Source organism: Lampris incognitus, chromosome 4, assembly GCF_029633865.1.
Source record: "Lampris incognitus isolate fLamInc1 chromosome 4, fLamInc1.hap2, whole genome shotgun sequence".
NCBI classification, from domain to species: domain Eukaryota; kingdom Metazoa; phylum Chordata; class Actinopteri; order Lampriformes; family Lampridae; genus Lampris; species Lampris incognitus.
This window is the reverse complement of record NC_079214.1, coordinates 70,450,552-70,522,640: the sequence shown is the minus strand read 5'-3', so window position 1 is coordinate 70,522,640 and position 72,089 is coordinate 70,450,552. Positions and strand designations below refer to the sequence as shown.

The following is a 72,089-nucleotide window of genomic DNA, read 5'->3' as shown; positions in this document are numbered from 1 at the left end:
AACATTTTTGTTTTGTTTTTTTGAATTAACGGCATACAAAAACCAAACTAATGCTCTACTACAACACAGTCCAAGGTGTTATTCTATGGCACAAAATCATTAAGGTACTCTGGCCGCTTCACGGCAACCCTTCTTGGGTAGCGAGGGGCGCCTGAGGTCACTGGGCCTGGCGTTGGGTTGGGTTCATCATTGTAAACAAAGTCATTTGGGTCAGTCTCACTCCGCATGCTGTTGTCCTCTCCCAGTGTACCGGTTGGACCAAGTGTGGGGGACACTCGCTTGAAGTGTGACGCATTTCTTGTCACCACCTGCTGCCGCCGTTGAGCAGTGATCATTGTTCCTTTTGCTGCAGTGACTTGAAACGGCTCTGGATGGAAAAAGGACTGGAATTTGTTCTCTGGTCACAGTCTTTTCACCAGCACATGGTCACCCACTTTCAGAGCAGGGGATGGGCGACAGAAGTGTTTGTCGTGATGCCCTTGTGTGTCTCTGGCTCTCATGAGCTTGTCTGGAACTGTGTTTTGGACATTGGGTAGTGTTGTGCGCACCTGCCTACTAAAGATGGCTGTGGCAGGTGGTTTCCCAGTGGTGCTGTGTGGGGTTGTTCTGTATGCTCTCAGGAAGCGATTCAGTGCTTGTTGAGTGTTTTTGCATTCAAGTGTGGCAATCTGGATCGTTTTTTTCAACGTTTTCATAAAGCACTCAACCTCCCCATTTGCTTGGGGCCAATAAGGGGTTATCTTTCTGTGGCGGAAGCCTAGGTATGAAGCAAACCTGGAGAAGTCCTCAGAATTGAAAGGAGGACCATTGTCACTCTTGACAACTTCTGGGATGCCAAATAATGAGAACATGCTGTCTAGCTTTGGTATAACAGCTTTTGCAGATGTGGTGGACAGCTTCTCCACCACCGGGAACCTTGAATAATCGTCCATCACTACAAGTAAGTACTCTCCATTTGGGAATGAGCAGAAATCCACACTCACCTCAGTCCAGGGTGCAGCTGGAAGGGGAGTCATCTGGAGTGGTGTGTGAGATTGTGTTGTGTTTGTCACTGCTTGGCAAGCAAGACAGGTTTTGATGCAGTTTTCTGTCTTTTGGTCTATACCAGGGAACCACACTTTTTCCCTCAAAAGTTTCTTTGTCTTTACCAACCCCTGGTGGCCTTCGTGAGCAATGTCAAATCACTCGGTTATGCAGAGATGAGGGTATTACCAGCTTGTTACCTCTGAGAAGGAGATCAGATGTGGACACCATGAGCTCTGATCTCTGTGCATGAAAACATCGGAGGAGTGATTTTTGGGCTGGAGACATGTCTGCTGTCTGTTCCAGAAGAGTGTGCCACTGTCCTGTTCTGGCCGCAGCTATGACCCGCTGGAGGCATGGGTCAGGCAGTGTGGATCTCCTGCAGTGTCATAGCGCGGGGAACATCATGGTCAATGATGAAATGCACGTGTGCTTCAGCCAGCTCGGGGGCATGTGTGCTATTCGACTCGTGTGTGTGGACTGGGTGTCTGGAGAAGTAGTCTGCTGGGTTACCAACACCTCCCTTGTAGGTCACAGAGAAGTTGAAGTTCTGTAGCTTTAGTAGCCAGCGTTCAATTCTGGGAGGGGGAGAGGAAGATGGCTTGTTAAACATGGGCACCAGCGGCTTGTGGTCAGTAACCACTGTGAATGGGCATCCGAGTAGATATAACTGGAAATGAAGGCAGCCCCAGATTATAGCTAAAGCCTCCCTCTCAGTCTGTGAGTATCGCTGTTCTACAGGTGACAGTGTTTTGCTGGCATAGGCAAGTGTGTGCAGTGTACCATCAGAGTCAGTTTGGGTAAGAACAGCCCCTAGGCCTACAGGGCTTGCGTCCACAACAACTTCTGTGTGTTTCGATTGGTCAAAATAGGCCGTGACTGTGTCGCTGCTCAATGCATTTTTGAGTTTGTCAAAAGCTGTCTGGTGGGTTGGGGACCAGTCCCACAGCTGGTCTTTCTTGGTGAGCTCTCTGAGAGGCTGTGTCAGGGTGGCTAGACCTGGAATGAAACGACCACAGTATGTGACAAGGCCAAGGAAACTTCTGACCTCTCCTGGGTTCCGTGGGGCTGGGGTCTCCTTGACTGCAGCCACCTTCTTGGGGTCCACTGAGATGCCTTGATCTGAGAATACATATCCGAAAAACTCCACCTTGGTCTTGTTGAAGTCACATTTGTCAGCATTCAGTGTGAGGTTACATTCACTGAGACGCATAAGGACCGCCTCTAGGCTCTTGTCATGTTCTTTTTGGCTAGTGCCATACACCAGCATGTCATCACTGACGTTCAGAACACCCGGGATGTCAGACAGTGTCTCTCTAATGGTGTTTTGGAAAATCTCTGCCGCTGAAGATATCCCAAAGTTGAGTCGTTTGTAGTGCCTCAGGCCCACATGTGTTGTGAAGGTTGTTATGTAGCGGGAGTCAGGATGGAGTTCAATCTGGTGGTAGCCAGCTGTCAGATCAAGTGTGGAAAACACTTTTGCCCCATTGAGGTCTGCTAGAATGTCGTCCACTGTGGGAGTGAGGTGCCTCTCTCGCTTGATAGCTTCGTTTGGGCGTCTCATGTCAACACACAGTCTGATTTTTCCTGGTTGTTTGGGCTTTGGAGCTACTACCACCGGAGAGACCCATGGCGTGGGGCCTTCAACATGTTCGATGATGTCTAGCGCCTCTAGTTTCTCCAGCTCCTGTTCCACTAGCTGTCTCATGTGGAAGGGGATGCGCCTGTGTTGTTGAGCCACTGGTTGCACTGTAGTGTCAATGTGGATTTTCACTTGGTGATCCTTGAGCTTTCCAATGCCTTGAAAAACGGTGGGGAATTTTTTTTGGAGCATGAGCGGCACACGTACATTGTTGACCAGGCGGACTAGGTCGAGGGCAACTGCTGTCTGGCAGCTTACCACAGGAATCGCTGGCTTGTCGACCACGAAGAATGTTTCTCTGACAATTCTGTCTCGGAAGCCGAGTTGTGAGCAGAATTGCCCGCGCATTGGCAGAGGCGTGCGGGAGCCATAAGCAAAAATCTGGACTGATGTGTTCTGCAGTACTGGGCGGGCTGGATTTTGTTTGCCACAATTGCGACATGCAAGCCCACGTGCTGGGCAGTCACCTTGATGAGGGAATGAGCCACCGCAGTTGAAGCACTCACGTCCGTGCGCGCCTGGGGCCGTATGCGCAGGCTGCCGGGCAGAATGAGCAGGTTGCCTAGCCCGGTGATTCCTGCGCTCTCGGTGGCACAGAGCCAGAATACCATCCGAAACGGTGTCTGATCGTTTCTCCATTTCACGTGCTTGTTGTTCAGACGCTTCTTCCAGCCTGGCTAGTTCCAGGAGTTTTGTCAGATTCACCGTGGGACCAGTGAGAGCTTTTCTCCTAAGCTTGTGCGATACGCAGCTTTGCACAATGTGGCGTCTTATTTCTGCGTCAACATCAGCGAACTCACAGGATACCGCAAGTGTGCATAAGCGGACATAGTATTCCCCAACGGTTTCATTTCCAGACTGTGTAGATTGCCTAAACTTGTACACCTCAAAATCCACATTCCTCTTTGGTGAAAAATAAGTCTCAAGTGCCTTAACGGCTTTATCAAAGTCTTTAGCGACTCCCTTATCAGGCAGCGTCACAAAAATGTCATATACCTGTTCGCCCGCATAATGAAGCAGCATGGCACGTTTCCTACTATTGTCTTTGATGTCCATGGCCAACAAGAAATTTTCGAAACGAGCCTTCCATTTCTCCCATCTAGGTCCCAACGTCCCCGGGGCACCTCCATGGATATCAAACGCCGGGAACGCGTCGCTCGACGCGAAAAACTTTGCCATGATGAGATGGCGGATGACCTTGTTGATTCGTGCTAGCTAGCTCAGCTAATGCAGTTAGCTGAACGTTACTACCTTTGTTACTACTGATTAGAGTTCATAATTCAATTCCGCAGTGCAGGTTCCGTCAATCCACAAAGTCCTCGTCGCCATTGTAATGACCTACTTTTCACTCTCACAGATGATAACAGCGTTTCTGAATTAGCCGTGGAACTTCGGCATGTTTATTTCGCTCCATGAATAACGTGCACATAATCCGACTGACCCTCGTCTACCTTCCCGCTCCCGTGGCTGCTCTGTTTTCTATCCCATAACTCCCTGTGTCCTTAAAGGTGTATTCCCCTAATACTGAACATCACACTACGGTCAAACAATATAGCTTTTACTCCAATAGGCACAGGACCTACTCGCGCATAGACTATATCCTAACCTCTTCCTCTTCCTCTGTCTCTGAGATACATAATGCAGTGTTGTCGCCCAGTCCATTATCCGACCATGGTATAGTATTAGTCAAACTTACTCTAATGGACACGCCCATTAAAGCTACACGCTGGCGTTTTAACACGACACTGCTTAAATAAAGAATACTGTGTCTATTTCAAAAGAGAGCTGAACAGTTTTGTGGCTGAGAACATTGGTTCCGTGAACGACCCCCGAATTTTTTGGTACACTCTAAAAGGATTTACCAGGAACACCACAATAGCTGTTGCATCACATCTCAGTGACTCGGCAGGCCAGAATAGATGATCTTGAATCTAAGCTCAGTTCTCTAGAACAACAACAACAACTCTCCTTCACTGAAGCCAGGAAGCAAAGTATTGATCTAACAAAAATTGAACTTAATTCTCTTCTCAGAAAGAGAGCTGAATTTCTAATCCATAAAACTAGAAGGACCTATTATTTTGACGGCGCAATGCTCAGCGATCTTCTGGCTCTTAGACTTAAACGGAGTGAAAAGTTCTCCAACATTACAACCATTCGGTCTGGGTCAACTCAGAATATTTTATCTGAACCCAAAGCCATCAACACAGAGTTCAGAAAATTTTATGCCAACCTCTACACTTCAGAAATCAAGCTAGATCGTGACAGGTGCAGGAACCTTTTACAAAAGGCAAATCTTCCTACTTTAACCCAAGAGGAAGCAATGACTTGGGGGTGCCCATCACACTGGCAGAATTGAAAGAGGCCATTGAGAGGATGAAAAAGGGCAAATCTCCAGGGTGAGATGGAATACCCCCTGAAGTTTATTTGTTTTTTTGGAATGAGCTGGGTCAATTCATGCTAGACATGATTCATACAGCGGTGGATAAGGGCTCTTTTAATCGGGACGCCAACTCTGCTATCCTGACTGTGCTCCCTAAACCAAACAAAGACCCCACTCTCTGTAGCAACTACAGGCCCCTATCACTTTTGAATTCGGAAATTAAGATCTATGCTAAGGTCCTGGCTTCACGGATTGAGACCCACATGACTACACTAGTACACGACTACCAGACTGGCTTTATAAAATCATGCCAAGCAGCAGATAACATCCCCAAACTTCTCCATGTGATAGACTTCTCTAAAGATATTGACTCTCCGTGTGCTGTGCTATCACTGGACGCCGAAAAGGCCTTTGATAGACTGGAGTGGGAATATCTTTGGTCAGCTCTAGAAACTTTTGGTTTAAGTGTTAATTACATAAATAAAATTAAGGTGCTGTACTCCAACCCCTCAGCTATGGTGGTTTCAGGTAACATTTTTTCTCCCTCCTTTCCAGTCTCGAGAGGTTCCCGTCAAGGTTGCCCTCTCTCACCTCTCCTGTTTGCTCTCTCTCTCGAGCCTCTTGCCCAAATAATTAGACAGCACCCTTCTATCTCCCCTATATAATTTTGCAACGCCTCGCACCACATATCATTATTTGCCGATGATATTTTATTGTACATAAACAATGCGCCAGTGTCTACTCCACTTATATTAGAGGTGTGTGAAGAATTTAGCGTGCTTTCGGGATATAAAATAAATTGGACCAAGTCGTCGCTAATGCCCCTTAACTCATCTCTCGACCCATCCACATTGCCAACACAGATACCAGTGGTTAGGAGCTTTAAATAACTGGGCGTAGATATCTTCCCCTCCTTTTTCTCCATCACTAATAAGAATTACCAGGGTGTTTTGAAGCGGGTGGAAAATGATTTAGAAAATAGGTCCCGACTCCCAAACTCCCTACAAGCACCGCTATCAATAATTAAAATGGACATCACTCCTAGAGTGAACTTCTATTCTGACATGATACCCCTTCCCCCACCTAAAGGCTACTGGGACAAAATACATAGTTTAGTATCCAAATTTATTTGGGGCGGGAAGCGCCCACGTATAAAGCTAACTACCCTACAGCAAAGTAAACAGAATGGAGGCCTGGCTGTCCCCATCTTTAAATTCTACTTCTGGTCCTATGTTCTGCGCCCACTGTCTACTTGGCTTGACCCCCAGGCACAGGTATCTTGGAGACCCATAGAAGAGTACCTGGCCTCCCCTCACCGACTGCAAGACTTAGTATATTCATGTCTCTCTCTTAAACGCTCTAAACTTAAACTGAGCCCCATTATGACATCTCTTTTGACTGTATGGCGCTCAGTGGAGAGGGTGACGGGTTCTATACTGAAATGGCACAAACATAGCCCTATCTTTAATAACTATGCTCTACTCACTGGGGGTGTGCCTTTCTCATTTACTGCATGGGCCGAGAGAGGGGTTAATGTTATGTCGGAGATCTGCGATGACAACGGACTTAGGACATTTAACGACTTGCGCGTCACTTATAACCTGCCAGAACTTCTTTTTTCCTTTACCTGCGCCTTAGGTCTGCCATGCGGGCATACGGTGTGCCCTGGGCCTCTAGGCTTCCCACGCATAAACTTCACACATCTCTAGAAGTAGGGGTAAGGAGGACGAGAGGTCTAGTCTCTGCCCTTTATAGCTTTCTGTTAGACCAATCATGTGGGCCTCTGGCTGTCCATCGAGTGTGGGCTAGGGACCTTGGTTTATCCGGTGATGAAATCTGTTGGTTAACTGTCTGGGACAACTTAGATGGAACCTCAAAAAAGTTTAACCATAAACTTATTCACTTTAAACTTCTACACAGAGTGTATCTAACACCAAGAAGGCGACACCTCATGAAGCTTACACCTTCTCCTACCTGCGACCTCTGCTCTCTGGGCCAGATAGGGTCGTTCTTACATATGTTCTGGGAGTGTCTGGAAGTGGTATCTTTTCGGAAAGTAGTTTCCTCTATGCTATCTGATATATTAAGGGTCACTATACCCTGTTGTCCCAGACTGTTACTCCTAAAGAACACCTCACCTCTAAACCTAACCTCTACCCAAGCTCACACTCTATTCACGGGCTTAACGGCAGCTAAAAAGATGCTGGCTCTGCGGTGGAAGCCTCCACACACCCTCACTTGTACCCAGTGGTTGCAGTCATTTTTAAGTATTCTTTACATGGAGTTATCTGTAGTGAGAATGCACGGAGCTAGGCAGAAAACTATCCAAACCTGGGCCTCTACAGCAACAATGGTGAAGGACTTATTGGAATGAGGAATGTATTGTATATGGCAGTCTGTTTGGAAAATGTATTTATGTTCATTACTCCTGTTTACCAGAATAGGCCTACAGAGCAATGTAGTGACCAGCTGTTTTAAGTACTGTATATGTATGTGATTTATGTAACAATGAAGATCTGGTTGGGGTGGTCATCGCCATGGGAGGGAATTTAGGAGGGGGGGATGAAGGGAAGTGTTCTCTGTTTTCACAACCACTGCTGTGGTTTACATTGTTCTGAACTGTATTGCACCCTTCTCTTTTGAAAATAAAATAATTGATAGCAACAAAAAAAAATCCAACACATTCTGGCAGAAATCGGTTGCAGTGAATGGTCAGCAGATGACGTTCAAGTTGGACACGGCGCTGCAGTGACAGCTATCCCGGCACATTTTTATTCACAAAAGCGACATGGAAAGCTGCTACTGACAACCAAAAGACTGTGTGGACCAAGTAACTCTCCCATAGAGGTGAAGGGACATGTTGCTGCGGATATTAGTCACGGTGGAATTGTAGCGAAGCAGCAGGTGTATGTTGTGCCAGGGTTAGTGACTCCTTTGCTTGGCTTACCAGCGATACAAGACCTCTGCCTGCTCAGCCCTGTGCAAGCTATCACAGCAGCTGAGGTAAGCTACAAAGAACAATATCCCAGCGTTTTCACAGGCTTAGGTAAGCTAAAGGGAGAATACAAAATTAAATTAAAAGAAAAGGCCACTCCCTTTGCCCTTGCTGTGCCACGCCGTGTGCCATTGCCCTTAAGAGGAAAAGTTCAAGAAGAGTTAAAAAGGATGGAGGAAATGGGCATTATTTTTCCCATAGAGGAAGCTACAGAATGGTGCTCAGGAATGGTCGTAGTACCAAAACCTAATGGAAAAATTAGAATATGTGTCGACCTAACCTGCCTGAACGAAAATGTGTGCAGGGAGCGACATATTCTTCCAGCTGTTGATGAGACGCTAGCTAAGCTAGCTGGAGCTAGGTTTTTTTCCAGATTGGATGCCACTGCTGGTTTTTGGCAGGTGCCTTTGCACAAAGATTCAGCCCCACTCACCACCTTCATCACACCATTTGGCCGTTATTGTTTTAATCGGCTTCCCTTTGGAATGTCATCCGCGCCAGAACACTTTCAGAAGCGTTTAACGCAGATGCTTGACGGCCTAGAAGGAACTTTGTGTCATGCAGATGACATTCTGGTGTTCGGTGCCATGCCCAAAGAGCATGATGACAGGGTGCATAAAGTGTTGCAAAGACTGCAGCAGCGGGGCCTAACTCTGAATGACAAATGTCAGTTCGCAGTGAAGCAGGTCAAATTTCTCAGACACGTTGTCAGTTCAGAGGGCATAAAAGCAGATCATGAGAAGATTAGGGCAATTAGAGAGATGCCACCATCCAAAGATGTGGCTGATGTAAAACGCTTCATGGGGATGGTCAACTATGTGGGGAAATTGTCTCCTAACATCACAGAGCTCACTGGGCCAATCAGAGAACTCCTGAAAGCAGAAAACATGTGGATGTGGGGAGCAGCGCAGCAGTGTGCCTTTGAAAAGGTGAAAAACGAGCTCAGCTCATCTACTGTCCTTGCCCAGTACAGTCCAGAGAAACTGACCAGGGTGTCAGCAGACGCACCGTCTTATGGATTAGGAGGGGTCTTATCTCAGCTTCAACAACCTGGAGACTGGAGGCCAGTAGCTTTCATATCTCACAGCATGACTGAAACAGCACAGATATGCCCAAATTGAAAAGAAGGCCCTTGCGAAAGATTTCAGACCTACCTCCTGGGCCTACACTTTGTGATGTGAACCGACCACAAACCGTTAATTAGTCTTCTCAGCTCAAGGCTGCTGGATGACGTCCCGCCTCGTATAATGCGCTTCAGATTGAGACTTCTGCGTTTTTCCTACTCAGTCGTACATGTACCAGGGAAAAATCTTATTGCAGCTGATGCTCTATCAAGAGCTCCACTCCAGCGTACTGCAACAGAGGAAGACCTTGTGCTTCAGAACGACATCACAGCTCAAATCAATGAGGTCATTCAGCAACTCCCGGCCTCACCTGAGAAGTTGCTACAAATAAGAAGAGCACAAGAAGAAGATCCAGTGTGTAAGCAGCTGTCCTCCCTGATCCACACAGGATGGGAAAGAAGCAGTTCTGCGCCACAGTTAAAGCCTTTCTGGCAATACAGAAACGACCTGTTGATGGTGGATGGCCTGTTGATGAAAGGAAAGAGAATACTGATTCCAGCAAGCATGCAAACTGGACATAACCCTAACCCATACCCGCAGGACACCTTTTCTGTGAAAGCAGCTACTGCCAGCGGAGCAACGTAATCTTCAGGGAAGGAAAGGATGTTCTACGAGACAGAGACGGTACACACTGCCACATTCATGAGTATAACAGACTATACTACCTACACACAGTAAATGATGAATGTGATGACCAATGTAAAGCGTGTGATGTGTCCATATACATACCAGGGCCCTAGAAAGAGAGAGTTACGTCAACTCCGTAGACGTCAATGGGCCAATTATTTAACAGCAATGTCGGATCATGGGAGCCCCGGATAGTTCCAAGCAGTGCGACCCGGGGCAACAGGATACTATGGCGAAGGTATGTTTCTCGCATTAATCAAAGGTTAATCTACAGGTAAGAAGCTACAGTTGACATTTTAATGATGACCATTTTACAAGCACGTTTGAATCAAATTAATGATGTAATTTAAAGCATGATAGCTCGTCAATTTCAAACAAAATATTAGTTTTAATGTTCCTACACATGCGCATAGAATATGTGTCACGTTGGAATATATCTATATCTATATAAATGTAAAAATCTGAAAATATTAGTTAGTAGTTACCAGAAATCGTGGCTAAGCAGTTCATTTAAATGACCCGCCAAGCTTCATTTGGGACTATTCGGCGGCTACATGAACCACGTGACCCTCTGGCCCCTCATTGACGTAACTCTTTCTAGGGCTCTGATACATGCATAGTGATGCATTGTGTTCTGTTAAAGCTATTTACGTTGGAGACCGCTAGGTGGCACTACTGTGGTTAATATGTTCCAGCTACTGTGAGTTACGCATGTGTAGAAGGAGTAGAAGAAGTAAAACGTGTCGATGAAAAACAGTGCTAAGTAAAGTGCATGCTCCCCTGTTCCTCTGCTTCGTGTGTTGACGTCTGATACTGAACCAACTACACAACAAAGTGGCGACGAGAGCGGTAGTGACGAAAAGATGGCTTTGCTCTCCTTGCAATCTCCTGCCGTGTTCCTGGAGTGCCCAGGTGAACCGAAAACCGCATTTGCTGCGTGGAAAACGTTGTTGGACAGTTACCTGCTTGCTCTCGGGGGAAGTGGCTCCCCTGCCGAGAGACAGAGAGCCTTGCTAGTTCACTGCTTAGGAACAGAGGGGCAAAGAATCTAAAGCCCCTTGCCGCTCACGGATGATACCTGTGGGTGAGTCAACGGATCACTATGTGGCAGCGCTGCGCGAGCTCGTGAGGAGATGCAAGTTTGGCAGTATGGAAAGTGAAATGCTGCGTGATCAGATCGTAGAGAAGACAAATAATCCTCGTTTACGTGAGAGACTGTTAATGGAGGAGGACCTGACACTTGATAGAGCTTTGTTAGTAGCTAGGCGTACTGAAGCTGCTATAGCTGATGCAAAAGTCATTGCTGATGGTGACACAAAGCACGTCGCCGCCGTTCAAGTGCAAAAGAAGGCGCGCAAGCCAAAGTACAAGACCGTTCAGAAAACGGATGCAACCCACACATGCTATCGTTGTGGTTCAGCTGACCGCCTAGCCAACGATAAATCCTGCCCTGGAAAGGACTGCAAATGTAAAACATGTGGTAAGATGGGACATCTTTCTAGAGTGTGCAAATCTGTTATGCTCGCGCACCAGAACCTGACCCGTGTGGCGAAACCCAAGACAGACAGACACGAGATGACTTCAAAATCTACAAAGGGGGGTTTTATTGTGGGAGGGAAATGTATGGTGAAAAAAGGCGTTCTGTTAGTGGGATGTGTGAATAAACTATGTGTGGTGTCCAGTGGTTTGCGTGTATAACTATGTGTGAGTGTTTTTAGCCAATGTGTGGTGCGGTATGTAAATGACCAGGAGGTGTTGAATAAATGTGCGTGCAGCTGGCGAGAAAGTCCAGTCCGTGATCCGGGAAGTCGAGTCCGAAAGGAGGGGTCCAGATAGAGGGACAAGGGGGGAGATCGCAGGAGAGGTCCGGGGAGAAACGTGAAGGTCGCTGGGGACGGGGGAGCCGTGGAAGTCGCGGAGGGAGAGTCTTGGGAGGAAACAGAGACACGAAGATAAGACACTGGGGAATAAACAGAAAGCAAGGAACGCTGGAGGGCTTGTCAGAACTTTACCGCAGGGTTCAGTACGTCGAAGCACTGAGAGACGTTCTGGGAGGCTTCTTGTAGAGGGCTGCCTGATTGCCACAGGTGTGCCTGATGGATGATGGCAAACACCTGGTGCAGTGCAGCGCTCGTCTCCTCAGAGCGCGAGCCGAGCGCTCGGATGTTTCCGGCACGTCCGAGCTGGGGGAGTGGCTTGAACGTGCCGGGGAGGCAGCTCGGGGCGGTGTAACCACAACAAAATCCTCCCAAAAGTCTGTTAATGAAGTGACTGTGCCTGATACTACAGTCTTAACGGTTAGTTCTACTACTGAAACAGCTGCTAAGCTAATGTGTACTGCTACTATTACTGCACCTACTACTGCACAGGCATGCACTGTTGAGTTACACTCACCGGCCACTTTATTAGGCACACCTGTCCAACTGCTCGTTAACGCAAATTTCTAATCAGCCAATCACATGGCAGCAACTCAATGCATTTAGGCATGTAGACATGGTCAAGACGATCTGCTGCAGTTCAAACCGAGCATCAGAATGGGGAAGAAAGGTGATTTAAGTGACTTTGAACGTGGCATGGTTGTTGGTGCCAGACGGGCTGGTCTGAGTATTTCAGAAACTGCTGATTTACTGGGATTTTCACGCACAACCATCTCTAGGGTTTACAGAGAATGGTCCGAAAAAGAGAAAATATCCAGTGAGCAGCAGTTCTGTGGGCGAAAATGCCTTGTTGATGCCAGAGGTCAGAGGAGAATGGCCAGACTGGTTCGAGCTGATAGAAAGGCAACAGTAACTCAAATAACCACTCATTACAACCGAGGTATGCAGAAGAGCATCTCTGAACGCACAACACGTCGAACCTTGAGGCAGATGGGCTACAGCAGCAGAAGACCACACCGGGTGCCACTCCTGTCAGCTAAGAACAGGAAACTGAGGCTACAATTCGCACAGGCTCACCAAAATTGGACAATAGAAGATTGGAAAAACGTTGCCTGGTCTGATGAGTCTCGATTTCTGCTGCGACATTCGGATGGTAGGGTCAGAATTTGGCGTCAACAACATGAAAGCATGGATCCATCCTGCCTAGTGAAAACAGGGACACCTATACTAGGTATGGACCTGGTGAGTGCTCTCCAGCTACAGATCAAAGGAGGACAGTTAGTACCTGAGACTGCCAATGTCTGTGCGACACTCCACCAAACCGAAGCTCCGCCCACTACCAGCAAACAGAAAAGTGAGACTTCAGCTGCGTTTGGATGTGCAAAGGACTTTGTACACAAAGTGAAGGTACGAGCAGAAGTGAAGCCCGTACAACAAAAGCTTCGACGCTTACCACTTTCAGTGTTGTGGTTACACCGCCCCGAGCTGCCTCCCCGGCACGTTCAAGCCACTCCCCCCGGAAACATTGCGTCTGAGGAGACGAGCGCTGCGCTGCACCAATGGGTGCGCTGCACCACAATGAGAATGACACGGTGCAAGCAGCAGAGAAGTTTCTTGCTGACACAGCCCCATACGGGAAAATTAAATGGATCAGATCTGACAATGGTACAGAATTCATGGGAAAGAATTACCAGGCACTGCTCAGCAGAAATGCAATTAGGCATGAGACCTCAGCACCATACCCACCACACCAGAATGGTACAGCTGAGCGAAACTGGCGAACCCTGTTTGACATGGCGAGGTGTATGCTAATAGAGAGCGAGTTGCCAAAAGTGTTATGGACCTATGCAGTGCAGACAGCAGCTGTAGTGAGGAACAGATGCTTTTACAATCACACAAAACAGACGCCTTACTTAATGTTGACAGGAAAACGGCCTAACATTTCTAGGATGCAAAAGTTTGGGTCAGTGTGTTATACCTATAAGCATGACAAGAGAAAACTAGACTCGAGGTGTGAGAAAGGAATCTTTGTTGGGTACGACAAGAATAGCCCAGCCTACATGGTCTATTGTCCTGACAATGAGAAAGTGCAGAAGCACAGATTGGTTAAGTTTGTGACAAAAACGATTGGAGAGCAGCAGACCCAGACAAACATGACACCTGATGATGATGACTTTGAGGTGCAGAATAGGGCTAGCAGGACCAGGCAAAATACTGGTGTGAGTCCAGGATGTACTCAGAGCCAGGTCCCAGTAACTAGGCCTGAGGTGAACAGCCAAACACAGACGGGTGAGCCCAGCCATGGGCCTACACGATACCCTTCTAGAGTGAGGAAGAAACCAGGATATTTAAGTGAATATGTATCTGGTGAGGAGAGTGATGATCAGGTACTGACGAACATAGATTACTGTTATAGACTGATTTGTAATGTACCCCTAACATTCAGGGAAGCGGTTACCTCACCTAACTCAAAGGAATGGATTAATTCAATGGATGACGAAATGCAATCGCTCAGAGAAAATTACACATTTACCCTGACCACCTTGCCTGAGGGTAAGAATGCAGTGGGGGGTAGATGGGTATATGCGATTAATAACGATGTTGACGGATCTGAAAAATACAAGGCACGGTATGTAGCAAAGGGATACAGTCAAAAGATGGGTGTAGACTATGAGGAGACATTTTCTCCTACTGCTAAATTGACCAGTATCAGAGTGTTGATGCAAAAAGCAGCGCAGGAACCCTGATTTTACATCAGATGGATGTCAAAACTGCCTACCTACATGCACCAATAGATTGCGAGATTTTCATGGAACAACCAGAGGGTAACGAGGTGAAATCTAGCACAAATGAAAAGTTGGTGTATAAGCTAGAAAAGTCATTATATGGGTTAAAACAGTCAGGCAGGAACTGGAACAAAATGTTGCATGAGTATCTGAACGAAAATGAGTTTTTGCAAACAAGGGAAACAGAAAATGAGAAAGTGATAATTATAATATGGGTTGATGACTTGTTTAATGCTGCCAGTGATGAAAATGCACTGAAGGTTGTAAAGGAGATGCTCACAGCACAATTCAAGATGAAAGAATTCGGTAAATTGAGAAATTTTCTTGGTATGGATTTTGACCAGTGTGATAAACGTGTGAAAATGTCACAGAAGAGGTATGTGGAGAAAATGCTAGAAAGGTTTGACATGCAAAATTGTAAACCTAGAGCAACACCCTGTGAACAAAAATTGAAGTACACTAATGATGCAGAAATGTTGAGTATTGCCAGAAAATACAGAGAGATAGTAGGTAGCAGATGTGATGACGAAACCCGTAACAAAATTTAAGTTGGTTAAGTTTGCAAAGTTTATGTCTGGAGAGTAACCATGTGACTGAAAGGTTACATGATGCGAGGTAGAAAACCTTATGATGTGTTGAGTTAAGAAGATGAACAATATGAGAGCAAGTGGGGGTGTTGACATATATGAAATGTGTGCTCTCAACTGTAGAAGTACATCTTTATTTTTGTATTAACACAGGCAAACTTCATGAGTACATACGGGTACTGTGTGACGGACAACGATAACAGCCAATGAAATGCGCTGAGATTGACATGTGGTCTGTGCGTATATAGCAGCGCATCTGTCAATAAAGTCCCCTTTTCTACCTTGATTGCGGTAAGAGAAGAGCTGACGCCCCACTGTGTATTTATTCCTCCATAAAGTTAACATTTATTTCGGTCTAGCACTGGGTATACACGCCAGGATCGCTGAACAATTCAAGTCTGACAACACGGACCAAGGTCGGACCATGGCAGGTGCTGTAGAAGCTTTAGAAGCACGTTTTACTCCACGTGGGAACGTGGGGGCTGAGCGTCACGCCTTCAGAAAGCGCGCTCAAGCTCCCAATGAATCTGCGCTACAGTACGTTGCAGCATTACGGGACTTAGCATCTACGTGGGAACTCGGATGAAATGCTACGAGATCAGTTGGTGGAAAACGTTTTAAACCATCGCGTACGAGAGAGACTGCTCCTAGCACCAGACTTAACGTTGCAGAGAGCCATTACAACTGCAACACAGGTGGAAGCCGTTGCTGAGCAAGCTCAGCTCATTGCTGGTGGGCGCCCAACGCCCGTGCAAGCTGTGTCCGCACATGGCGCTGCACGCCGCCATCGCAAACCGCCGAGGCCTCCGTCTGCATTGCTGGCTGCTCCTTCTCGTCCTGCTCCTTCTCGTCCTGCTATGTCTCACCCTGCTGCTGCTGTTTCGTCTCGTCCTACTTCCAATTGGACCTGCTACCGTTGTGGATCTGATCGACATTTTGCCAACGATCCATCCTGCCCCGCTGCCTCCGGAGGCTCAGTGTAAGCATTGCACCAAGACTCGACATTTTGCGCGAGTGTGTCGGTCTTCGAGAACACGCCGTGTGCACGAAATTGACTTGCCTGAAGTTCACATTCTCTACTTGCATGAACATACAGCATCTGACAAAATCCGTTGCTTTGATTGCGATGACGCTTACTTGCCTGGGTCAGAAAACAACACTGCTGACTGTCTCTGCCGCCTGCCTCTGCCTGCTGCCGCTGACGAGTGCGTGGAAGCTGAACGTGTGGAAGTTTATAGCTTTGCTTTCTGCTGGAGGCATGTCTGCCGTCTCTCCGGATGAGCTCGCTGCTGCCTCTGCTCCCTGCCCTGAATGACAGCTTTACGCCCACAAATCACGGATAAATTAAATTAAATAATAATACAAGCATTAGAGCAGTGTTTCTCAACCGGGGGTCCGCGGACCCCTAGTGGTCCGTGGTGTAATTGCAAGGGGTCCGTGAACATAAAATATCTTTAAAAAAATATCCCATGACATTTATAGAAATAGGATTATTTTACTCAAATGTGACTGAGACCTTTATCTACCTAAACTATAAAGGGTAACGACTTTTTTCTCTAATTACATCTGTTTCACAAGTGTAATTTATTGTATTTTAATAAGAGATCTCGCTCCCGTTTGCATAGTTAAAAGTTACTGCATAAAAATTCTGTTGTTACATATATCTGAAAGTTACTGAATACATATTCTGTTTTGTTAACTATATCTGAAAGTTACTGAATACATATTCTGTTTTGTTACATATATCTGAAAGTTACTGAATACATATTCTGTCTTGTTACATATATCTGAAAGTTACTGAATACATATTCTGTGTTGTTACATATATCTGAAAGTTACTGAATACATATTCTGTGTTGTTACATATATCTGAAAGTTACTGAATACATATTCTGTTTTGTTACATATATCTGAAAGTTACTGAATACATATTCTGTGTTGTTACATATATCTGAAAGTTACTGAATACATATTCTGTTGTTACATATATCTGAAAGTTACTGAATACATATTCTGTGTTGTTACATATATCTGAAAGTTACTGAATACATATTCTGTTTTGTTACATATATCTGAAAGTTACTGAATACATATTCTGTTTTGTTACATATATCTGAAAGTTACTGAATACATATTGTTTTGTTACATATATCTGAAAGTTACTGAATACATATTCTGTTTTGTTACATATATCTGAAAGTTACTGAATACATATTCTGTGTTGTTACATATATCTGAAAGTTACTGAATACATATTCTGTTGTTACATATATCTGAAAGTTACTGAATACATATTCTGTGTTGTTACATATATCTGAAAGTTACTGAATACATATTCTGTTGTTACATATATCTGAAAGTTACTGAATACATATTCTGTGTTGTTACATATATCTGAAAGTTACTGAATACATATTCTGTTTTGTTACATATATCTGAAAGTTACTGAATACATATTCTGTTTTGTTACATATATCTGAAAGTTACTGAATACATATTCTGTGTTGTTACATATATCTGAAAGTTACTGAATACATATTCTGTTTTGTTACATATATCTGAAAGTTACTGAATACATATTCTGTGTTGTTACATATATCTGAAAGTTACTGAATACATATTCTGTGTTGTTACATATATCTGAAAGTTACTGAATACATATTCTGTTTTGTTACATATATCTGAAAGTTACTGAATACATATTCTGTTTTGTTAACTATATCTGAAAGTTACTGAATACATATTCTGTTTTGTTACATATATCTGAAAGTTACTGAATACATATTCTGTCTTGTTACATATATCTGAAAGTTACTGAATACATATTCTGTGTTGTTACATATATCTGAAAGTTACTGAATACATATTCTGTTTTGTTACATATATCTGAAAGTTACTGAATACATATTCTGTTTTGTTACATATATCTGAAAGTTACTGAATACATATTCTGTTTTGTTACATATATCTGAAAGTTACTGAATACATATTCTGTGTTGTTACATATATCTGAAAGTTACTGAATACATATTCTGTTGTTACATATATCTGAAAGTTACTGAATACATATTCTGTGTTGTTACATATATCTGAAAGTTACTGAATACATATTCTGTGTTGTTACATATATCTGAAAGTTACTGAATACATATTCTGTTTTGTTACATATATCTGAAAGTTACTGAATACATATTCTGTTGTTACATATATCTGAAAGTTACTGAATACATATTCTGTGTTGTTACATATATCTGAAAGTTACTGAATACATATTCTGTGTTGTTACATATATCTGAAAGTTACTGAATACATATTCTGTTTTGTTACATATATCTGAAAGTTACTGAATACGTATTCTGTTTTGTTACATATATCTGAAAGTTACTGAATACATATTCTGTTTTGTTACATATATCTGAAAGTTACTGCATAAGAATTCTGTTTTGTTACATATATCTGAAAGTTACTGAATACATATTCTGTTTTGTTACATATATCTGAAAGTTACTGAATACATATTCTGTGTTGTTACATATATCTGAAAGTTACTGAATACATATTCTGTGTTGTTACATATATCTGAAAGTTACTGAATACATATTCTGTTTTGTTACATATATCTGAAAGTTACTGAATACATATTGTTTTGTTACATATATCTGAAAGTTACTGAATACATATTCTGTTTTGTTACATATATCTGAAAGTTACTGAATACATATTCTGTGTTGTTACATATATCTGAAAGTTACTGAATACATATTCTGTTTTGTTACATATATCTGAAAGTTACTGAATACATATTCTGTTTTGTTACATATATCTGAAAGTTACTGCATAAGAATTCTGTTTTGTTAACTATATCTGAAAGTTACTGAATACATATTCTGTTTTGTTACATATATCTGAAAGTTACTGCATAAGAATTCTGTTTTGTTAACTATATCTAAGTTACAACTGAAAGCTCTTATTTTTGCCCCAAAGAGTGAATAAATGCTATAATGCAATTTAAAATGCAGTTTCTACTGTTTCTATCAAATTGCAACCCCCTCCCCCAAGATCAGGTGGAGGGGTCCTCAGGGTAGATCAAAAATACGCAGGGGGTCCAGGACCCCCAAAAGGTTGAGAACCACTGCATTAGAGGACAAAACATTTCCCCTCTGTAAAAAATGAAATGTCCTCTGGGGTAAAAAAAACCTGCAACACAGGTAACACATAAATTGTTCCTTGTCTCGATGCAGTACTGTGTAAGAAATAACAAACACCACCAGGAAAATAACATTGTGTGTAGATAACCAAGAGTGTTATTACTCATAGACTCTAGCCAACATTATTAGGTATTGTTCTGTATAACAGAACGTCAACACAACCCAGGTGTGTTTCTACATTTAGAAAAGTGAGAGGATACTTGTATGCAGTCTATCTTGAGACCCATGGTTAAGCAGTCACATAATCCTGCATGCATCCAAGCAGCCTTCCTTCTGACTCGTGGACAGTCTGGAGAGGATGGAGGAGTGGGTGGAGCAGGAGTGTGCTGTGGACTGGAACTGTAGCGACGTCAGGAGCTAGATGGCAGGCATTTCATCTTCGGCCATCCTCCAGTAGGTATGTGCTTTGGGCCACCTTTTTCTAGATACGTTGAGGTTTGCCAAACTTCGGGTGAGCCTCGGGCACATGGAAAGGTGTTTTCGCTCGCACTCTACCCCCCTCTTGAAAAGACGGAGTGCGTGCACCTCGCTTCTCATCAGCGTATGACTTCATCTTGTTTTGATGGTGTGTGACCTTCCTTCGTACTTGCTCATCCGAGACACGGTCAGCACGTAAGGGCGGCAGAACACTCAACTTCCTGCGGCCTTGCAGTAGCTGAAAGGGAGCAACACCACTAGCGGCATGCGGTGTGTCATGATAAGTCATCAGGAGGGCAGTAAAGGCAGGTTTCCATGGCTCAGACTGTGAGATTGCCATTTGCACACTCTGTTTCAGGACACGGTTGAAACGCTCGATGGCGCCATTTGCAGCAGGGTAGTACACCGAGACTCTGTGGTGTGAAATGTGCCGTTCAGCCAAGAAAGTAGCAAAGTCGGCAAATACAAACTGAGGACCATTATCCGTTACTATGGCTTCAGGGTGCCATGTCGGCTGAAGACAGTGGAAAGGAAGGACATAACATCCTTCGTTGTGACATTCGCAGAGAAACCGACCTCTGGCCACTTGCTGTAGTAGTCGACCAGGGTGATGGTGTATCGACAGTCCCACGTAGCCGTCTCAAAAGGCCCGACGACATCAATAGCCAACTTTTGCCATGGCCTATCGGGGCTCATATGACTGGCTTGTAGAGTGGACCAGAGTATTTAGTATCTTTGGCCACCAGTAGTACTCTCTCAGGCGTTGCCTTGTGTGTGCCACCCCTTGGTGCATTTCATGTGCAAGGGCAACAACAGTAACGCGTAAGGAGACCGGCACAACCAGACGCGTTCCTCGAAGCAGCAGTGAGTCGTTCACTGACAGCTCATGACGTATGCGAAAGTATGGAGCAACATCTGGAATCAGCGTTTTCACTTTCCTTGGCCAGCCCCAAGCAATCTGCTCACGGATTGCAAAAATCTCCCGGCACGAAGCAGCAGCAGCCTCGAAGTCAGCAATGGGCAAAGCACCAAGAGCAGCAGTGACGCGTGCAACCAGTTCTGGCTCAGCATCCAGAGCAGGGTCGGCAGGTACAGGTAGAGGAAGACGGGAGAGGCAGTCAGCAGTGGAGTTCTCAGATCCAGGACGGTAGACCACGTCATAGTCATAGGTCAAGAGCCTGGCAGATCAGCGTGCAGTTCGCATGCCAGCACGGCCTATACCTTTCGTGGTAAGCAGGGTTGTGAGGGCCTGATGATCGGTACGTAAGGTAAATCTACGACCCCAGAAGTATGTGCGCCACTTCTCAGCTGCCCAGACGCATCCCAGCGCTTCTTTTTCTACAGGGGAGTATTTGTGTTCCGCTGCGGTGAGGGTCCGGGAGGCAAAAGCCACTGTGCGTCCTGTGCCGTCAGAGTGAATCTGGGTGAGCACAGCTCCTAAACCGTAACCTGAGGCATCGGTGGACACCACTGCTGGCAGGGCTGGGTCGAAGAGGGCAAGGCCGGTATTATGTTCAGTCAATGACCACACCGGGAGCCACGTTTATAACTTGTACTTCACCAACATCAACTCACGACACTTTTCACCTTGCCGTAAATCACACTGCCTCCCCCCCGCCCCTCTCAAAGGCACAGTAACTGCTAGTGCTCAACCATACAAGTCAGACTCGGGCATAACACCACCCAACCAGACACAACAGGCGGCCCTGTTCACCAGGAGTGACTTCGCTTTCTCAAAGCTTTTCTGTGCCTCAGCTGTCCATTGAAAATCAGCCTCTTTTCTGATGCGTGCGCGCATCGACTCCGATTCTGTCGCATAGTTGGCTGGATAGACTTTGAGTAAGTACCATGACAACAAGCCCAGAAAAGAGCGCCGTGCAGCAGCGTCTGTTGGAGCTGGGGCGTTCAGAACAGCTTTGTTCTTTGCCGGGCATGATGCCTTGGGCAGACACCACGTGACCCGGGAAGCGTAGACTCGACTGATTAAAGCAGAACCTTTCTTCGTTCAGGAGTAAACCTGCCTCTTTCAGACGGTGGAGGACTGTCTTCAGATGAGCAGCATGCTCTGTGCTGTTGGCTCCGTAGATGGTGACATCATCGAGATAATTTTGCACTCCTGGCAGACCTTCCAGGATCTTTTGGAATGCAGGTGGTGCAGAGGAGAGGCCCTACGGCACACGGCAGCGGCGAAAGAGACCATCATGGGTAATGAAAGCGGTGAGGTCCCGACTTTCCTCACGTAGAGGCACCTACCTGATGGTAGGCCCTTGCCAGATCGATCGTTGAATACACTGCCGCTCCCCGCAGAGTGGACAGCAGCTCATCTATGTGTGGGAGTGGATAGCAGTCTGTCACGACAGCCTTGATTGGCTCCCGGAGATCCACGCACATACGAATGCCTCCTTCCTTCTTCTGCATAACGACGATAGGAGACACCCAGGCGGAAGCATCGATCCTCTCGGTCACACCAGCGGCAAGGAGCCTGTTTGTCTCTTCGGTGAAAGCACCTCTCACAGACAGGGGCAGGCGGCGCAGTTCTTGTCGGACCGGGGTTACAGATGCAGAAACCTTGACCCGGTGCACAAAGTTTTTAGCACAGCCGATGAGCGAAGGAGAGGGGGACAGGTGCATGACAGCGGCATCTGGAGCAGTAGCAAGAGGAGGAGGAGACATTACAGCACCGCCTACTATGTGGATGTTCAGTGCTTTCATCAGATCCATGCCCAGCAACGGCGCTCCATTCTCCACGATGAAGAAGACTGCTGGAGCGGTGATGTCCTGTCTGGACACCGTAGCTGAAAGGCATCCCAACGCAGGTATGTGCGTCTTGGAGTATGTGACCGGCCGAACAGTAGATGGCGCTAACTGTGACTCACTTGAAACGCCCTTTGAACACAGAGCAGTATGGACACCGAGGACCCTGTGTCAACAACCAGGTCCATGACATGGGCCGGTGAGTCTGATGGCTGGATTTTGACATTGCATGGTATTTTATCAGCTGTGTGAGCAGACCCTTGAATGCATAGAACAGTCAGTTCTGGAACCTCCACTTCTCGCACTGGATGGGTGGGAGCAGAGCGACACACTCTGGCAAAATGTCCCTTCTTGTGGCAGGTTTTGCAGGTTGCTTTAGCAGCAGGGCATGAGGGTGCATTCGCTAGATGGCTGTCAGATGCACATCTGGAACATGTATGAGAGGACTTTGTGGTCGTAGCGGTAGGTGCACGTGTAGACGGCTTATTCTGGTACCGTGGTCGATGTGATTTCTTTTGCACAGCTTGTACTTGTAAGTCGGGTTTTTCTCCAGCCATGCATTTAGCCTGTTCAGCTGCAGACTCCATCTGTGTGGCAGTTGTGATAGCCTTGTCTAGAGTGAGGCTAGGCTCTAGCAGCAGCCTTTCTCTAATGTGTGCATCTGAGACGTACTCAATAAGCTGATCACGCAACATCTCATCACTTTTATCTCCTAAGTCGCATGATGAAGCAAGCTGTCGTCAAGCAGCCACACACTGAATAACAGCCTCATGTGGGCCTTGAACTCGTTTTCTGAGTGTGTGGCGTTCCACTACCACATTAGCCATAGGAGTGAAATGTGCTTGTAGTGCAGCAACAGCAGAATCATAATCATCGCCTGTGTTTGGCAGTGAGTAAAAGATCCTCTGACCTTCGGTTCCAAGGCAATGAAGCAGTACAGCTCTTCTTCTTGCAACTGGCCACGCATTCCCTGTTGCATTTATGACTAGGAGACAGTTGTCAAACATTCACATCCAGGTCCTGAACTGGATAGCAGGTTTCCCAGGACAAGGCAGAAATGGGGCAGGACTGGGTACATTTACAGCCGTCTTTGCAACAACAAAAAAGTAATCTATACTTTTAGTATAGCATTATTATTATAGTTGGTAATTACCAACTATAATAACCACTGATTATATAATCAGTGTCTTTTTTGGGGTTATTCCCCCCTTTTTTCTCCCCAATTGTATCCGGCCAATTACCCCACTCTTCCGAGTCATCCCGGTCGCTGCTCCACCCCCTCTGCTGATCCGGGGAGGGCTGCAGACTACCACATGCCTCCTCCCATACATGTGGGGTCACCAGCCGCTTCTTTTCACCTGACAGTGAGGAGTTTCACCAGGGGGATGACGTAGCACGTGGGAGGATCACGCTATTCCCCCCAGTTCCCCCTCCCCCATGAACAGGTGCCCCGGCCGACCAGAAGAGGCGCTAGTGCACTGACCAGGAGACATACCCACATCTGGCTTCCCACCCACAGACACGGCCGTTTGTGTATGTAGGGGCACCCGACCAAGCCGGAGGTAACACGGGGAATCAAACCAGTGATCCCTGTGCCTGTCTATGATTTCAAGGGCTATACCTGATGACCCTCAGGGACAGAGTTATGGAGCAGTGACCCTCAGTGCAGAATGAAGTGGCCAGGTAGACAGGCCTGCACCCATGTAAATGGGCCAGTTAAGTATGTCGTGTAGCTGCACATTTTCACCTTACAAGTGGTTTATGAGGACGAGTATCTTATGATGTTAAAGAGAACATGAACAAGTTAGGCTTTTAACTGTTGTGGGATTTTTCAGCTAAAATAGGTTACATTACTCTGGCTTTGCCATGATGGTAGTACAATGCTGCAGCTGTCGTATAGCATCCATTATATCTTCATTTAACCAAACCAGTTCTGTTGAGGTTTGCGTTATACTGTGTCTTTGTTGATTTAGATAAAGCATACGACAGGGTGCCGAGAGAGGAGGTGTGGTATTGTATGAGGAAGTCAGGAGTTGCAGAGAAGTATGTAGGAGTGGTGGTGCAGGATATGTATGAGGGCAGTGTGACAGTGGTGAGGTGTGCGGTTGGAATGACAGTGAGCCCTTTTCTGTTTGCAATGGTGATGGACAGGTTGACGGACGAGATCAGGCAGGAGTCTCCGTGGACGATGATGTTTGAAGATGACATTGTGATCTGTAGCGAGAGTAGGGTGCAGGTTGAGGAGAGCCTGGAGAGGTGTAGGTATGCACTGGAGAGAAGAGGAATGAAAGTCAGCAGGAGCAAGACGGAACACCTATGCATGAATAAGAGGGAGGACAGTGGAATGGTGAGGATGCAAGGAGTAGAGGTGATGAAGATGGATGAATTTAAATACTTGGGGTCAACTGTCCAAAGTAACAGGGAGTGCAGAAGAGAGGTGAAGAAGATAGTGCAGGCAGGGTGGAGTGGACGGAGAAGAGTGTCAGGAGTGATTTGCAACAGAAGGGTACCAGCAAGAGTTAAAGGGAAGGTTTACAAGATGGTAGTGAGACCAGCTATGTTGTATGGTTTGGAGACAGTGCCACTGATGAAAAGACAGGAGGTGGAGCTGGAGGTGGCGGGGTTGAAGATGCTAAGTTTTCATTGGGGGTGACGAAGAGGGACAGGATTCGGAATGAGTATATTAGAGGGACTGCTCAGGTTGGACGGTTTGGAGACAAAGCAAGAGAGGCAAGATTGAGATGGTTTGGACATGTGTGGAGGAGAGATGCTGGGTATATTAATAATAAAACGGGTCAAGCCAGCAGTAACGACAATCACTGTCTGGCCAGAAGGAGCAGTCTCTGAAATCCAGGACTGTTTTGTATTTTTGCACATTCAGCTACCCATGGCTCCTCTATAGACATTAATGAACAGACATCTGCCATACTAGCCTACATTAACTTTTGCACTGAGAGTGTCACAACAAAAAAATCCTTCTGCGCCTTTCCAAACCAGAAACCCTGGATGACCAGTGAGGTCTGGCAGCTGCTGAAAGTCCGGGATGCAGCGTTCAAGTCAGGTAACTGTGACACCTACAGCACAGCCAGATCCAACCTCAAAAAGGGCATCAGAACAGCCAAACATAAATATTCCCTACGAATAGAGGACCACTTTCACAATAACTGATCCCCCCGGCGAATGTGGCAAGGCATTCAGTCTATCACAGACTACAAAAGCTCCAATAGTGGTCCCGCTGTCCATGATGCCTCCCTGCTGTAAATCTGTACTTCAGAGATGCAGATTCAATGGTGGACTATCTCTGCCACGCTGTAGTCCGGAGAAGGCACAGAGTACCGAGAGAGGGGTTGTGGTATTGCCTGAGAGCGAAGGGAGTGGCAGAAAATTACATCAGCATAATTCAGGACATGTACAGAGACTGTAAGACTGTAGTCCAATGTGCAGTGAGAACAATAAGTGAGTTTGAGGTAAAGGTAGGACTGCATCAAGGATCGGCGTTGAGCCCTTTCCTGTTTGTGATACTGATGGACCGCCTCACAGAACATCTTAAGAAAGAGCCACCATGGAGCATGATGTTTGCTGCTGACATTGTGCTAGCAAACGAGGACAAGGAAAGGTTGGAGAGAGATGTTAAAGATTGGAGAGAAGTGCTAGAGATTAGAGGACTAAAGATCAGCAGAACAAAGACTGAGTACCTGTGTATAAATAAGCAAATAGAAAGTCCAGAATTTACCTCAGGAGGAGAAGATGTCCCAGAAGTTAACAAATCCAAGTACTTAGGATTAACAATACAGACAGAAGGCGGTGGTAAGAAGGAAGTCAAGGAGAAAGGTAGCTGGAATACTTTGTGACAAAAGATTGCTGTTGAGGGTAAAGGGCAAAGTATACAAATCAATGGTTAGGCCTGCCATAGAGCATGGCAGGCCTAACTTGTGACAGCAGCAACAACAACAAAGAAGCTAGAATCTACATTACAGGTAGCAGAGATGAACATGCTGCATTTGTCCTTGGGAGTGACAATCAGACTGTAGTGATCTGCTTATTGCTCAGAAGCTGGGGACGCTCTCCAAAGGGTGGGGGCATTTCCAGAGGCCCTTATTATGTTGAATTTTCCCATTCACAAACTGTAGAAGAAGAAGAAAGAAGAAGAAAATCACTTTATTTCTTTATTGTACAGGTTACAATGAAATTTGTTCGCTGCATTTAACCCATCTTATTGTATTGGAGCAGTGGGCAGCTGCATCACCTGGGGACCAACTCCAGTTCTTCTTTTCATCACCTTAGTCAGGGGCACAGGCAGGAGTATTGACCCTAACATGCGTGTCTTTTTGATCATTCGAGGAAACCACAGCACCTGGAGGAAACCCACACAGACACGGGGAGAACATGCAAAAATTGAATATCTTCTTGAGATATGTTATTTTTTCTGGGGTTTGTGTCCAGAAAATCTGTTTCCAATGCCTTAATCACAGAGGCAGGTGTGATAGATGGAAGCTCTTTTACAGAAATGCGATGGCAGAAGAAATCTGTCACATTCCTTGAGCTAATATGAGGTGTTATGGATCCCACTATACCCCAACCTGATTCGAAGATACATCCTAGGATGTACTGGGACACATTATCAGTGATGTTTCCTGAGGTGTTCCTCGGGTCTTTCGGGTCTTTCGGGTGTTTCGGGTCTTTCAACATCATACACCCTAGCTTGGGTGACCCAGGCTTGTGTCCCAGCAGCATTGGCCCACAGATCACTCCTTATGATCCAAAGCGACCTGGAGGCCCTCTCTGCAGCCTCCATAAAAGACTTGATGGCTTTCCTTTTTGCCGACCCAGTGATGCAAAGTAGTGTAGACCTTGCACAGTGAGCAGCCAGCAAAGCCTCTACACCCCAATTCAATGGGCTCACAACGCACCTTCCAGCCTCTCCTCTGGCACTGATCCACCAGCTCTTGGTACTTGGACCTCTTCCGCTCATTTACCTCTTCCATCCGGTCCTCCCGGGTAACTGTCAGCTCTATAAGGAGCACCTGCTTTGAAGAGGCTGATGATAGCACTATGTCTGGCCCCAACGAAGTTGTGACAATGTGGTCTGGGAACCTGAGTTGAACCCCCCCCCCCCAAGTAGACCCGCAGCTCCCATTATGACGCAGAGGTGAGGAGACCGACTGCTGATCTGGGCTGTGACTGAGGCTGCTCACAAGCCCTGACAAAGGCAAGGTTCCTCTGTCCACAGGCTTGCTTACTGTTGACCACGGCTTTGGAGATGGCCTATGCGTCTCTCTTCACCACCTGGTCATGTTGCCAGCGGTATCAGCCCTCCTCCAGGACTGATGAGCAGCTGCCGTGGATGTGCTTGAGTGACCCTTTTCCAGGGCACAGAGGACATGATGGAGAATCAAACTTGCCCCAGAGATGCAGAGTTGCTGGGCTAGGTAAAAACATCATACATGGCTTGTACCATGAACTTGATCTGCTGTGGTTCTGCCTGCCTGATATCTGCCCAGGATATCTTCCTCTCCAGCGCACCCTCCCACCTTGTCCATGCTTCCTGCTGCCGCATGCCCCCCATTCTGCTGATCCTTTCCTCCTCGACACCTGCCCGCACCTCCTCCAGGACTAGATGGCATCTGTCCTTTCCATGGGCCTTATAGCAAGGTTGTGGGATGGCTCCCAGCCCTGCCCATCCAGTTGCCACCGTGCCCACCAAAGCACTGTGTCTCAGCGGAGACCCTGCTATCTCAAAGCCTTCCTGGGCTTTCCACTTCCTGCCTGCACCATAATGCCTTCTGATGCCACTCTAGAGTCCTTGGAGTCCCAATAGTGCAATGCCTCTCTTGTGGGAGAAACCCTGAACTCCTCATTGAGGCTGCTGATATGGAGCTTGTGTTTGTTGCTGCTCCCATACAGTGCTGCATTGCTAAGGCTGCGTGGCAGATGCCATCTGTGGAGGTAGCTACTGATCTTCCTCTCCAAGGTCTCCACTGTTGACAGGGTTACCTTGTAAACCAGCATAGGTCAGAGGACTCGGAGTAAGATGCCATCTTGGTAAATCCAAGCCTTGAACCTGCCAGGTAGGCCAGACTTTTCTACTGTGATGAGCCAAGTCTAAAGCTCATTGATGGTTGTTTGGATTACTGCTGCATCCCTGAAGCTACAGTCAAAGACCTTGCCTAGACTCTTGACTGATTTCTTTGTAATGAATGGCATTGCAATGTCATCTAAAAAGAAGCGAAACCAGTCCACCACTTTACCCCTCTTGAACACCATGGCTCTGAATTTGACTGGTTTAAACCTCATCCTCGCCCAGGGGATGAGCTTCTCCAGGTCCTGGAGGATCCAGCTACCACCTGGTATGGATGATGTGGTGACAGTGAGGTCGTCCATAAAGGCTCTGATGGGGGGGCTGCTGAATGCCAGACTTGAGTGGGTGCTGGAAAGTAAACAAAACCAGAAAAAGTACACGAGATCGCAGAACCAAGGCTACCATTCGTGTCGCCATCTTGATGACAATCAAGTAATGACAATCAAGTACCTGAAACATGCCATGAAAATTTCATTCAAATAGACCAGTAGGGGCGCTGTAAATACAGAAATGCGCATTGCATAACACAAATCAGACTACAAATCAGAAATTGTTTGTCCAATCATTACAAAACTCGCAGCACATGTTTCATAGCAATGTTGAACCACATGTGTAAAACGATTTTGAAATCCTTCAATAGGAGCCGCCACAAGTTCCAAACATGTGCATGGGCCTTGTGCAAATTTGGCCATAAATTAATGACAGTTTGACCAAACATCACCAAACTTGGTGGATGTTTTTAATCGAGCTGTTGAAGCTTTCAACTTCTAATGGTCTGTGTTGGCTTGAACCCTGGGATATTTCTGTCTGTTTTATGTCATGAACTTTTTATCCACGCTCTTGCACTGTAAAGCGCATTCAATATCCATTTATTTGTGACAAAGTCCAGTTTCCTAGAATTTGAATATGAACCACATTACACTCTCATCACATTTGTAACTTCTGTGATAAACGATAAAAAGTAATGCGATTGAGGAAAAGCTGTTAAGATTCCTTGACAGTTTTCTGATCAAACACCAGTGTGGAGAACGACCCCTTAGTGTTTATTTTGTCACTCCTGTACTCTGAGAAGACGGTGTGATTTGTTTTGGTGCACTTTTAATAGTAACGATTGAAAAATATGATGAAAAATGGAAAAGGTGGGCTTTCCGGTGTCAGTGACGGATTCACTGTTGACCCTTTGATAGTGCATGGTAGAACTACATCTTGGCACCATTTGGATGAAAATGGTGAAAACTGAGGCAGACTTTGAATTGACTCACAAAGTCATTCTTGATTTTCTCACATGACCACAAAGCTGTGTGATATAAACAGTTCTTTCTGAGTATCGATTTTGGTGTTTCTGGTTTGGGAGCTTGTTTATAATTTTATTAACAATTGCTGATCCGATCATGTCAAGGATTTTGTTTCCTAAGTGCAACAAACTATTGTGTCGAATTCTACTGGAGGGTTCCTGCTCAAAGTTCATTTGCATATTACCCACGATGCAACTGAAGTGTCAATGTTTTGGTTATGTTGTGGGATATTGAACATGTTAAAAATGGGCATATCTGTAACAAATATGCCCGGAAGGTGATGGGGACGTTATGAGAGAAGTTGTATTAGACAACATGCTATTTCCCACCATGAGTGTAAAGAGTAGGCAAATAGATAAGCTCGCTTCTGTGGCCAAGAAAAGAAGCTAAGTTGAGACCAATACGAACTTGTGTCTGTTATGACTAGCTTGGCTTGCGGTCATTAAAAGCTTGCTTGTTAACTCTGAAAGGTTGGCTGAGAAGTATATTATTTGACCACGTCACATTGGTGTCAGAAGTGGAATGGATTTCTCTAGACAGCAAACGTTGGCCGAATGGCGTAACCGCAAGTTGGCCGGTGAGCGTATGGAAATCGCTGCTCTTGAAAAGGAGATCAGAGGTCTGCTCTCTCTGCCAGATGGGAGAAACGCAGTGCGGCCTCAGGAAGGGGGAGACCTGTGCCCACCCCTGAGTGCGGTAGACGCGCTGGGTAGTGTCCGAGGGGTGGAGTCCCAAGGAAATTGAAAATTTCTTCTCTTTCAGAGCGAGTCTAATGGGGAGTCCCCGCCTTGTCCTGCCCCGACTGTGCGACGAAAACCAGCCAGCACTTCAAGCCATGGGGAAGCCACCAGAAGCAAGTTGGACATGATCCGTGGAGAGAGAGCCACCAGTGGCGGCCATCAGGAGCAAGTTGGGCACGATTGGAGAGTGTGTCACCAGGGGGAAACATCAGCAGCAAGCTGGACACGATCTACAGAGAGGGAACTTCAACCCAAGTTACTCACTGCCCCATCTGCCACTACTGGAGAGTTGAACACACCTTGCAGATATGGTTCCAGTACAAGACTCATCAACTGTACCGACCCCTGGCCAAGCTCAAACACTCCCTCGGTAAAGCTGGGGCGCTACAACGGGAGCTCCAGCTGGGAGGAATTCCTTGCTCAGTTCAACCTGATTGCTAGGGTGATGAGATGGATAGAAAACCAGCAAGTAGTCAACCTAGCAGCAGCCCTGGAGGGAGAAGTAAGGCAGGCACTCCTAGACCTGGCAGCTGGAGAGATATCACTGGGGGCACTTACCACTGCCCTGGGTCGCCGGTTTGGCAACACCCAATCGCTGATTAGCCTCCGGGATCAGCTCCATTCAAGACAGAGACACGGCCAGGAGAAGTTGGGTACCCTGGTGGCTGACATTCCACGCCTGGTGAGCCGTGCGTATCCTGATATGCCCCAATCTGCCATCCAATGCCTGGCCCTGGATTCCTTCCTACGGGCTTTACAGCCACCTCACCTCAGGCAACAGGTGCGGCTGGCAAAGCCACTCACCATTGAAGAGGCGCTGCATAGGGCAGAGGAGGTGGAGGCCATTATGGCAGAAAAAGGAGTGGCCCCAACACTGCACCATCATGTGCGGGCACTGCAGGAAAGTGAGGAGGAGCCATGCACATCCGTCCAGGCAGCACGACGAGCAGAGCCATTTCTGTGCTGGGGCTGTGGGAAACCAGGGCACCAAAGAAAGGAGTGTCAGAAGACAAACAGACGCTTCTACCAACGAGTACGGAGGCCTGTCACCCAAGTAGCTGCCTCTTCTGAACCGGGAAACGACCAAGGGTCGGCCTAGAGGGGAACAGGCCGGCCCACACAACCTTCCCCCGGAGTAACAGTCCCATAGTCGTTGGACGGATTGGCGCTGGCTTCAGCCTCCATGTCTCCTGTCAGCTGAATGGCAATACCTGCATTGCCCTGGTCGACACCGGATCCACCATCAGCTTGGTGAGACCAGGGGTCCTAGGAGAAGAAGTACAGTGGATGCTGACAGAAGTAAAGATGGAGACAGTTACAGGTCAGTGTGCGAGAATGGAGGGGAGAAGTAAACTGACCGTTAAGATGGGAGAAATGGATGTACAGCAAGACTTTTGGCTACCAAACATACGAGATGGCTGTATCCTTGGACTGGATGCCTTGAGAGCCATTGGTGCGGTGGTACAGGCGGCCAGTCCATAGCTGGAGGTAGGCAACCAAGTGCTGAATGCCATTACCGTACGCAGCAATCCGGGGGCAACAAAGTTGGACCACGAATCTTGTGCTTGACTTCAGGGCCATGGGAAGTTCCATCACCAGAAACAGCCTCTGCACTGGAAGAACTGGCCCAAAAGTGCATGGAGGGTTTGATCCAAGAAGAGGGGGAGCAGGTACGGAACCTGCTGATAGAGAACAGACACCTCTTCGCTTCGAATGATCTCGAGTGTGGCCGCACCAGTCTTGTGTACAGCACCACATTGACACTGGTAATGTGGACCCAGTCCGCCAGAGAGCTCACCGTCTCCCTCTGATGAAATTTCAAGAGGCAGAAGCAAAGATCCAGGAGATGGCAGCTGCAGGCATCATTGAACCCTCAGAAAACCCGCGGGCGTCCCCTGCCGTGCTGGTTACCATGAAGAATGGTTCCCTCCGATTTTGTGTGGACTATCGGCGACTAAACAGCCTGACCCGGAAAGACTCATATCCACTCCCCCGCATTAACGAAGCTCTGGACTGTGTGGCAGGTTCCCAATGGTTCAGCTCCCTGGATTTAAGAAGTGGGTACTGGCAGGTAGAGATGGCCCCAGAATCCCGGGCAAAGACTGCCTTCACCATTGGCCGAGGACTCTGGCAGTTCACAGTCATGCCATTTGGCTTATGTAATAGCCCGGCCACATTTGAACGCCTCATGGAGCGTGTCCTTGGCCCCATCCCTTGCTCTGCCTGTGTGGTGTACCTGGATGACCTCCTGGTGCATGCAGCTACGTTTACAGAGGCCCTCTCCAATCTCCGACTGGTGCTCGAACGCATCAAGGCAGCCAACCTATGAGTGAATCCGAGAAAATGCAATCTATTGCAGCGGGAGACAAGGTTCCTTGGACATGTGGTGGGGCCCGAAGGTGCGTCCACAGACCCTGACAAGGTCACTGCAGTCAGGAATTGGCCAACGCCCACCTCAGGAATGGAGGTGAGGAGTTTTCTGGGACTGGCATCACATTAACGTCGGTTCGTGCACGCCTTTGCAGACAAAGCCTGTCCGCTCCACCAGCTCACCAAGAAGGGACGACGGTTCCACTGGACTTAAGTATGTGAGAGCTCCTTTCAGATACTCCAGAAAGCATTGACCCAAGCACCAGTGCTATCCCTCCCAGACAGGCAGCGGCCATTCATATGTGACACTGACGCCAGTGATGTAGGTGTGAGAGCAGTCCTGTCGCAGCCCAGTGGGGAAGTGGAAAGAGCGGTGGCCTATTACTGTAGAGCCTTGAGTAAGGAAGAAAGGAACTACTGTGTGACTCGGAGAGAACTCCTGGCAGTAGTACAGGCCGTAAGGCATCTTAAGCCTTACCTGTATGGAAAGGACTTCCTACCGAGGATGGACCATGCATCGCTCTGCTGGCTGCTTAGCGTCAAAGAACCAGAAGGGCAGGTAGCCAGATGGATAGAAGCCTTGCAGGGATTTACCTTCACCACGGAGCACCGAAGAGGCAGCCGACACAACAATGCTGATGCTCTCTCCAGACGCCCCTGTTTGGATCAGGCCTGCCGCCATTGTAGCCAGTTGGAGACTCGAGAACAGCAATGGGTGGATCGTGTCACAGTGCGGACACTTGTGGTCCCAAGTGCACCACTGGAGGAGATGTCACCAACCAAGATGGGGGAACTCCAACATCGGGATGGCCACCTGGGACCCGTGATACGTTGGCTAGCACATAAAGAGGTTCCAAGTAGAGAGATGGCAGGTCCCCACTCCCCCACCACCAAGGCATTGCTGGGACAGTGGAACTCACGCATGCTTCATGAGGGCTGCCTCTATCGCGTGTGGGAAGAGCCAAGGAGGGGAGGCAGTACCTGGCAACTAGTTGTTCCCCACGTACTACAACAGCAAGTGTTAAGCACAGTTCATGGCCCCCTTGGAGTGGGACACTTCGGCATTACCAAAACTCTGCGGCGGCTGCAGAAAAGATTCTACTGGGGGAGGTGCCGGCGAGACGTGGAGCGGTTCTGCCGTAACTGCAACACCTGCAATGCAAAGAAGGGGCCATCTGGGCAATCCCACGCCCACCTGCAGCAATACATGGTGGGGGCGCCCATGGAAAGAATTTGAGTGGATGTGGTTGGGTCATTCCCCGTGACAGAGGATGGTAATCGTTACATCCTCACAGTGAGGAATTATTTTACCAAGTGGCCCGAGGCCTATGCCATCCCTGAGCAATCTACAGCCATGGCCTCATTGAGGGGATGTTTACCCAGTTTGGGGTGCCAGAGGAGTTGCACAGTGACCGGGGGCGCAATTTTGAATCCCAGGTGTTTGGGGAGATGTGTTGGCGCCTTGGGGTGTGGAAGACCAGGACCACTCCCCTACACCCTCAAAGTGATGGCCTCGTTGTTTGGTCGGGAGCTACGGACGCCTGTGGATCTGGTCTTTGGCAAGCCGCCAAACCCACCAGTACAAGGGCTGCCGGGCCAGGACTATGTAGACGCACTACAGGAACGGATGGCGGCAACTCATCAGCTGGCTCGAGAGAATATGGCTTCTGCAGGGGAAAGGCAGAAGAGAGCCTATGATGTACATTGCCACCACAAAGAGTACCAGCAGGGGGACAACGTATGGGTGTATAACCCACGGCGAAAGAAGGGACGGTCCCCAAAGCTGGACAGCAACTGGGAGGGGCCCTGCCTCGTCCTGAAGAGGATCTCAGAGGTTACCTATAGAGTGAAGCTCCACAGCCGCCCTCGGATAGTCATCCTTCACCAAGATCGCCTCGCACCTTACTTAAGCCGGGACAGCGACCAAGCCGGGACTGGAAGTGCGGTGGGAGGAGGTGGGGTGCCAGACTCCTTTTCCTCTGTAGACCAGGCTACCGGGATCCAGGGAGGGGGTAAGGACACTGCTGGATCAGAGCCAACCTCCCTGGATATCAGCAAGGGGCTACCATCAGAGCACCTTGTTTTGGGCCAGGGAGGGGGCGGGGACACTGGGTTTACAGAGCTGCCCTCCCTGGCTACGAATGGAAACAGCGGTGACGTCGAAGGTGGGGGCTCAGACCCAGTGGATGCAGAGCCGCCCCCGTCATCCATCAGCAGCCCGCGGCAAGGAGCAGCCCGGGATGGGAGAGGCGCTCGGCGGAAGAAACCCTCATGGTGGAGGGACCCATCCTCATGGGATTTGGGTTAGGCCAACGGGGCGTTGGTCTTTCAAGGAAGGGGGCAGTGTGGCGAATTCTACTGTAGTGTTCCTGCTCGAAGTTCATTTGCATATTACCCACGATGCAACTGAAGTGTTAATGTTTTGGTTATGTTGTGGGATATTGAACATGTTAAAAACGGTCATATCTGTTACTGATAGCGGGGATGTGGTGGAAGGTAATGGGGACGTTATGAGAGAAGTTTTATTAGACAACATGCTATTTCCCACCATGAGGGTAAAGAGTAGGCAAATAGATAGGGTCACTTCTGTGGCCAAGAAAAGAAGATAAGCTGAGACCCATACGAACTTGTGTCTGCTATGACTGGCTTGCGGTCATTAAAAGCTTGCTTGTTAACTCTGAAAGGTTGGCTAACCCGGGTCCAGTTAGTGCGTTACACAGACTGGACTCGAGTTAGTGCATTACGAAGACTGGACTGGGTTAGTGCGTTACGCAGACTGGACTCGGGTTAGTGCGGTACGCAGACTGGACTCGGGTTAGTGCATTACGAAGACTGGACTGGGTTAGTGCGGTTCACAGACTGGACTCGGGTTAGTGCGGTACACAGACTGGACTCGGGTTAGTGCGTTACGCTGACTGGACCCGGGTTAGTGCGGTACACAGACTGGACTCGGGTAAGTGCGGTACACAGACTGGACCCGGGTTAGTGCGTTACGCAGACTGGACTCGGGTAAGTGCGTTACGAAGACTGGACTCGGGTAAGTGCGTTACGAAGACTGGACTCGGGTTAGTGCGGTACGCAGACTGGACTGGGTTAGTGCGGTACACAGACTGGACTCGGGTTAGTGCGTTACGCAGACTGGACTCGGGTTAGTGCATTACGAAGACTGGACTGGGTTAGTGCGGTTCACAGACTGGACTCGGGTTAGTGCGGTACGCAGACTGGACTCGGGTTAGTGCATTACGAAGACTGGACTGGGTTAGTGCGGTTCACAGACTGGACTCGGGTTAGTGCGGTACACAGACTGGACTCGGGTTAGTGTTGTACGCAGACTGGACTCGGGTTAGTGCGTTACGCTGACTGGACCCGGGTTAGTGCGGTACACAGACTGGACTCGGGTAAGTGCGGTACACAGACTGGACCCGGGTTAGTGCGTTACGCAGACTGGACTCGGGTAAGTGCGTTACGAAGACTGGACTCGGGTAAGTGCGTTACGAAGACTGGACTCGGGTTAGTGCGGTACGCAGACTGGACTGGGTTAGTGCGGTACACAGACTGGACTCGGGTTAGTGCGTTACGCAGACTGGACTCGGGTTAGTGCATTACGAAGACTGGACTGGGTTAGTGCGGTACACAGACTGGACTCGGGTTAGTGCGGTACGCAGACTGGACTCGGGTTAGTGCATTACGAAGACTGGACTGGGTTAGTGCGGTACACAGACTGGACTCGGGTTAGTGCGGTACGCAGACTGGACTCGGGTTAGTGCGTTACACAGACTGGACCCGGGTTAGTGCGGTACACAGACTGGACTCGGGTTAGTGCGGTACACAGACTGGACTCGGGTTAGCGCGTTACGCAGACTGGACTCGGGTTAGTGCGTTACGAAGACTGGACTCGGGTTAGTGCGGTACGCAGACTGGACTGGGTTAGTGCGGTACGCAGACTGGACTGGGTTAGTGCGGTACGCAGACTGGACTCGGGTTAGTGCGTTACGCAGACTGGACTCGGGTAAGTGCGTTACGCAGACTGGACTCGGGTTAGTGCGGTACACAGACTGGACTCGGGTTAGTGCGGTACGCAGACTGGACTCGGGTTAGTGCGGTACGCAGACTGTTTGTCTATTGTCAGTCAGTCAGTTTTATTTGTATAGCCCAATATCACAAATTACAAACGTGCCTCAGTGGGCTTAACAGCAACACAACATGCTGTCCTTAGACCCTCTCATCGGATGAGGAACCCCTCCCTAAAATAAAACCCTTTAACGGGGAGAACCACCAGGAAGAGCCCTCAGGGAGACCACCAGAGGAGGGTCTCTCTCCCAAGACGGACAGCGTGCGATGGATGTTGTGTTTACACAATTTCCACAACACAACACTGAAAGAGCAGAACGCAATGATAACCGAATTATAAGATGTATGAAGAACATGACGCGCAGGATGCCAAGCAGGGTCCAGACGCCACCGGAGCAGTCCAGGACCCGAGCCACGTGACCAGCATCATCATGTAAAAAAAAAAAAAATCCCAGGATAACAAAAATTGCATGGATTTATAAGATATATGAAAAGACAATGTGATGATGGCTGAAGCCAAGCGGTGTCCAGGTGGCGACCACCATCACCACGGAGACCTGGGAGGAGGACAGACTGCACGTGCACCCAAGGGAGACTCACATGACACCATTCACACACGTAAGAGAAAGGGGAAGACGTCATTCAGAGAGAGAGAAAAGACACGTGAGAGAAGAGGACAGTTTGCAGTAGTCATTAGCCATAATCAATTAAGTCATCATTAGTCATATTCTGTAGTCGATAATCTGGTCGGCAGAACAGTGGTTGGTAAATTCATGGAGACAGAAACCGGCCCACCATGCAGTACCGGTTGTGAAGCTGTCAACTTAGAGGCAACTGATTGTAAGCCAAGGCAAAAAGATGGGTTTCCGTTTGGCGTAACAGATATTACACTTGTTTTTACACTCAGGCATACAGTGTCTACTGTATGTCGATCGTGCTGCAAACGTGTGTCTAGCTGTATTTTGACTATTTCATTTTATTTGTTTTTTTATGTTTTACCACTGGGGAGTTGCACTTAATGTCGTTGTACAGCTGTGCAATGACAAATAAAGGCATTCATTCATCCATTCATTCATTCATTCATTCACTCACTCATTCATCTGTTTACTTGGGGGAAATATCTTTCCTTGTCTAAGAAGGCAAACAGCCAGACATGCAGGGTGGGTTAAGCATAAACTGACAAAATATCTCCATTTGTTTGTTAATGTAACCAAATTTCTAACTACATATTCATGTATCTCTATAGCTAAATATACATTGTTACCTGAAACAACAGACGTGTTCCAGACAATCTCATTGGTAAAAGCATGTTATTTGTCTCTGTAAGCATTTGTCCCTTCTCCTGTCTAAACCTTTATTAATGTATTAATGTATTCATAAGGATTTATAAGGATCATTTTATACTTGCGTGTGTAATGTTTTTATTGCCGTATCTTACCATACGTTTTGTGCTCTTGAGCTATCTATCTATCTATCTATCTATCTATCTATCTATCTATCTATCTATCTATCTATCTATCTATCTATCTATCTATCTATCTATCTGTCTGTCTGTCTGTCTGTCTGTCTGTCTGTCTGTCTGCCTGCCTGCCTGCCTGCCTGCCTGCCTGCCTGCCTGCCTGCCTGCCTGCCTGCCTGCCTGTCTGTCTGTCTATCTATCTATCTATCTATCTATCTATCTATCTGTCTGTCTGTCTGTCTGTCTGTCTGTCTGTCTGTCTGTCTGTCTGTCTATCTATCTATCTATCTATCTATCTATCTATCTATCTGTCTGTCTGTCTGTCTGTCTGTCTGTCTGTCTGTCTGTCTGTCTGTCTGTCTGTCTGTGTATCTATCTATCTATCTATCTATCTATCTATCTATCTATCTATCTATCTATCTATCTATCTATCTATCTATCTATCTATCTATCTATCTATCTATCTATCTATCTATCTATCTATCTGTCTGTCTGTGTATCTATCTATCTATCTATCTATCTATCTATCTATCTATCTATCTATCTATCTATCTATCTATCTATCTATCTATCTATCTATCTATCTATCTAGCTGTCTGTCTGTCTGTCTGTCTGTCTGTCTGTCTGTCTGTCTGTCTGTCTGCCTGCCTGCCTGCCTGCCTGCCTGCCTGCCTGTCTGTCTGTCTGTCTGTGTATCTACCTACCATCGTGGCTTCTCCGGAGTTTTTTAAGATCATCCGCCAGGGGTCGCTGCTAAGAAAAACAAACGCTCAGTGGGAAGGGGAAAGGTCATCGTATCTAACGTGTCAGTGTCTCCGGCGTCAGTTAGAACCGGCGACACCCGGAGTTCAGGTTCTTTTACGTCCAACCGGGAAGACTTAGTTATAATAATTATTATTCGCAATAATAATCAATAGCGGTGACATCAGAGATGGCCAAGAAGCGGAGAGACAAAAGGGAGGTGGAAGGCGCGTCGTCTTCAGCAAACGAGGAGCCAAATACAAACCTCGATGACCCGCAGAACCTCAAAGGTAGTCAGCGCTTCTGAGCCCCACAGATGGCTAGCGGTTAGCTAGCTAGCGGTTAGCTAGCCAGCTAGCCGCTAAATGACCGCCGGTAATTGACTTCATATTCGATATCCGCGGGTGGCCCCCTCCCTCTAAACCCGACCGCTTCTTCATGTTGCCAGTTGGGCTTCTGCTGTAGACGAACACGTAGCCGGCCTGTCTCAGTCTTGTTGGGGGTTTTGTCAGTCTTGTTTTTTGTCAGTCTTGTTCAGTTCAGCCGCTTCAGCGGTTGTGACGGAATCCTGGATCATGAATCCTGGATTATGAATCCTGGATTAAGTTGGTTGACCACCAGTCTAGCAGCGCTTCTATAGGGACCCTGCTAAGTGTTATTTACGTATATTGCAATAACGTTTTGATTCATATTAATAACCCAGAGCAGTTATTCTAAGATTAACGACTGTCCCTCTACCTTAAACAGCCACGGAATTGCCACGAGCCTGTTTCATATATTCAATTCGATTCAATGTTATTTGTATTGTCCAATATCACAAATTACAAACTTGCCTCAGTGGGCTTCACAGCAACACAACATCCTGTCCTTAGACCCTCTCATCGGATAAGGAACAACTCCCTAAAATAAAAACCCTTTAACAGGGAGAAAAACCAGGAAGAAACCTCAGGGAGAGCACCAGAGGAGGGGTCTCTCTCCCAATATATATTAAAATGGCCATTATACATTACAATGGGCTTTTGTAATAGCTGTCAGTTTTCAACATATCAACTTCAAACCACCTCTTAACTATTCACATCTAGTCTGAGTTTTAACGATTCACGTCTAGTCTGAGTTTTAACTATTTACATCTACTCGAGTTTTAACTATTCTCGTCTAGTCTGAGTTTTAACTATTCACATCTAGTCTGAGTTTTAACTATTTACATCTACTCGAGTTTTAACTATTCACGTCTAGTCTGAGTTTTAACTATTCACATCTAGTCTGAGTTTTAACTATTCACATATAGTCGTGAGTTTTAACTATTCACGTCTAGTCTGAGTTTTAACTATTCACATCTAGTCTGAGTTTTAACTATTCACATCTAGTCTGAGTTTTAACTATTCACATCTAGTCTTGAGTTTTAACTATTCACATCTAGTCTTGAGTTTTAACTATTCACATCTAGTCTGAGTTTTAACTATTCACATCTAGTCTGAGTTTTAACTATTCACATCTAGTCTGAGTTTTAACTATTCACATCTAGTCTTGAGTTTTAACTATTCACATCTAGTCTTGAGTTTTAACTATTCACATCTAGTCTTGAGTTTTAACTATTCACATCTAATCTTGAGTTTTAACTATTCACATCTAGTCTGAGTTTTAACTATTCACATCTAGTCTGAGTTTTAACTATTCACATCTAGTCTGAATTTTAACTATTCACGTCTAGTCTTGAGTTTTAACTATTCACGTCTAGTCTTGAGTTTTAACTATTCACATCTAGTCTGAGTTTTAACTATTCACGTCTAGTCTTGAGTTTTAACTATTCACGTCTAGTCTGAGTTTTAACTATTCACATCTAGTCTTGAGTTTTAACTATTCAGATCTAGTTTGAGTTTTAACTATTCACGTCTAGTTTGAGTTTTAACTATTCACGTCTAGTTTGAGTTTTAACTATTCACATCTAGTCTGAGTTTTAACTATTCACATCTAGTCTGAGTTTTAACTATTCACATCTAGTTTGAGTTTTAACTGTTCACATCTAGTCTGAGTTTTAACTATTCACATCTAGTTTGAGTTTTAACTATTTACATCTAGTCTGAGTTTTAACAGTTCACATCTAGTTTGAGTTTTAACTATTCACATCTAGTTTGAGTTTTAACTATTCACATCTAATCTGAGTTTTAACAGTTCACATCTAGTTTGAGTTTTAACTATTCACATCTCGTTTGAGTTTTAACTGTTTCTATCTAGTCTGAGTTTTAACTATTCACACCTAGTTTCAGTTTTAACCATTCACATCTAGTTTGAGTTTTAACTGTTCACATCTAGTCTGAGTTTTAACTATTCACATCTACTCTCATTTGTAACTATTCACATCTACTTTGAGTTTTAACTGTTCACATCTTGTTTTAGTTTTAACTATTCACATCTAGTTTGAGTTTTAACTATTCACATCTAGTTTTTAGTTTTAACTATTCATATCTAGTTTGAGTTTTAACTATTCACATCTAGTTTGAGCTTTAACTATTCACATCTCGTTTGAGTTTTAACTATTCACATCTAGTTTGAGTTGTAACTATTCCCATCTATTTTGAGTTTTAACTATTCACATCTAGTTTGAGTTTTAACTGTTCACATCTAGTCTGAGTTTTAACTATTAACACCTAGTTTCGGTTTTTAACTGTTCACATCTAGTTTTGAGTTTTACCTGTTCACATCTAGTTTGAGTTTTAACTATTTACATCTAGTCTGAGTTTTAACTCGTCACATGTAGTTTGAGTTTTAACTAGTCACATCTAGTTTGAGTTTTAACTCGTCACATCTAGTTTGAGTTTTAACTATTCACATCTAGTCTGAGTTTTAACTATTCACATCTAGTCTTGAGTTTTAACTATTCAGATCTAGTTTGAGTTTTAACTATTCACGTCTAGTTTGAGTTTTAACTATTCACGTCTAGTTTGAGTTTTAACTATTCACATCTAGTCTGAGTTTTAACTATTCACATCTAGTCTGAGTTTTAACTATTCACATCTAGTTTGAGTTTTAACTGTTCACATCTAGTCTGAGTTTTAACTATTCACATCTAGTTTGAGTTTTAACTATTTACATCTAGTCTGAGTTTTAACAGTTCACATCTAGTTTGAGTTTTAACTATTCACATCTAGTTTGAGTTTTAACTATTCACATCTAATCTGAGTTTTAACAGTTCACATCTAGTTTGAGTTTTAACTATTCACATCTCGTTTGAGTTTTAACTGTTTCTATCTAGTCTGAGTTTTAACTATTCACACCTAGTTTCAGTTTTAACCATTCACATCTAGTTTGAGTTTTAACTGTTCACATCTAGTCTGAGTTTTAACTATTCACATCTACTCTCATTTGTAACTATTCACATCTACTTTGAGTTTTAACTGTTCACATCTTGTTTTAGTTTTAACTATTCACATCTAGTTTGAGTTTTAACTATTCACATCTAGTTTTTAGTTTTAACTATTCACATCTAGTTTGAGTTTTAACTATTCACATCTCGTTTGAGTTTTAACTATTCACATCTAGTTTGAGTTGTAACTATTCCCATCTATTTTGAGTTTTAACTATTCACATCTAGTTTGAGTTTTAACTGTTCACATCTAGTCTGAGTTTTAACTATTAACACCTAGTTTCGGTTTTTAACTGTTCACATCTAGTTTTGAGTTTTACCTGTTCACATCTAGTTTGAGTTTTAACTATTTACATCTAGTCTGAGTTTTAACTCGTCACATCTAGTTTGAGTTTTAACTATTCACATCTAGTCTGAGTTTTAACTATTCACATCTAGTCTGAGTTTTAACTATTCGCATCTAGTTTCAGTTTCAATGGCTGTTAAAAAAGTTCAGTTCAATTATTCTTAATTATTACTGTTCCTTGCGTTTTTTCCCCCAGTGGCTTTATCAATTGAAAAGATAATGATATCATCTCTCATGTGTTATTCACGTCCTCTCACAATGTTTACAGCTTTTAGTTTTTCAAAAAAGCCCTGATTAAGTGTCAAACTCCCTCAGGACCAAGGTCAGTGTTTTTGTCTTAATTCTGATGATTTCCTGTTTATATTTTGAATAGCTTTTTTAGTTCAAAAGAGGTAACACTTTATAATAACTACACACTATGAAGCATTAGTTAAGTGTTAGTAACTGCTGAATTTATCATTTGTAAAGCTAGACATGCACCGATGGTTAGTGTGTTAGTAGATATTTTATAAATACTTATTAATACTGCTATAACAGTAATAATAAATTCTTATGTATATGATATGATATATATTATATCAATATACATTATATATTGATATCATACATTACATATATTGATATCATCGATATCAATACATATAATATAATATCTATATAATAATACAATCTTCATGTTTCATATTTGCTCTTCTGACCATGTCTTCCAGCCTTCCTGGGGATTGCATGAATCCACGCCTTTCCTCTTCGTTTTTTGATTTGAGTTTTCCCTATTGGCACGTGATACAAATGCAGATGCTTTACAAATCCTTTACAAATGATGATTTCAGTAGTTACTAATGCTCAGCTAATGCTTCATAGTGTGTAGTTATTATAAAGTGTTACTGATATTCATATCACATCACCTTTATGTTTTTCAGGCCCTCTTACCACTTTCACAACTTAGAGTCTGTTATGTCATATGCATGCTCAGTAATCCAGGTAAGGAAATCACAGAAAGTTGAATCAGTTCATCTGGACACAACATTTAATGAGGGAAACGTTTCATCATCATCTAAGTGACCTCTTTAGTCTCACCTGACTGCAGGTGTCCCCACCCTTATAAACAATACAGTGTCTGCAGGTGTCCCCACCCTTATAAACAATACAGTGACTGCAGGTACCCCCACCCTTATAAACAATACAGTGACTGCAGGTATCCCACCCTTATAAACAATACAGTGACTGCAGGTGTCCCCACCCTTATAAACAATACAGTGACTGCAGGTACCTCCACCCTTATATAAACAATACAGTGACTGCAGGTGTCCCACCCTTTTAAACAATGCAGTGACTGCAGGTATCCCACCCTTATAAACAATACAGTGACTGCAGGTATCCCACCCTTATAAACAATACAGTGACTGCAGGTATCCCACCCTTATAAACAGTACAGTGACTGCAGGTATCCCACCCTTATAAACAGTACAGTGACTGCAGGTATCCCACCCTTATAAACAGTACAGTGACTGCAGGTATCCCACCCTTATAAACAGTACAGTGACTGCAGGTATCCCACCCTTTTAAACAGTACAGTGACTGCAGGTATCCCACCCTTATAAACAATACAGTGACTGCAGGTATCCCACCCTTATAAACAATACAGTGACTGCAGGTATCCCATACTTATAAACAATACAGTGACTGCAGGTATCCCACCCTTATAAACAGTACAGTGACTGCAGGTATCCCACCCTTATAAACAGTACAGTGACTGCAGGTATCCCACCCTTATAAACAGTACAGTGACTGCAGGTGTCCCACCCTTATAAACAATACAGTGACTGCAGGTATCCCACCCTTATAAACAGTACAGTGACTGCAGGTATCCCACCCTTATAAACAGTACAGTGACTGCAGGTATCCCACCCTTATAAACAATACAGTGACCTCCACCCTTTTAAACAGTACAGTGACTGCAGGTATCCCACCCTTATAAACAATACAGTGGCATAACGACCCAAACCAACGACCAGTTTCATATGCAAATTGCCGAGACAAATAACTAGAGTTTCAGTCGACATGTGTGCTATTCACGGAGGTTTGGGGAATGTTTGCAATCAGCACTGTAAGATGGCGACAGATGTACTCTTAGCCCCCCCCAGTTCAAGGATGGTCGTTCCCTCTTCACATTGATTGCCTCTTTGACTCCCCGTTCAAACCAGCGTTCCTCCCTATGAAGGATGCTGGCCTGTAGATGGTGTAGACTGTGGAGTCCTGGCCTGTAGATGGTGTAGACTGTGGAGTCCTGGTCTGTAGATGGTGTAGACCAGCGTTTCTCAAACCTCTCCTGGCGGACCACTTGTCCTGCATGTTTTAGATCTCTCCCTGCTCCAACACAGATGATTTAAATGATCAGTTTTGTTATTAGGCAGCTTCAGGAGCTCATAACGAGTTGATCATTTGAATCTACAGACCAGACCAGATGAGGGAGAGATCTAAAACATGCAGGACAAGTGGTCCGCCAGGAGAGGTTTGAGAAACGCTGGTATAGACTGTGGAGTCCTGTCCTGTAGATAGTGTAGACTGTGGAGTCCTGGTCTGTAGATGGTGTAGACTGTGGAGTCCTGTCCTGTAGATGGTGTAGACTGTGGAGTCCTGGTCTGACGTGTTAGCTCTCCTGTGTTGTGTCATCCTCTTGGCCAGCGTCTGTTTGGTTTCCCCAATGTACAAGTCATGGCAATCCTCCTGGCACTTAACAGTGTACACTATATTGCTCTGTTTGTGCCGGGGGACTCGATCCTTGGGGTGGGCCAACTTCTGCCGCAGCGTGTTTTGGGGTTTGAAAGCAACTGAGACGAGGTGTTTGGGAAATACGCGTCTCAACTTTTCCGACACTCCCGCCACATATGGAATCACCACTCGTTTACACTTAGACAGCTGTTGTCCTTCTCTCTTCGATCGGCTGGTGCCCTGTTTGGATGTCTTCCTGGCTTTGACAAACGCCCAGTTAGGACAACCACACTTAACCAGGGCCCACATTAAACAGCTGCTGTGTCAGTGGGGACATTGTCAGCTTGGTGGTATAGCGTCCTGATGACTCCTAGTTTGTGCTCCAGTGGATGATGTGAGTCAAACCTTAAGTACTGATCAGTATGTGTTGGTTTACGCTAAACATCAACAATCAAATGTCCCCCATCACCAACTGCAATTTCACAGTGTAAGAAGACTACCCTGTCATGTTCCACATCCTCCCTGGTAGGGCTGAACAGTTAGGGAACGTAATCTAATTGTGATTTTTTTTTGACCAATAGTGCGATTGTGATATACTATGCAAATTGTTTTTAAATTCCTTATCTTCTGTGTTATTCATTAAACACAAGCAATAAATAATCCCCCCCTTTTCTCCCCAATTGTACCAATTACCCCACTCTTCCGAGCTGGCCTGGTCACTGCTCCACCCCCTCTGCTGATCCTGGGAGGGCTGCAGACTACCACATGTCTCCTCCCATACATGTGGAGTCACCAGCCACTTCTTTTCACCTGACAGTGAGGAGTTTCACCAGGGGGACATAGTGTGTGGGAGGATCACGCTATTCCCTCAGTTCCTCGTCCCCCTTGAACAAGCGCCCTGACCGACCAGAGGAAGTGGTAGTGCAGCGACCGCGACACATACCCACATCCAGCTTCCCACCCACAGACATGGCCAATTGGATCTGTAGGGACGACCGACCAAGCCGGAGGTAGCATGGGAATTCAAACCAGCGATCCCTGTGTTGGTAGGCAGTGGAGTAGACCGCTACGCCACCCGGACACCCCCATGTTCTACACATCTTAATGGAGATGTCAGAACTGTCCATACTGTTTGTGTCCCTTTCCTGAGGTGCTGACATCATTTCATGGAGGTTCTTTTAGGCCTCAAAGCAGTTAATCATAAAACTGTACGGACCATGGCTGTCCAGTACTGCAGTAAACACATAACCACACAGCCACTTTGTAGCTTTCTGTTTTTGTGTCACTCTTCTTCTTTTTTCTTTTTTTTTACTTCAATTCCAGAACTGCAGGCTTATGTCCCCTGCCATAAGGCATTTCCCTGTTCCTGAGCAAAATGGGAAATTGGTGTCGGTCTTCTTGGTTGTGTACAATGTCAGTCTTTTTTTACTCTGATTAAATTGTCTTTGCGCGGCACGGTGGCGCAGTGGTTAGCGCAGTCGCCTCACAGCAAGAAGGTCCTGGGTTTGAGCCCTGGGGTAGTCCAACCTTGGGGGTCGTCCCGGGTCGTCCTCTGTGTGGAGTTTGCATGTTCTCCCCGTGTCTGTGTGGGTTTCCTCCGGAGGCTCCGGTTTCCTCCCACAGTCCAAAGACATGTAGGTCAGGTGACTCGGCCGTACTAAATTGTCCCTAGGTGTGTGTGTGTGTGTGTGTGTGTGTGTGTGTGTGTGTGTGTGTGTGTGTGTATGTGTATGTGGGCCCTGTGATGGCCTGGCGGCCTGTCCAGGGTGTCTCCCTGCCTGCTGCCCAATGACTGCTGGGATAGGCTCCGGCGATGTCTACTTTAAGTTTTTTTAACAGCCATTAAGACTCAGACCAGAGGGGATTCGGTGGAAGAGGTGGTTTGAAGTTGATATGTTGAAAACTGACAGCTGGGGCATCTGGGTAGCGTAGCGGTCTATTCCACTGCCTACCAATACGGAGATCGCCGGTTCGAATCCCCGTGTTACCTCCAGCTTGGTTGGGCGTCCCTACAGACACAATTGGCCGTGTCTGCGGGTGGGAAGCCAGATGTGGGTATGTGTCCTGGTCACTGCGCTAGCGCCTGTTGAGGGGGAGGGGGAACTGGGGGGAATAGCGTGATCCTCCCATGCGCTACGTCCCCCTGGGGAAACTCCTCACTGTCAGGTGAAAAGAAGCGGCTGGTGACTCCACATGTATCGGCGGAGATGTGGTAGTCTGTAGCCCTCCCTGGATCAGCAGAGGGGGTGGAGCAGAGACTGGGGCGGCTCAGAAGAGTGGGGTAATTGGCCAAGTACAACTGGGGAGAAATCCAAAAGAAAGAAAACTGACAGCGTTAGAAGGGGAAACTACCAGCGACTATCGAATATGAGACTAATTTAACCGCAGATGGTAAGCGGTACTTATTACGCTGTGGTGGCTGAGTTAGCGGCCATGTTGGGCGTGCTGCAACAGATCTGGTAAATGAAGCTGTTGATGTTGATATCCACTCTGCTTGTGACGGTGTAGGTCAGTGTCGTAGTCCTCTGGTTTCTGTCATTCTGATACAATCAGTGTTCTTAAAACATGTGACTTGACAAGTCAGGTAATTGTAATGACATCTATATTTCGATAGTTAATTAGATGCATCCTAATTTGGCTGGGACAGTTTTAAATCCAAGCTAGGAAGTTCAAGATGGTCGTGTCAGTTTTGTGTCAGTATTCTGATTCTGATTCTTGTTGATTATTCAGTTGAACTTTTTGACATTTCAAAATAGCTTAATTTGGGCATCAGGTGGTGTGGTGGTCTATTCTGTTGCCTACCGATACCAGGATTGCTGGGTCGACACGATACCTACAAACCCCAATTCCAATGAAGTTGGGACGTTGTGTAAAACGTAAATAAAAACAGAATACAATGATTTGCAAATCCTTTTCCACCTGTATTCAATTGAATACACTACAAAGACAAGATATTTAATGTTCAAACTGCTAAACTTTATTGTTTTTTTTTTGTTGCAAATATTCACTCATTTTGAATTTGATGCCTGCAACACGTTCTAAAGAAGCTGGGGCAGGGGCATGTTCACCACTGTGTTACACCACCTTTCCTTTTAACAACACTCTATAAGTGTTTGGGAACTGAGGACACTACTTGTTGAAGCTTTGTAGGTGGAATTCTTTCCCATTCTTGCTTGATGTACGACTTCAGTTGCTCAACAGTCCGGGGTCTCCATTGTCATATTGTGCGCTTCATAATGCGCCACACATGTTCAATGGGAGACAGGTCTGGACTGCAGGCAGGCCAGTCCAGTACCCGCAATCTTTTACTACAAAGCCCCGCTGGTGTAACACGTGCAGAATGTGGCTTGGCATTGTCTTGCTGAAATAAGCAGGGACGTCCCTGAAAAAGACGTCACTTGGATGGCAGCATATGTTGCTCCAAAACCCGTATGTACCTTTCAGCATTAATGGTGCCTTCACAGATGTGCAAGTTACCCATGATGCCATGGGCACTAACACACCCCCATACCATCACAGAAGCTGGCTTCTGAACTTTGCTCTGTTAACAATCTGGATAGTCCTTTTCCTCTTTAGCCCGGAGAACACGACGTCCATGATTTCCAAAAACAATGTGAAATGTGGACTCGTCAGACCACAGCACACTTGTCCACTTTGCGTCAGTCCATCTCAGATGAGCTCGGGCCCAGAGAAGCCGGCGCCGTTTCTGGGTGGTGTTGATATATGGCTTTGGCTTTGCATGGTAGAGTTTTAACTTGCACTTGTAGATGTAGCGACGAACTGTGTTAACTGACGATGGTTTTCCCAAGTGCTCCTGAGCCCATGTGGTGATATCCTTTACACAATGATGTCGGTTTTTAATGCAGGGCCGCCTGAGGGGTCGAAGGTCACGGGCATTCAATGTTGGTTTTCAGCCTTGCCGCTTACGTGCAGAGATTTCTCCGGATTCTCTGAATCTTGTGATGATATTATGGACTGGAGATGATGAAATCCCTAAATTCCTTGCAATTGTACGTTGAGAAACGTTGTTCTTAAACTGTTGGACTATTTGCTGACGCAGTTGTTCACAAAGTGGTCAACTTAAACCCAACCTTGCTTATGAAAGACTGAGCCTTTCGGGGATGCTCCTTTTATACCCAGTCATGACACTCACCTGTTTCCAGTTAACCTGTTCACCTGTGGAATGTTCCAAACAGGTGTTTTTTGAGCATTCCTCAACTTTCCCAGTCTTTTATTGCCCCTGTCCCAGCTTTTTTAGAACGTATTGCAGGCATCAAATTCAAAATGAGTGCATATTTGCAAAAAACAATAAAGTTTATCAGTTTGAACATTAAATATCTTGTCTTTGTGGTGTATTCAATTGAATATAGGTCAAAAAGGATTTGCAAATCATTGTATTCTGTTTTTATTTACATTTTACACAACGTCCCAACTTCATTGGAATAGGGGTTTGTACCTCCGGCTTGGTCGGGCATCCCTACAGACACAATTGGCCGTGTCTGTGGGTGGGAAACTTGATGAGGGTATGTGTCCTGGTTGCTGCACTAGCGCCTCCTCTGGTCGGTTCGGGCGCCTGTTCAGGGGAGGGGGAACTAGGGGGAATAGTGTGATCCTCCCACACACTACGTCCTCCTGGTTAAACTCCTCACTGTCAGGTGAAAAGGAGCGGCTGGTGACTCCACATGTATGGGAGGAGGCATGTGGTAGTCTGCAACCCTCCCCGGATCGGCAGAGGGGGTGGAGCAGCAACCGGGACGGCTTGGAGTGTGGGGTAATTGGCCAAGTACAGTTGGGGAGAAAAGAGGGGGGGAAACCACCCAAAAAAAGAAACAGCTTAATTTGTAATTCAATCTGTAAAGGCACAGGAGCAGCCACTGGAAGGACACTGCAGTCCTGATTCAGCTCCTCATGTCTTCCATTAGGCTGATTTTTTTTTTCCTTCACTGAGCAGGGGCTAGTCTGGTCTTTTGAAGATTTTATTTAAATGTCATTGCTGTGCTCAGTCTAATTCTTGTTCATATTCACACATTTAAACGGAGTCTCTTAAAAGGCATGTTCCCTTTAGTCAGTTGGCTTCAGATAACTTGAACAGAAGATGCAGGTGTCATCAGCATATTGCACAAGACTACCTGGCTGGTAGCTGCTGCTGTGAGCTTTTCTCCGTAGTTCAACTCCGCTGACTCCCATGTTAATTACACTCCTTATGTCCCCTACAGGCACACAGCACACAGGAGGAGGCTCAGCCCGCATGTCCCTCCTCATTTTGTTCTCCATCTTTACCTGCTCTGCCTCACTTATGTACCTGGTCTACAAGAACTTCCCCGAGCTGAACGAGTGAGCTGTCTTCTGCCTTTACTGATGTGATGAAATACTGGGGTTGATGTAGTTTTCGTCCAGACAGACATTTTCTGACATTTAGATGGTGGGCTGCTGACACCACCACCACTTGGCAAACTTGGCCCTGTGGTTTATACCATTTTCAAGGATTTTGTTTACATTCATATTTTTTGACTGAACAGCATTGGGTTTGATGCATTATAAATTCAGATTTTTTTTTTTAGTGTGGTTAAATGTAGGGTGAAATAATTTTATTCCATGTTCACCAAAATTGTCATCCTTATCTTTATAATTGTGTTACTTTTCAAGCTTTTGTGTGATTGTGTTTTTACATTGTGTAGAGCGATATAGTCCTTACAGTGCTGCTTGGTCTCTTTAATGTGTTGTGGACTCACTGGTGAAGCGGAGGGTTCCCGGGGGTTTCAGGACCTTCATATGTGTCTTCCACTCAGAGGACAGCTAGTAAAACACAGTGTTTCCCACAGGTCTGACATACACTTGTGGTGGTAGCCGGCAGGCAGAAAGGGCCGGCATGACCTGCCGGCACAAAAATGGCCTACTGCATGTGACAAACAACAAATACGTGTGACCTTTAACCCAATATTTTGATTTTTCTCACTACTCCTATCTGCTGAGTAAATGCATGGAGAACTAGCAGTCTGACCTCAGCTAGAGTCAGTCTGTCCTTCTACCTGCCATGGCCCGGAGAGAAAACAGCAGTCCCCCCTTATCCACGGGGATATATCCCAAGACCCCCAGCGGATGCCTGAAACCATGGCTAGTACCAACCCTATATAGACAGTACTAAGTGACTAACGGGCGGGTAGCGTATACAGCGTGGATACGCAGGACAAAGGGATGATTAATGTCCTGGGTGGGATGGCGCGAGATTTCATCACGCTACTCAGAATGGCGCGCAATTTAAAACCTAAGAATTATTTATTTCTGGAATTTTCCATTTAATATTTTCGGACTGGCGGCCTGTCCAGGGTGTCTCCCTACCTGCTGCCCAGTGACTGCTGGGATAGGCTCCAGCATCCCGCGACCCTGAGAGCAGGGCAAGTGGTTTGGATAATGGATGGATGGATGGGTTTTCAGACCACGGGTAACTGAAACTGCGGACTACTGGTATAATCTCAGCCAGGACAACTTTGCTGCATGTTGTGCAGTGGTCAAGTTATGTGTGCTGAACACACTCTAGAGTCTTGTTGCTGCCATTGCAGCATAGTTGCCGCTTTCCTTTATAGAATTCGAAGCTACGACCAAAGCCAGAGAACATTTACGCAGTAAGGAGAAAGGAGGTGCTTTACCCGTCCGTGCTTGTAAGACACCGTGTCCACCTCTTCCAGTGATGTAACACCAGAGAACGACTCTCTGTCTGTGTTTCTGCAGAGCGTGTGCGATTGTCCGTAGACCCTTATCGCGCTAGCAGAACGAACGGTAAAGGGAGGGGAGACTGTTCACTAGTTACTCGATCGCGGATGGCGTCGTTCTCTCAGAGGAATAAAAGAATAAAGATAGAAGTGCTAAAATAGGCCGTTGGTATACCTGGCCAGCCTGCCCAAGCACAGTCTGTGTGGGAAACACTGGAGTAGAAGTGGAGTTGAACATGGGCAGTGTGGCTGGGAATGCATCTACTGCAGTCTCTGGGGTTAGGGTTAGGGTTAGGTCAATGTCAATGACTGGGTTTAAACAAAATCTTTGGTAACCTCTAAGGTTGATGAAGTCCATTATTATGTTTTGACCGACATCACTGTAACATGAACACAGTGAGTAAAGATTTTCCACTGTCATAATTCTGTTTGCTGTTATCATTTTGGCAGTTCTTCAGAAAATCAACTGACGTTCCACCTTTTTGTTGTGGGCATGTTGATTAATTCATTGTTTGATTGTTTCAATCCAGAACTGATTCTCATAGGTTGAAATTCCTCTTCTTGCAGCGATGAAATGGAGAAAATCAAGATACCTAAAGACATGGAGGATGCCAAAGCTCTCGGCACCGTGCTGTCCAAATACAAGGACACCTACTACACTCAGGTCTTGTTGGCCTACTTCACAACCTACGTCTTGTATCCTTTGTGTAAAGCAGATTTTTGAACAAATCAGAAGTTTGTCTAAGTTTAGCTATTGCCTGTAGCTCAGGTTACGTTGTGAGGGCCACATTGCTGCTTCAAGAGCTGTTGTCTGGCGGTTCTTTGAGTTTCCCGGTTTCAATTAGTAGATACGTGTGGGTTTTTGAAGGCTCAAGCGATTCTCCAGTTGGACTGAATCCCAGTGGGGTTGTCAGTACTGATGAGGTCAGTGAAGTTTTTGTCTCAGGGAATTCTACATGATGCCTGACAATGATGTAATGAGGACAGCTTTTAAAATGTGAACCTGTCCTTTACATTAATGCTGTCAAGCTGAACCTGAGGAGCTCGACTGCTGTGGTGGGAGATTTGCATTGAGCAACAAAGTTATGAATGGATAAGTTTATGTGTAGTAAAATCCTTTATTCATCTGATGGATTACATTTTTAGTATTACTAGTATATATATATTTAGTATATACAGTTGCATAAAATCTTTATGGTATATGCTCCATCAGAGTTTCCAGCTGGTCCTGCCTCCACCGCCATGTGGAGCTCATGTGAGTACTGGCTGGTGTGTGCTCACCGCACAAGCTATAGTCTCCTAACGAAGACACACAAGCTCCAGTCTCGAAGACACACTACTTAGTTATGCTGAGTTTGTTCTCTTTATTGAAGGGAGATGGAGGTCAATGCTAAAGCATAGCCATCTGCTGAAACTGATAAAACAAAGCCAGGGCAAGGTCTGCTGAGGTCATTTTCTTGGAGTATATTTCTCATGTAGTTGATCTGGGAAGCGTCCACGCAGAAGGTTTATATAAAGGGTAAGATCACAACTCAAGTTAAACTGTTGAGTGCTCCCCTTCCTCAAAGTAGATCACCTGATCTGTCCGGTTAAGCTGTTTCCCTTGATAACGCTGTCTCAGCCTTCAAACGTTTGCAATCCCTGGATCCATCTTCCTCAGCATCTTGTCTGGATATCTCTACCCATTTCCCCTGGCACTTTTCTTAGTATGCTTGGTAAGTAAGAAAACGAATATATGGAATGTTGTCACTATGCCTGTATTTATATATTTATAGACAGCAACGTCTTATCATTTCTAGTGGATTCTGTATTTTATTGCACAGCATATGAATTAGGCCCTGTGATGGCCTGGTGGCCTGTCCAGGGTGTCTCCCCGCCTGCCGCCCAATGACTGCTGGGAAAGGCTCCAGCATCCTTGCGACCCTCAGAGCAGGATAAGCGGTTCAGATAGTGGATGGATGGAGTATATGAATTAGGGATGTTTTTAGTTTCATTAAGGATATTACACAGCCAAATTTTAAGACACTGCTGGCTCAATTTTGGTAACCTATGTAGCTTTTTGCTCATTACCACCATCTACTACTACAGCTACTTTCGGCTGCTCCCGTTAGGGGTCGCCACAGCGGATCATTCATTTCCATCTCTTCCTGTCCTCTGCATCTTCTTCTGTCACACCAGCCACGTGCATGTCCTCCCTCACCACATCCATAAACCTCCTCTTTGGCCTTCCTCTTTTCCTCTTCCCTGGCAGCTCCATATTCAGCATCCTTCTCCCAATATACCCAGCATCTCTCCTCCACACATGTCCAAACCATCTCAATCTTGCCTCTCTTGCTTTGTCTTCAAACCATCCAACCTGAGCGGTCCCTCTAATATACTCGTTCCTAATCCTGTCCTTCTTCATCACTCCCAATGAAAATCTTATCTTCAACTCTGCCACCTCCAGCTCCACCTCCTGTCTTTTCATCAGTGCCACTGTCTCCAAACCATACAACATAGCTGGTCTCACTACCATCTTGTAAACCTTCCCTTTAACTCTCGCTGGTACCCGTCTGTCACAATCACTCCTGACACTCTTCTCCACCCACTCCACCCTGCATGCACTCTCTTCTTCACCTCTCTTCTGCACTCCCTGTTGCTTTGGACAGTTGACCCCAAGTATTTAAACTCATATGCCTTCATCACCTCCACTTCTTGCATCCTCACCATTCCACTGTCCTCCCTCTCATTCATGCATACGTATTCTGTCTTGCTCCTGCTGACTTTCATTCCTCTTCTGTCCAGTGCATACCTCCACCTCTCCAGGCTCTCCTCAATGTGCACCCTACTGTCACTACAGATCACAATGTCATCTTCAAACATCATAGTCCACGGAGACTCCTGCCTGCTCATTACCAACATCAATTTGCAAAACTCTGTGATTGCCGAGATTGCTTTTGAACATGAGTAGCCTGGTGTAGACAGCCGTGTTATGAGGCAGCTGAGGTGCTGCCGCTTGATAGTCAGTATTGTGCGGCTCAACCTTTTGTATTTTTATTGGCTTCCCTTAAATGTGGGACATTGCCTTATTCAGGATTACCTGGCCATCTTCCATTGTCTTGGGGAAAACCAAATTATGCCTAAAATAGAAGCCATGGATCTGCGTGTGAGAGCTGGATGTGTTATAAATGCTCTTTATTTAAAAGCCCTTTCCTCTTACTTTAAGTGCAGTAGTGAATGGACCGCACTTCAAACATACATTCATACAAGTATGATGCCGAACTGCTGCTGATACAAAAAGCTTCAGTGTGGAAATAGTTTAAAAGAAGAGAGCAAAACAGCATTTGTGTTTCCTGTTTCCCTGCAATGTTCTGGTCATGGTGGTGATCTGGTTCTGAGTATGTATACTTAAGAAAGTGAAACCAAAAAATGCTGATTAAAAGGAACAACAGTAGTGTCCGGGTAGCGTGGTGGTCTATTCCGTTGCCTATCAACACAGGGATCGCCGGTTCGAATCCCCATGTTACCTCCAGCTTGGTTGGGCATCCCTACAGTCACAATTGGCTGTGTCTGCGGGTGGGAAGCTGGATGTGGGTATGTGTCCTGGTTGCTGCACTAGCGCCTCCTCTGGTGGGCCGGGGCGCCTGTTTGGCAGGGATGGGGAGCAGGGGGGAATAGTATAATTCTCCCATGCGCTACGTCCCCCTGGTGAAACTCCTCACTGTCAGGTGAAAAGAAGTGGCTAGTGACTCCACACGTATCAGAGGAGACATGTGGTAGTCTGCAGCCCTCCCCGGATCGGCAGAGAGTGTGGAGCAGTGACCGGGACGGCTCGGAAGAGTGGGGTAATTGGCCAGGTACAATTGGGAGAAAAAGGGGGAAATAATTCCAAAAAAACAAAAGAACAACAGTAAGGATAAGTGACAAGAACATCATGGTAATAAAAGAATGTGTATTGATGGCAGTTTAGGTTCAGCTCTAGCCAGCTGAAAGGGTTTCTAGCCAGCTGTAAGGGTTTCTAGCCAGCTGAAAGGGTTTCTAGCCAGCTGTAAGGGTTTCTAGCCAGCTGGCGGTCCACGGTGGTGTAGCGGTCTAAGCATTGGCTTTGTGTCGATGCAGTTGCCCACTGGGGACCGGGATTCGCGCCTCGGTCTTGTCAGATCCGACTATGGCCCGATTCGATGAAGCAGCAATAATTGGCAACGCTGTCTTTGGGAGGGGGGCGGAGTTGGCTTGTGTTCGTCACATGAATGCGTCTCTTTGTGTCGGAAAAAGCAGTGATTCGGCCTGGATTCGCCTTGTCACGAAAGTGGGGAGGTGTCTCCTTCGAGACTGCCGGCCGGGGAGATGCACTTGGCGAACGCATGCAGTACGAGGTTGTTGTTTGACCTAGAATATGGAACTATTGGCCACTAAATTGGGAGAAAAAGGGAAAAATCAGAAATAAATTTATAGAAAAAGGGTTTCTAGCCAGCTTTAAGGGCTTCTAGTCAGCTGTACGGGTTTCTAGCCAGCTTTTTGGGCTTCTAGTCAGCTGTAAGGTTTTCTGGCCAGCTGTAAGGGTTTCTGGCCAGCTTTAAGGGTTTCTGGCCAGCTGTAAGGGTTTCTAGCCAGCTTTATGGGCTTCTAGTGAGCTGTAAGGGTTTCTAGCCAGCTTTATGGGCTTCTAGTCAGCTGTAAGGTTTTCTGGCCAGCTGTAAGGGTTTCTGGCCAGCTGTAAGGGTTTCTAGCCAGCTTTATGGGCTTCTAGTCAGCTGTAAGGTTTTCTGGCCAGCTGTAAGGGTTTCTGGCCAGCTGTAAGGGTTTCTAGCCAGCTGTAAGGGTGTGTGGGAGTTAACGGTTTACTATTAAAGTAAACATTGTTGGTAATGAGTATCCTTTGGTATGTAAGCCTGCCTAGGATGAAGTTGCTCATGGACAGTGGTCCCAGACCAGTTTTCTGCATGTCTGCATTTGTATTTTTTCATATTTTGGTTGAGTTTAGGGTAAAAGCTGGGTCAGGTTTGGCACCATTTTCTAGTGGATGAAGATGGGATGAGGTTTGGGTCGAGGCTATTGTCACATGTTCGGTGTAAGTTAAGAATGTGGTCTGGAGCCAGTGTCTATCGGCAACTTCACCTTAGAGCATGCAGGACTGTCAGTGTATAGTGGATTTTCCTCCAGCTTGTGCGTCATGTAGTTGTTGTGTTTGTGTCCTGTGCTAGTGCTCTGGCCTGGGTGCCTCCTTCTGCTACATGCTGTCATACCTGGTGGGGAGGCCGGTGGTCTACAGATACCTCACAGAGAGAGCACAGAAGTGGTCTCAGCAGGTAAAGGCTTTCACAGGGATTAAGATGAAGGTATTAGAACAACGAGCTGAATTTAAAATCATTTATCACTCTGTCTTGTCGTCTCCTGTGTTGGATAAGTTTTCATCTGGTGGTTTTTCTTTTACTGCATTGTGTAAACAAGTTTTACCACCCAGCACCCAACACATGAGTTTAAACAACTGTTGTTACTGTGTTTCATTGGCAGGTTGACAAGCATAGAGATCATCTGATCAACTACATCATCTTCCTGAGGATAACCCCTTTCCTCCCCAACTGGTTCATCAACATCACGTCGCCTGTTATCAATGTGCCTTTGGGGGTCTTCTTCCTCGGTACCTTCTTTGGTAAGACCACGATCACCTTCTAGGTTTCTCTATACCGCTTAAAACCTTGAACATTTTCTTTTGTGTCTTTCTTTTTTGTGTTATTGCATCTTTGACCTTCTTTGTGCCACCTGGCTGGTTTACAAGGTGTGGCCCCGCCATCCTTTGTGGCTATCAACGCAGGTACGACACTATACAAACTGACCACAGCTGGGGAGGCGGTGTCCTGGAACTCCTTGGCCGTTCTAGGAGTACTGGCAGTGCTCTCCATCCTACCTGTCTGCTTCCAGAAAAAAATGCAGCAGAAACTGGAGTAAAGTTTAAACCTGCCACCGCCCTTCATCTGCCTCGCTGATCCCACACCCCCTTCATCTGCCTTGCTGATCCCGCACCCCCTTCGTCTGCCTCGCTGATCCCGCACCCCCTTCGTCTGCCTTGCTGATCCCACACCCCCTTCGTCTGCCTTGCTGATCCCGCACCCCCGTCATCTGCCTTGCTGATCCCCCACCCCCGTCATCTGCCTCGCTGATCCCGCACCCCCGTCATCTGCCTCGCTGATCCCGCACCCCCTTCATCTGCTGCGCTGATCCCACACCGCCATCATCTGCCTCGCTGATCCCATGCCCCCTTCATCTGCCTTGCTGATCCCACGCCCCCTTCATCTGCCTCGCTGATCCTACGCCCCCTTCACCTGCCTCACTGATCCCACACCCCCTTCATCTGCCTCGCTGATCCCACGCCCCCTTCATCTGCCTCGCTGATCCCACGCCCCCTTCATCTGCCTCACTGATCCCACGCCCCCTTCATCTGCCATGCTGATCCCACGCCCCCTTCATCTGCCATGCTGATCCCACGCCCCCTTCATCTGCCTCGCTGATCCCACGCCCCCTTCTTCTGCCATGCTGATCCCACACCCCCCTTCCTGCTGCTCAGGAACACAAGAAACTACTCAGCTGTCACTCAGTGTGCTCTGTCCACGTCATCCTCATACACACATACTCATGTTGCATACATCCCAACTCACTGACACAATGACAATAATGACAATACACACAGACACATGGACACGTAGACACACAGCACAGATACAGGCAGACAGACACACAGACAGACACACACAGGTTTGGACACCTGATTGAATGTATGTTTTTCAAAATCTTGAAATCATTGCTGATTTCTAGATTTCTTTCCAGACTAAATGTAAATGTGTACATTGTGAACACTCCAGCAGGTGGTTTCATGTAGTACTCAGTGAGGATGAAATGTAAATGTGTACATTGTGAAAACCCCAGCAAGTGGTTTCATGTAGTACTTAGTGAGGATTAAAGAAACTCTGATTAGGTGTCCAGACACTGGATGAGTACTATACAGGTTCTGTAAATAGACTGGACTGTATTTAAAAAATCAGGCACTACTTGCCTTTGTATAGTTTAATAATTGTTGTTACACAATTAAAGGTGCCACATGCAGGTTTTTCAAATTGCACATTATACTTAGATTTGCTTTTTTAAACATCTAACCATCAGTGGGCATATGGCTTCCTGCTGGGTTTCTGCCCCACACCAGCTCAGAGGCGCCACACGCCTTTCTGCTGGATGCAACATTAGCTTGTGGAAAACAGCTCTGTGTCATTGCCTCAGATGAAAATGTAAATCACTTAATATCTGAAATTGTGTGATGTAAGATTACATTTTGCTGTAAGGAAAGGAGTGACTTCTGTACTTGCCACCTTTTCAGTTTCACTCCCCGTTTTATACTGACTAACATGCTTGTGTGGATGTCTCAGCTTACACGACTTCACCACTAAAACCATGCATGCCACTACAGCGGGGTGCAAGGGATGCAGTTTCAAAGTAAAACTGTTTTGATGCTCGGTTCTTACATGGCATCATTTCTGCATGAGAGACTTGTGGGACGAGCAGGGTTTCCTGTGAGGCAGTTAAATCCTGCAGCTCCTGAAGTAGATTCACCACTGTGAGTGTGACATCCCTCTGAAGTCACACCACCTTTGACCCTGTGACTGGAGAGCTGCAGGCTGACCCTGTGACTGGAGAGCTGCAGGCTGACCCTGTGACTGGAGCGCTGTAGGCTGACCCTGTGACTGGAGCGCTGCAGGCCGACCCCGTGACTGGAGCGCTGTAGGCTGACCTTGTGACTGGAGAGCTGCAGGCTGACCCCGTGACTGGAGCGCTGTAGGCTGACCTTGTGACTGGAGAGCTGCAGGCCGACCCCGTGACTGGAGTGTTGTAGGCTGACCTTGTGACTGGAGAGCTGCAGGCCGACCCCGTGACTGGAGTGTTGTAGGCTGACCTTGTGACTGGAGAGCTGCAGGTCGACCCCGTGACTGGAGTGTTGTAGGCTGACCTTGTGACTGGAGAGCTGCAGGCTGACCTTGTGACTGGAGAGCTGCAGGCTGAGGGTGGGGTGTTCTTATTGAAGGGGATGACTGAATTGTAGTGACCAGCATTCCTGAAGCGTGTTTTTCCCAAGTGGACATGTGACTAAACAAGTGATGTGCAGGTGGACATGTGACTAAACATGGTGGTGTGCGGGCATCACAGACAGAACAGTGGAAAGACAGATGAGATTAGACCACATTGTAAATTCAACAAGTACTGTGCAAGGTCGCTGGTAAGCTTGGCTTTTCTTTTGAATGCATGCAGAGATTTTTCCCCTCATGCTGTGTATGTCTTGTATGTAACTTTGCCTCGTGCCATGGATGGACTGCTAGTGCCAGACGTATGACTGCCAGCGCTTACGCCTCCTACAGACTGTGCGATTTTAGCAGTCCTATAAGTTTATTGCAAGCCACACTGTGTGATACGGATCTAATAAACTTGGGTACGACATCAAGTGTGATGTATGTAGACTTTACGATGAAAACACTACTGAATCGCAGGCTACGACGCAAGTCCGTAAGAACGTCACCAGCGCGCGTGCCGTATCAGCGCGCGTAATCAATGTACGCCGCTGGCCGAGCGACAGGACGCGCAGCGGGAATCCAGTCCTTGCAGTAGTCGCCGCAGCTCGTTTTGTTGAATCCGTGGCATTTGGGTCTCAGATGCTGACAGTGTGTGTTTTGCGCCAGCAAAGATTGTGCGTGGCGTGGATCAGTGCGTCATTTCGTGCTGTCAGACTTTTGTCCCAGGTTGTCTTCGGTCGCAAGACCGTAATAACGGCCGTCTTTGAGCCTGTCTCACAGTGCGACGTAGGACCCCCGTTTTGGAGCCACGACCAAAGACGTCGCCACATTTAGTCATCTGTCGTGTGAGACGGCCCACATCCCGCGGTCTGTAGGAGGCTTTAAAGGTGTCTGCGTCTTACTTTGCTTTTACCTCCTTCCGGTCCTGGCCCTGGATTGGACACTAACCCCTGGACATGTTGTGGGCTGCTCCTTACTAATGTGTGGTTTTGGACTTTGGTGTGACTTAATTCTCCCCTGTATGGCAAAGCTGACTGGACTGGGGATGTGCTGAATGAACGAGGCTGCTGCTGAGTGCGCTTTGTGCAGGAGGTGCCTCAGAGGCGCGTTCAGTGCGTCCGTCTCCCTGGTGACGGACGCACTGAGCGTGTGCATGGGCCAACGTCGTGTTGCGTGTGTAGTTTCACACTTTGTCGAGCTACTCGTAAGACGACACATCGCGCAGCGGTTCGTTGGGTGTGTACTAATCCTTCTCGTAGGAACACTTTAAAAGTCTGCATAGGAAACGGATCACTCAGCCCTACTGTGTTAGCTGTTTCCTGTCGGGCACGTCCAGAATTTTGTTTGATGTAGTGACGTAAATTATTACAAATATTACTACAATAATAATAAATATTACAGATTATGTCAAATCAGAGGCCGCACTGAGGGGTTTGCTCCCTGCTACATGCTATAGTAGCATTTGATGCTAGCTATGCTAGCTAGCTAGCATGTGATGCTATGCTAGCTAGCTAGCCCATTTAATGTGCCATGTTCGTGGTTGTTAATGGGTTGATACAAGTCTCTCAGTGTCCTCCACCATTGTCCACGACAGACGTGGTATGTGTTCTATGACTGGCTTTTATTTTGTTGCCTATGAAAATAAAAAATGGGTAATTTTACTTTTTTCAGCATGTATTCTTGAAATGAATACTTTGAAGATGGCCGTTCACCGGTGTCTCCTTCTTAAACAGCAGGAGACCTGCGTGGTCTGTGAGCCCTGTATGGCTTGAACGTTTGCCTTGTGGCTTTCCTTCACCAGTGTGTGAGGGAGAACTTGTCATTCTCTCTCTCAGAGCCTCCAGTGAAGGTCTGGTATTCTCACTGTCCGCACACACTTCATGGACAACTTGCTCATCTAAATGATACCTCAACAGCCGAGTAACTGTACATCACTTCCAACTTACCGCCACTCTGCTCCGTTTACGCCGACACCGCGGCGACTCGTCCGTCAGTTGCCGCTGCGGGAGTTGGTTGCCCCGCTGCGGGGGAACTCTTCTTACGTCACTTCCTGTTGATGTTTGACTCACACCTTTTACAAACCGGTGATGTATAGCAGTATGACTGTCTTTACAAATACTGTGTATTGTACTTTACTGTCCTATCTGATCAAATCTTTAACTTTTTCATATTAAATAATTGAAACTGTGTAAGAATATTGTCTTAAGACTTATTGGAGAAGTTCCTGACCAGTTGGTGGCGCTCCACATTGACTGCATGTAACAAGTGTTGGTTTTCAGGAAGTGAGTCCTTGTAAAAACGTACTTATTCGTGTGTTTTTCTTGCTTGTTTTCTTTAACATGTTCAATAAATGTTCGAAAAGACATGCATGTTAGGGTTCATACCTGCCTGTGCCCCTGAGCAAGGCAGTAGGAAGAAATAACTGGAGTTGGTCCTCGGGTACTGCACGGCACTGCCCACTGCTCCTAGCGACACAGCTGGGATGGCTTAACTGCAGAGAAGAGTTGCCCCATGGGGATTAATAAAGTAGTAACAGATGGGTAAGTAAAGGTGGGTCGGCTGTTATTAACACGGTGTGTTAAGCGTTAGCTAACAGCTAACAAGGCCCTTACAAATCATAACGCTCGCATTTTTTTGGACTAAAAAAATGCGTTTACATGCGGCAGTCTGCAGCCCTCCCGGATCAGCAGAGGGGGCGGAGCAGCGACGAGGACGACTCGGAGGAGAATAATTGGCCAGGTACAATTGGGGAGAAAAAGGGGTAAACGCTTTTTATAACGTAATCACGAGGCTCCTTTGAGGCTACGTCCAAACTTTTATGCAGATTGTACCTACAATTTAAGACGACTGGGGAAAAGTAGGTTTTGCATAGTTTACAAGCGCCATCTAGTGGCCAAAAACGTGTTTACGACACTTGTTAACGCCTACACGGATCAGCCAAAACATTAAAACCACCTGCCTAATATTGTCTATGTCCCCATCGTGCCACCAAAAAAGCTCTGACCCGTGGAGGCATGGACTCCACAAGACCTCTGAAGGTGTCCTCTGGTATCTGGCACCAAGACGTTAGCAGCAGATCCTTTAAGTCCTGTAAGTTGTGAGGTGGGACCTCCATGGATCAGACTTGTTTTTTCCAGCACATCCCACAGATGCTGGATCAGATTGAGATCTGGGGAATTTGGAGGCCAAGGCAACACCTTGAACTCTTTGTCAAGTTCCTCAAACCATTCCTGAACAATGTGTGCAGTGTGGCAGGACACATTACCCTGCTGAAGGAGGCCACTGCCATCAGGGAATACCGTTGCCATGAAGGGCTGTACCTGGTCTGCAGCGATGTTTAGGTAGGTGGTACGTGTCAGAGTAACATCCACATGAAGGCCAGGACCCAAGGTTTCCCAGCAGAACACTGCCCAGAGCGTCACACTGCCTCCGCTGGCTTGCCTTCTTCCCATAGTGCATCCTGGTGCCATCTCTTCCCAGGTAAACGATGCACACACTCCCGGCCATCCACATGATGTAAAAGAAGATGTGATTCGTCAGACCAGGCCACCTTCTTCTATTGCTACATGGTCCAGTTCTGATGCTCACATGCCCATTGTAGGGGCTTTCAGTGGTAGGCTGGTCATCATGGACACTGACCGGTCTGTGGCTACACAGCTCCGTAGACAGCAAGCTGTGATGCACTGTATGTTCTGACACCTGTCTGTCATAGCCAGCATTCACTTTTCAGCAATTTGAGCTACAGTAGCTCTTCTGTGGGATCAGACCACCTGGGCTAGCCTCACTCCCCACGTGCGTCAGTGAGCCTTGGGCCCCCATGACCTTGTCACTGGTTCACCAGCTGTCCTTCCTTGGACCACTTTTGGTAGGTACTGACCACTGTATACCAGGAACACCCCGCAAGACCTGCCATTTTGGAGATGCTCTGACCCAGTCGTCTAGCCATCACAAGTCACTCACGTCCTTACACTGACATATTTTTCCTGCCTGCAACACATCAACTTCAAGAACTGACTGTTCACTACTGACCAATATGTCCCACCCCTTCACAGGTGCTGTTATAACCAGATAATCAGTTATTCACTGACCTGTCAGTGGTTTTAATGCTTTGGCTGATCGGTGTGTAGTCTCATTAAGACATAATGTCAACAGGCATTTCATAAGGACTTACTATGAGGCCTTATTGCCTGTTAACACACTCCTTACCTGCCCTTCATGTAGGACGTTGCGGGCCACTTGGTGCTTAATGGGTTTTCTTAGGCGTGTGGGACGTGTCTGCCAGGTACCTGAAGAGTTTACAGCTACTGCCGGAAGCACACAGTCATACATATAGTTACGCAACAAGAGAGACACAAACATCCTTTTACTCCATCAAGCGCTCGAGTCCTGCATTTCCCTGCAGACCTGTCCCGATGCCTGCAGGTGGCGCAGTAACTTCATGACTGAACTGCAGAGAGACCTGAGCCATGTTTCTCGTGAAAATGTCTGGCAGGCTTCTTATTGTAATACTGCTTATGAAAACGGAAGTCCTATTCTTTACAGGATGACAATGTACACTTTAAAAAATGAAGTCTGGACAGCCGTTTGGCCTGTGTGATGACGTCAGCATGAAGCTGTCTGCTGTCACCGCACTGTCTTGTGTTCTGCAGTCTCTCTGCTGGTAAATCCTGCCCACAGCAGTGGCAACAAACCTTTTCTCTCAGACAAACCTATCGGGCAATAGTCTATCGTCCATCCACCCACCCATCCATCCCCATCCCCATCCCCATCCCCATCCCCATCCCCATCTGAACCGCTCATCCTGCTCTCAGGGATGCTGGAGCCTATCCCAGCAGGCACTGGGCGGCAGGCGGGGGACACCCTGGACAGGCCGCCAGGCCATCACACGGCCGAGACACACACACACACACACACACACACACACACACACACACACACACACACACACACACACACACACACACACACACACACACACACACACACATCTAGGGACAATTTAGTGCGGCCGATTCACCTGACCTACAGGTCTTTGGACTGTGGGAGGAAACCGGAGCACCCGGAGGAAACCCACGCAGACACGGGGAGAACACGCAAACTTCACACAGAGGACGACCCGGGACTCGAACCCGGGACCTTCTTGCTGTGAGGCGACCGCGCTACCCACTGCGCCACCATAGTCTATTGTAAAAACATTTCATGCATCCACGGTTTTGCGATTTTCTTCCACTTCTTCCGGTAATTTTTATTGACATTTGACCAAACCTGTGTCATTATTCCATGACAACGTGGACGCATGGCTCTTTCTCCAGTCACACAACCATGATGTCCACTTCTTCTGTACTGGAGACATGTCTGCGTGATGCTGATGCTTAATTAACATGTCTATTTAACATGTCTGCATGATGGTGATACTGAATGCTCCTAACATGAGAAACACTGAAGGGACATCGCCGAGTGCTGTCATACAGACATATAATAATGTTGATCATGTTGATAATGTTAATAATGTTAGTGATGTTGTTAATGTTGATAATGTTGATCATGTTAATAATGTTGATAATGTTAATAATGTTAATAATGTTAGTGATGTTGTTAATGTTGATAATGTTGATAATGTTGATCATGTTAATAATGTTGATAATGTTGATAATGTTGATAATGTTGATAATGTTGATAATGTGGATAATGTGGATAATGTTAATAATGTTGATAATGTTGATAATGTTAATGTTGATAATGTTGATAATGTTAGTAATGTTGATAATGTTAGTGATATTGTTAATGTTGATAATGTGGATAATGTGGATAATGTTAGTAATGTTGATAATGTTAATGCTGTTAATATTGATAATGTTAGTAATGTTGATAATGTTAATGCTGTTAATGTTGATAATGTTAAAAATGTTCATAATGTTCATAATGTTCATAATGTTCATAATGTTAGTGATGTTGTTAATGTTCATAATGTTCATAATGTTAATGTTGATAATGTTAGTAATGTTGATAATGTTAGTAATGTCGTTAATGTTCATAATGTTATTAATGTTGATAATGTTCATAATTTTGATAATGTTAGTAATGTTCATAATTTTGATAATGTTAGTAATGTTGTTAATGTTGATAATGTTGTGTTGATAATGTTAATGTTAATAATGTTAATAATATTAACAATGTTGATAATGTTAGTAATGTTATTAATGTTGTTAATGTTGATATTGATAATGTTAGTAATGTTGATAATGTTAGTAATGTTGTTAATGTTGATAATGTTGTGTTGATAATGTTCATGTTAATAATGTTAATAATATTAACAATGTTGAAAATGTTAGTAATGTTAGTAATCTTGTTAATGTTGATATTGATAATGTTAGTAATGTTGATAATGTTAATTTTGATAATGTTAGTAATGGTGTTAATGTTGATAATGTAATGTTGATAATGTTAATGTAAGTAATGTCAATAATATTAACAATGTTGATAATGTTAATGATGTTGATAATGTTAATGTTAATAATTTTAATAATATTAACAATGTTGATAATGTTAATAATGTCGATAATGTTGATAATGTAATGTTGATAATGTTGTTAATGTTGATAACGTTAATAATGTTCATATTACAGTGTGTATTTTAACTTCTGGAGTGATTCTGATTTGCTGGTTCATCTAGAATAGAGTAAGTATCATCTTTCCTGCTTAACAAGTTGCTATTAGTCTTATTCCAGCTGCTTGAGTATTAGTCCGTTTCTCTATACATCTGCCGCTGGTTCCTAGTGAGATCTTATTCTAGCTGTAGATGTCTTATTCTATTTACTTACTTGTCTTATTTACTTATTCTAGCTGTAGCTGTTTTTCACCTAGTGTGTTCTTAAATATTTCTTGTTGCTTGGCTGTTTTGACTTAGTTATAATTTTAGCTTATAAATATACTCCTTGGCAACTTGCTGTTTGCAGTTTTAATAGTATTGTGTGAGGTTTGATAGAGTTTTACATAAGTGACCAGTTTCTGGGCAATAGGCCTATGTTCAGTGTACCTCTTTGGCCAATTGGGTGTTAAGTGGCCAGGGTGTGGCCTGCACTCCTGGCAGACAATTAGCAATCAGTGCTCTTTAAATCACTGATGCTACTTGGAAGCGTCAGGCAAACAAGCCGAGGGCAAACAGGTCTAGGTTGAATGAAGGCTACAGTGAACAAAGGCAAGCGCGACTTCGTCAAGCAAGGCCTGCTCTTTTTAGATCCGGTCAGTCATCTGTATTTTGTGTGCCTAGTATAGACTATGTGTTTCTTTCGCATTCCTGTCCTTTCCCCTTCCCGGGGCTGGCATAGACGTTGGGTCACTCCTAGGCATTGTGACTCTACCAATCTCATCTGCCCCACTTTCTCCACTCATGTGGAGCAAGTGGTGACAGGAGGGCTCTGGAATTGCCAGTCTGCGGTGCCGAAAGCTGAGTTTATCTCAGGCTACGCATCCTTGCTCTCCCTCAACTTTCTTGCTCTAACTGAGACCTGGATCATGCCAGAAAACACTACCACACCCGCAGCTCTGTCGGATGTGTACTCTTTTTCTCACACTCCCAGGGCTGGGAGGTGGGGTGGTGGTACTGGCCTGCTAATCTCCCTGAAAGGGAAATACTCTCTTGTTTCCATTCCACAATTTTCTCCGCTCTCTTTTGAATTTCATGCTGTTACTGTCTCTTATCCAGTCAAACTCACCATCGTGGTTGTGTACCGCCCACCTGGCCCCCTTGGTGAGTTTCTGGAAGATCTTGACACACTTGTCTCGCATTTCCCTGTTGATGACTCTGCACTTATCCTTCTCGATGACTTCAACATCCACATTAACAAGCTAGATCCTCTTCTCTCTTTCCTCTCCTCCTTTGACCTTCACCTCTCACCCTCTCCTCCTACCCACAAGGCCGGCAGCCAGCTCGAACTTATCTTTACTAGACACTGTCCTATTTCCAATCTCTCTGTTACTCCCCTCCAGCTCTCGGACCACTATTTCTTGTCCTACTCTCTCTCCCTCTCTTCACCCCCCTCAGCCCCTTCCCCTACCCACATGGTTTCCACCCGTAGACACCTCCACTCTCTCTCCACCACTGATCTTTCTTCCTCTGTTACCTCTATCCTCCCTACACCTGAATCTTTCTCTCTCCTACCCCCTGACACTGCTACTGATCTTCTTCTCTCTACCCTCTCCTCTTCTCTGGACAATTTCTGTCCCCTCACCTCCAGGCCTGCACACCCAACACCACCTGCCCCTTGGCTGACCGACTCATTACGTACTGATAAACGGAGCCTTAGAGTGGCGAATGGAGAAAAGGCAAACTCCCAGATAACCTTCTCAACTTCCAATCTCTTCTTTCCACTTTCTCCTCCTCCCTTTCTGCTGCTAAGGCTGCATTCTATCGCTCTAAAATCCTATCCTCTGCCTCTAATCCTAAGAAACTCTTTGAAACCTTCTCTACACTTCTTCAACCCCCTCCTCCTACTTCCTCCCTTCTCCCTGATGACTTCGCTAACTTCTTTGACAAGAAGGTAAACGACATCAGATCCTCCTTTTCTCACCACTTGGTTAGTGCTGCTTGCACTATCCCACCCTCTGCACCCTCCCTCACCTCTCCCCCGATGAGGTCCTAACCTCATCACATCCAGTCGCCCCACCACATGCTCCCTTGACCCAGTCCCCTCCCCTCTTCAGTCTATAGCACCTGAACTCCTTCCCTTTCTAACCCACCTCATCAACACCTCCCTCCAGGCAGGATGCTTTTCATCTGCCTTCAAGACTGCTAGAGTCACCCCCCTTCTCAAGAAACCATCACTTAACCCCTCTGACGTCAAAGACTACTGACCGGTTTCCCTTCTACCCTTTCTATCCAAAACTTTCGAACGTGCTGTCTTTAACCAACTTTCTTTGTACTTCCACCAGAACAACCTCCTGGACCCCAACCAGTCTGGGTTCAGGATGGGTCACTCGACAGAGACGGCACTCCTTGCAGTGACAGAATCGCTGCACTCTGTGAGAGCAAACTCTCTCTCTCCTCTGTCCTGATACTCCTCGACCTGTCAGCTGCATTCGACACAGTAAACCACCAGATCCCCCTCTCTACCCTCGAGGGGCTGGGTGTCACACGCTCTGCACTCTCAATGTTTGCAACCTACCGGATGGGTCGCTCCTACCAGGTGACATGGAGGGGATCTGTGTCAGAGCCTCGCAGACTGACTACAGGCGTTTCACAGGGTTCAGTTCTGGGTCCTCTCATTTTCTCCCTGTACATGACATCCCTGGGTTCTGTTATTCACTCGCATGACTTCTCTTACCATTGTTATGCCGATGACACCCAGTTGATCTTGTCCTTCCCTCCCTCTGACACACAAGTAGAGACACGCATTGCTGTGTGCTTGACTGACATCTTGGAGTGGATGGCGACACACCACCTGAAGCTCAATCTGGACAAAACAGAGCTGATGTTCCTCCCAGGGAAAGGTTGCCCACACTGAGACCTGGCCATCACCATTGACAACACCGTGGTGACGCCAACTCGGACTGTGAGGAATCTGGGTGTAATCCTGGACTACCAACTGTCGTTTGCTGCAAACGTTGCACCGGTTGCTCGCTCCTGCAGATTTCTCCTCTATAACATCAGAAGGATTCACCCATTCCTCACCGGCGAGACGGGTGCTCATCCAGGTTCTGGTCATCTCCCGGCTGGACTACGACAACTTCCTCCTTGCTGGCACCCCAGCGTCGGCCATCAGACCTCTGGAGCTTGTACAGAAAGCTGCAGCTCGTCTGGTTTTCAACCGCCCTAAGTTCTCCGACACAACTCCCCTTCTCATGTCCCTACACTGGCTTCCAGTAGCTGCTCGCATCCAGTTTAAGACTCTGGTGCTAGCCTACAGGGCAGTGAAAGGAACAGCTCCTTCCTATCTCCAGGCCATGGTCAAGCCCTACACCCCTGCCCGACCACTTCGCTCTGCTGCCTCGGGATGCCTGGTTGCCCCGTCGCTCAGAGGCCCCTGCTGCCGATCGACCCGGTCACGGCTCTTTTCTGTCCTGGCCCCACAGTGGTGGAATGAACTCCCCACTGATGTCAGGACAGTGGAGTCGCTGCCCATCTTTCAGCGCAGGTTGAAAACGCACCTCTTCTAGAACTACCACCCTGTTACTTGTTCTTAGCACTTATTGTATTCACTCATTAAAAAAAAATCTCTTTCTTGCACTTTTACTGCAGCACTGGTTTTGCTCTTAGATGCTTGTTTAGATGCACCTATGACCTCTGATGACTAGTAGTTCTCCTGATCTCCTACGTTAAATGATGCACTTATTGGAAGTCACTTTTGATAAAAGCGTCGGCTAAATGACTGGAATGTAGTATTAATAATGTTGATAATGTTAATGTTGATATATTAATAATGTTAATATTATTAATAATGTTGATAATATTAATGATGTTAATAATGTTGATAATGAAAATGGTGGCGCAGTGGTTAGCACAGTCGCCTCACAGCAAGAAGGTCCTGGGTTTGAGCCCCGGGGTAGTCCAACCTTGGTGGGTCGTCCTCTGTGTGGAGTTTGCATGTTCTCCCCATGTCTGTGTGGGTTTCCTCCGGGTGCTCCGGTTTCCTCCTACAGTCCAAAGACATGTAGGTCAGGTGAATCAGCCATACTAAATTGTCCCTAGGAATGTGTGTGTGTGGGCCCTCTGATGGCTTGGCAGCCTGTCCAGGGTGTCTCCCCGCCTGCCGCCCAGTGAAATGTTACATTAACACTTACTCTGGCCATTCGTAGAGGTGAACATTGACTAATGACGTTTTCACGGCAAGCAACGCTTTCCTGACCAGCAGCCCTCATGGACTAACAGCTGAAGTACAAACTAGCAGGGGTGGGCAGTCTTATCCAGAGAGGGCCGGTGTGGGTGCAGGTGTTTGTTCCAACCAAGCAGTACACAGCTGTGTCTCCTAATCAAGTTCCTCAGCAAAGACTACTGGTTGATGACTGGGATCAGGTGTGAAACTGCTTGGTTGGAACAAAAACCTGCACCCACACTGGCCCTCTCTGGATAAGACTGCCCACCCCCCAGGGAGGCTGCAGTACCGCCGCCCAGTGGACATGCTGTGAACTTCAATTGATTCCTACACAAACTACATTTAACTCAGACAGATGAACTGATTCAACTGTCTTTGCGTCTCTTACCAGGATTACTGCGCATCAAGACACTTAAGTCAAGGCGTCGAATAAGATTGTGCTTAACTAATACTGTTTTTGAAAAAAACCCTCATCAAATTAACATGTTGGTAACTGTTTGTGTGTGTGTGTGTGTGTGTGTGTGTGAAAATGTTACGTGATGGACAGAAGTTGACAGCGTGTTCACAGCATGTAGTCCATTCTTGGCCTGAAGTTTCAAAAGACTGCTGCTGGAGACCAACAGTTCAGTGAAAATGGACCATTTTAGATGTTTTCTGAATTCATTTAGACCACGTCAGAACTCACAAACAGCATCGTACTGATAGCTCGTGACAGAAGTTGACAGCGTGTTCACAGCATGTAGTCCATTCTTGGCCTGAAGTTTCAAAAGACTGCTGCTGGAGACCAACAGTTCAGTGAAAATGGACCATTTTAGATGTTTTCTGAATTCATTTAGACCACGTCAGAACTCACAAACAGCATCGTACTGATAGCTCGCTGTACATGCTGACCTGTGTTAATACTTCTGTCAGTAATAATAATAATAATAACAATAATA

General features: G+C 46.2%; 1 protein-coding gene across 5 annotated transcripts; it reads left to right on the top strand.

Moving 5' to 3' along the window:
* The first annotated feature begins 39,270 nt into the window (after positions 1-39,270).
* tmem41b (transmembrane protein 41B) lies at positions 39,271-62,613 on the top strand. Of its 5 annotated transcripts, XM_056278692.1 has the most exons (8): positions 39,271-39,465; positions 50,814-50,931; positions 52,875-53,003; positions 53,929-54,022; positions 57,491-57,595; positions 57,801-57,939; positions 58,066-58,101; positions 62,012-62,613. In XM_056278692.1, the coding sequence occupies exons 1-8, from the start codon at positions 39,366-39,368 to the stop codon at positions 62,110-62,112; spliced, it is 822 nt and encodes a 273-aa protein (XP_056134667.1). In that variant the 5' UTR covers positions 39,271-39,365; the 3' UTR covers positions 62,113-62,613. The 5 variants fall into 5 exon arrangements, with proteins under 5 accessions (XP_056134667.1, XP_056134669.1, XP_056134668.1 ...); XM_056278694.1 differs by lacking the exon at positions 58,066-58,101 and having other exon boundaries at positions 62,176-62,613; XM_056278693.1 differs by lacking the exon at positions 58,066-58,101.
* Positions 62,614-72,089: the final 9,476 nt, after the last annotated feature.

What these genes read in the sequence shown, in the direction of transcription:
- tmem41b (XM_056278691.1), top strand. Translation starts at nt 39,366, where the DNA reads ATGGCCAAGAAGCGGAGAGACAAAAGGGAGGTGGAAGGCGCGTCGTCT. An exon ending in AACTTCCCCGAGCTGAACGA is followed by an intron (nt 50,932 to 52,874) that starts GTGAGCTGTCTT and finishes CTCTTCTTGCAG; the next exon opens with CGATGAAATGGAGAAAATCA. An exon ending in CACAGAAGTGGTCTCAGCAG is followed by an intron (nt 57,596 to 57,800) that starts GTAAAGGCTTTC and finishes TTTCATTGGCAG; the next exon opens with GTTGACAAGCATAGAGATCA.